The 72,089-nt window shown below is 45.6% G+C and overlaps 2 protein-coding genes across 2 annotated transcripts in view; both read right to left on the bottom strand.

Moving 5' to 3' along the window:
* Positions 1-21,002: 21,002 nt before the first annotated feature.
* On the bottom strand, positions 21,003-43,616 carry LOC141201527 (uncharacterized). The gene is made up of 4 exons (XM_073663529.1): positions 43,500-43,616; positions 26,547-26,644; positions 26,309-26,426; positions 21,003-22,485 (listed from the first exon to the last, which is right to left on the bottom strand). The coding sequence occupies exons 1-4, from the start codon at positions 43,579-43,581 to the stop codon at positions 21,026-21,028; spliced, it is 1,758 nt and encodes a 585-aa protein (XP_073519630.1). The 5' UTR covers positions 43,582-43,616; the 3' UTR covers positions 21,003-21,025.
* A 28,072-nt stretch (positions 43,617-71,688) lies between these two features.
* The window catches only part of LOC141201498 (uncharacterized), a 6,354-nt gene continuing 5,953 nt past the window's right edge, over positions 71,689-72,089 (bottom strand). The window contains exon 2 of the mRNA XM_073663506.1: positions 71,689-72,089. This exon is cut by the window's right edge and continues 1,578 nt beyond it. Coding sequence (XP_073519607.1) covers positions 71,704-72,089 — 386 coding nt within the window. The 3' untranslated portion in view covers positions 71,689-71,703.

Raw genomic sequence — 72,089 nt, forward strand, 5'->3', positions numbered from 1 at the left:
ACTGAAGAACTGGCTGCTCTCTCCATACAAAACCTTACCTCCTCCATTATGTCTGGAGTCCTCGGCAGATTTACAGGAATTCTACTCATTTTCTGTCCTCAACCATTTAATGTTTTATTAATATCTTGAAGATCTGACGTAGAATATACTGGACCCCCCTCCCCCACTCCCTCCTTCCTTTTTCCTTCTCCTATACCAAAGTCTGTCTCACCCCTCCCTCCCTCCATTTCTTATTCTCTGGTCCTGTATATACCTGAGACGATCTACTTTATTCCTTATACATTATGACACTAGTTTATGAATCTAAGAAAAAATTCTTCTTTTTGGAATCATATATTTTATTCTTAAAGTTTATATCTGACACTTCCCCTCTTCTTGTGATGTCACAAGAATAATTCACTTGAATGTATAAATATCTATATCTTATGTTTCCTTGTTATACACCTGCAAAGATTCTTCATGAAATCATCTGTTTGTCCCTACTTTATATTAGATTCTCAAGAAATAAAACATTGAAAATAAAATAAATATTGTTTCTTCTCTTTCCTCCTTTTCTGTCTGATGTTTCCTCACAGACTGTAATGATTCTATAAACTATAAAGTTATTATAATGGTGAAGGAGCTGTGATGAGGCTGCGGTCATGTGACAGTGATGACGTCACCGCAGCTCCTCCCCCTCAGGGGTCATTGCCCCGCCCAGATCTGCAGATGATCCCGGCGCAGTCGCTCCTCCGGCTCCTCCTCCCTCTGACGTCACATAGTGGCCGCTTTCTCCAGTGATGAGGATTTCTCTGCTCCCGGAGGTTCTGTAAGTCCAGTAGTCTCATCAGGTCCACATCTATAGTAAGTTCATCTGTTTCCCCAGTCAGGGCTCGCTCTCACTTCAATCTGATAAAACACCAGACTGCGTCCGGACCCAGTAATCCTCGGATTCTCTGCTCAGCGGCGTTTTGTTTTCCAGCTCCGATCGGATCGCACGCACCCATATAATCTACAGCTGCGTGTGAAACATCGCGCTGCACTCAGATACCACCCGAGTGCAGTGCGATTCCCGCCAATGCCAGCAACTGAGGAGATGGAGATAGTGATTTCCCCGTCCCCTCCGCAGCCGTGCGAGAGGATCAGAGCATGGAGCACTGACATTCGGCTCCCGCTCGCAGCAGAGCAGCAGCGAGTGTCATTAGCATATCGCATCGGGGGGTCTCGCATCGCATACCGTACGCTAGTGGGACCCCGGCCTAAGAGATACGTCTGTGTCTTGTATAGCAGAGTGGAGTTGTACAGATACCTGTCTTTACGTAGGCTCAGGTTCTTCCGGGTGCGACTCAGCCTCAGCATCCTCCCGCGCCATCTCCTCCTCTCCATGTTGTTGTGCAGAGTTCTCGGCGCCATCTTGTGATCAGGGTCTGGAGAATTTTTCATTTTTTTTTTTTTCTCCTATTTTTTTAATTTTAAAAAATGTTATTAAAATGTTCTAATGCTGATAATTTAGTCATCCGTTCAGATATTAAAATATTCACCCAATGAGAAATGAAAGCAATTCTAAACCCATAACCCTTCTATGACCTGATCACTGTCTACATACTGAAAACCAATGAGTATACCGACATTATCACAACATAAGAGCCGAAGCCACAAATAGTAATGTGAAAGCTTCTTCCCCGGAATCCAATGTTGCTCTATCCATAAAAAACCTTCATCAAATCTCAACTTCATTCATGACCCCGATCATTTCTATAACCATAGATGTGTTAGTGCACAATGCGGTATCTGCGCTCCAGCGAAACCACCGTGTCTGTACTGTCTGCAAGAAGAAAGAAGAGAAAGGGAACATTTGCCCCCCAGCTCTACTGACGGACTCACATTATACTCTAGATTCAGGCCTTTAGGAGACAGACGATTTACAGTCAATATCCAGAAGGCTTCCCTCCTTAATAACCTTCTCTTAATACCGCCTCCTCTCCTAGGAGCACTCACTTGTTCTATCACCTGGTATTCTGTCTCAGACAACGATATCTACGGACTTTCTCAAAATATCCACAAGTGAATTCAGGAGACGTGACTGGGAAAAGAAACCAAAAGGTGAGTCTCCTATGAACTTCATGCTGCAACTGTAATGGAATACTGTGGAGAAAAACGCCTATCGCGAGGACTGCGAGTCCATCTGCGCCCCACTCTGTTTTTAGAGGATGGGACTTTCTGCGATCAATTGAGCAGATTAATAAGTGTTCCCTGGATTTAGCAGATTAATAAGTGTTCCCTGGATTTAGTCTTGGTGACTGCTGATAGACTGCAGGCGGCAGATACAGATTTAAAAGTGGAGATAGCGAAAAATGTAAACTAACAAATAATATATAAATTAGGTCAATAATTTTTCCTTCCCATTTATGATATACAGAGGAGAATTAGAATGTGTTGTGGGTGAATTATGATATATGTTTTTTAGACTTTGGTGCGTATAGTTAAATGGTACGATGATTATTATCTTACTTGTTTTAACTTCTGCTTTCTCACATCTCGCCCACCCTTTAACACATTCTGTGCACTCTCTCCATATCCACCCCTCCCTTCTCCCCTCTCTCATGTATACCTCTGAGGCTCTACTGACATTTCTCACCCACTCCAAACCATCCACTACCTCCATACAGCACTCAAAACGCTCATACAAATCATTGCACCACCTGCTCTTTCTCTTTTTTCTCCTTCTCCTAGTCGCTGGCAACATCTCTCCCAACCCTGGGCCTCCCACCACTAGCATACACCACTCTCCTCCAGCTGCATATAGAAACCCTGCTAATCTTATTAACATTCACTGCATGCCCTCTCCTATTGCTTTCATTGTGCTCTCTGGAACGCACAGTCTGTGTGTAACAAACTAACTTACATTCACGATTTTTTCCTCACTAATTCCCTTCACCTTCTGGCTATTACAAAAACCTGGATCCAGCATTCAGACACCACCGCAGCTGCTGCTCTCTCATTTGGTGGCCTGAAATTTTCACATACCACCAGACCTGAGAATAGACAGGGTGGAGGTGTTGGTTTGCTCCTTTCACCACAATGTGCTTTCCAGGTCACCCCCCCCCACCCCGCTTCCCTCACTTATGTTTCCTTCCTTTGAAGTCCACACCGTCAGACTCTACAAACCCTTCTCCCGGTGAGTGGCGGTTGTGTATCGCCCTCCAGGCTCCTCCCACCAGTTCTTGGATCACTTTGCCACCTGGCTTCCTCACTTTCTATCCTGTGACATCCCCACCCTCATCATGGGAGACTTTAACATCCCCATCAATGATCCCCTCTGTCAATCTGCCTCTCATCTACTTTCTCTAACCTCCTCATTCGGCCTCTCACAGGTTACTAACTCTCCCACGCATGAAGACGGGAATACTCTGGACCTGGTTTTCTCCCGTCTCTGCTCGCTGCATGAGTTTACTAACTCCCCTCTCCCGCTGTCGGACCACAACCTTGTTTCCTTCTCTGTCAAGATCTGTCTCCTCACCTGGGACACCCCCACTTACCACACTTATAGGAATACACGTACCATTAATACCCAGCAGCTTATGGACAATCTCCACACATCTTCAGCCCCCATCTCCTCCCTCTCCTGCCCGGACTTGGCATTGTCACACTACAATAATAGAGTGAAGAGCGCCCTAGATGAAGCAGCACCTTCTATATGCAGAAAGACCCGACACAGACAACGGCAGCCCTGGCACACAATGCAAACACGTTTTCTTCAGCGTTGCTCAAGTTGTGCTGAGCGTCAGTGGAGAAAATCTCTTTTAGCAGAGGACTTTATCCACTATGAATTCATGCTCTAAACCTATAACTCTGCCCTTCATCTGGCCAAACAATCCTACTTCACCACCCTCATCACTTCAGTGTCCAACAATCCAAAATGACTTTTTGAAACCTTAAACTCTCTCCTGAAACCTAATGCACAGGCCCCCACCACCAACCTCAGCGGAGAGGATCTGGCCACTTATTTCCTAGAAAAAATCAACCACATCCATCAGGACATCTCAGCCCAATCTCCTCAGTGCCTGGATCCCCTTCCCTGCCGCACGTCAAGCACACGAGCCATCTTTGAGCCTGTTACAGAAGAAGAAGTTACCCAGCTTCTCACTTCTTCTTGACATACAACCTTCACATCTCCTGCAGTCTCTCTCACCGGTGGTCACCACTCACCTGACTAAAATATTTAACCTCTCTCTTTCTTCAGGTATCTTTCCTTCCTCATTTAAACATGCCATCATAACCCCTTTACTTAAAAAGCCATCCCTGGACCAGAACTGCACTGCTAACTACAGACCTGTCTCTAATCTTCCTTACATCTCTAAACTCATGGAAAGCTTGGTCCACTCCCGTCTAATCCGCTATCTCTCAGATAACTCTCTCCTCGACCCTCTACAATCTGGTTTCTGCTCCTTACACTCCACTGAAACTGCCCTCACTAAAGTCTCTAATGATCTACTAACATCTAAATCCAAAGGTCACTGCTCCCTGCTGATTCTCCTGGATCTCTCTGCTGCATATGACACTGTGGATCACCAGCTCCTTCTCACTATGCTCCGATCTATCGGGTTCAAGGACACTGTTCTCTCCTGGTTCTCCTCCTACCTCTCTGACCGCTCCTTCACTGTATCTTTTTCCGGCTCCTCTTCCTCTCCTCGTCCCCTTACTATCGGGGTCTCGCAGGGCTCAGTCCTAGGCCCCCTCCTCTTCTCTCTATACACTGCCCCTATTGGACAAACAATCAGCAGATTTGGTTTCCAGTATCATCTCTATGCTGACGACACCCAATTATACACCTCTTCCCATGACATCACCCCTACCCTAATACAAAATACCAAGGATTGTCTGTCCGCTGTCTCTAACATCATGTCCTCCCTCTATCTTAAACTGAATCTCTCTAAAACTGAACTTCTTTTGTTTCTTCCATCTACTAACCCAACTCTACCTAACATCGAAATTACCTTGGAGGGTTCAACCATAACTCCCAGCAGCACGGCCGCTGCCTTGGGGTCATATTCGACACTAACTTTTCCTTTACTCCCTATATCCGATCACTCACCCGCTCTTGTCACCTGCATCTTAAAAACATCTCCAGAATCCGACCTTTTCTCACCTTTGAAACTGATAAAACTCTGACTGTCGCTCTTCTTCACTCTCGTCTGGACTACTGCAACTCTCTTCTGATTGGTCTCCCTCTTACCAAACTGTCTCCTCTCCAATCCGTCCTGAATGCGGCAGCCAATGTCGTATTTCTGTCCAGCCGCTTCACCGATGCCTCCATCTTGTGCCAGTCATTACACAGGTTGCCCATTCGCTACAGGGTCCAATATAAACTCATCACTCTCACCCACAAAGCTCTCCACAGTTCTGCACCGCCTTATATCTCCTCTCTCATCTCTGTAAATCGCCCTACACGTGCCCTCCGTTCTACAAATGACCTAAGACTAACATCCCCCATAATCCGAACCTTGCACCTCTGTCTCCAAGACGTCTCTCGTGCTGCGCCAGTTCTCTGGAATGCTCTACCCCAGACGATCTGACTGATAATAATAATAATAATAATAGTTTATTTTTATAGCGCCAACATATTCCGCAGCACTTTACAAATTTTAGGGGGGACTTATACAGACAATACAGAATAAGCATATCTCATATCGAACGGAGTGAGGGCCCTGCTCGCGAGCTTACAGTCTATGAGGAAGTGGGGGAGACACAAAAGGTAAAAAGTACATATATTGTATAATGCAGCCTTGATATACTGAATAGGATAAATAATAATACATGGACTGGTCGCCAGCCAGTATGTGTGCAGTCCTGACAGAGGCTTTTATGTGCATGGTTGGTTTGAACCCGAAGTTGAAGAAGATTTTAATATGGGGGAAAGCTGGGATGGACAGAGTGTGTTTAGGTGATACGCCAGTCTAAAGAAATGTGTTTTTAGGGTTCGCTTGAAACTGTGGGTATTGGGAATTAATCGAACTGTCCTGGGTAGTGCATTCCAGAGAATTGGCGCAGCACGCGAGAAATCTTGGAGACGGGAGTGGGAAGTTCGGATTATGGAGGATTTTAGTTTCAAGTCATTTGCAGAACGGAGGGCACGTGTAGGGTGGTAGACTGAGACAAGGGAGGAGATGTAGGGGGGTACTGAAGCATGGAGCGCTTTGTGGGTAAGCGTGATAAGTTTAAAACGAACTCTATATTGGATGGGCAACCAATGCAATGACTGGCACAGGGAAGAGGCATCTGAGTAGCGGTTGGCGAGGAATATGATCCTGGCTGCTGCGTTCAGGACGGATTGGAGAGGGGAGAGTTTAGTAAGAGGGAGACCGATTAGTAGAGCGTTGCAATAGTCAAGACGAGAATGAATAAGAGCGACAGTAAGAGTTTTTGCCGAGTCAAAGGTGAGAAAAGTCCTGATTCTTGAGATGTTTTTGAGGTGTAGATGACATGAACGAGCGAGTGATTTGATGTGAGGAGTGAAAGAAAGATCTGAATCAAAAATGACCCCAAGACAGCGGGCTTGTAGCTGGGGAGTAATGGTTGAGCCACAAACGGAGATGGCAATATCGGGCACAGGTAGATTAATGGAGGGAGGAAAGACGAGTAGTTCAGTTTTTGACAGATTCAGTTTTAGGTAGAGGGAGGACATAATGTTAGACACAGCAGAAAGACAATCACTGGTCTTTTGTAGTAATGCAGGGGTGATGTCCGGAGCAGAGGTGTATAATTGGGTGTCATCAGCATAGAGATGGTACTGAAAACCGAATCTGCTGATTGTTTGTCCAATAGGAGCGGTGTATAAGGAGAAAAGAAGGGGGCCTAGGACTGATCCTTGAGGAACCCCGACAGTAAGAGGAAGTAGGGAGGAGGAGGAGCCGGCAAAAGACACAGAGAAGGAGCGGTCAGAGAGATAAGAGGAGAACCAGGAGAGAACCGTGTCCTTGAGGCCAATAGTGCGGAGCATAGTGAGGAGGAGCTGGTGATCCACAGTGTCAAATGCTGCAGAGAGATCCAGGAGAATCAGCAGGGAGTAGTGACCATTAGATTTAGCTGTTAGTAGATCATTAGAGACTTTAGTGAGGGCAGTTTCAGTAGAATGTAAAGAGCGGAAACCAGATTGTAAAGGGTCAAGAAGAGAGTTGTCTGAGAGATAGCGGATTAGACGGGAGTGGACCAGGCGTTCCAGGAGTTTAGAGATAAAGGGAAGATTGGAAACAGGTCTGTAGTTGGCCGTGCAGTTCTGGTCGAGGGATGTTTTTTTAAGTAATGGTTGTATGCTGGCGTGTTTAAAAGAAGAGGGAAAGATACCAGATGAGAGGGAAAGGTTGAAAATTTTAGTTAGGTGAGAGGTGACAGCTGGAGCAAGGGACTGAAGGAGATGTGAGGGAATAGGGTCGCTGGTGCAGGTGGTAGGGCGAGAAGATGCAAGGAGCCTGATCACTTCATCTTCTGTGACTGGTTCGAAGTCAGAAAATGAGCAAGATACAATGTGGCGGGGGGGGAGCATGCATAACATTTGGGGATTGGGAGAAAATTTCCTGTCGGATATTGTCAATTTTTTCTTTGAAATAGTTAGCCAGATCGTCAGCGCTGAGGTCGGTGGTCGGGGCCTGTGCTGTTTGATTGAGGAGAGAATGAAACGTGTCAAAGAGTCGTTTAGGATTATTGGAAAGTGAGATGATGAGGTTGTTAAAGTAGGTTTGTTTGGAGAGGTGAAGGGCAGAGTTATATGTTTTCAGCATAAATTTATAGTGGAGGAAATCTTCGGGCAGATTTGATTTTCTCCACAGCCGTTCAGCGCACCTGGAGTACCTCTGGAGAAGACGTGTTTGAGGCGTGTGCCAGGGTTGTCGCCGTCTATGCCGAATTGTTCTTTGTGTAGGAGGTGCGGCTTCATCCAGGGCGCATAGCATTATTTTGTTATAATGCTTCAATGCAGATTCGGGACATGAGAGGGAGGAGATTGGGGCCAATGATGATTGCAACCTTTTTATAAATTTCTGGGTGTTAATGGCGCGTAAATTTCTATAAGTGTGGACGGTGGGAGTGTCTTGAGTAAAGTCACAGTTCTTGACAGAGAATGAAAGAAGATTATGGTCAGAGAGTGGAAGGGGAGAGTTAGTAAAGTCATGTACTGAGCAAAGCCGGGAGAAGATCAGGTCCAATGTGTTCCCGTCCTCATGTGTAGGAGAATTAGCAAGCTGTGAAAGGCCGAAGGAGGAGGTTAATGATAAAAGATGCGTGGCAGATGGGGAAAGAGGATCGCCAATTGGGATGTTAAAGTCTCCCATGATTATCGTGGGGATGTCGCAGGATAGAAAATTTGTAAGCCAGGCAGCAAAGTGATCCAGGAATTGACGGGGGGGACCTGGGGGGCGATAGACAACCGCCACTCGCAGGGAGAAGGGCCGGTAGAGTCTGACTGTGTGGGCCTCAAAGGACGGGAAGATAAGGGAGGGTACAGGGGGGATAACCTGAAAAGTACATTTTGTTGAAAGAAGCAGACCAACACCTCCACCTGATCTGTTGTCAGGTCGCGGGGTATGAGAGAAATGTAGGCCACCATAGGAGAGAGCTGCAGCGGCGGTGGTGTCCGACTGCTGGATCCAGGTTTCAGTGAGAGCCAGAAGGTTGAGGGAATTAGAGAGGAAAAAGTCATGGATGTAAGAGAGTTTATTACAAGCTGAGCGTGCATTCCAAAGGGCACAGTTGAATGAGACAGAAGATATGCAGGGAATATTAATGAGATTAGCAGGGTTTCTGAATGTAACAGGGAAAGAGTTAGTGTTATTATTACTGGAGGGTCCTGGGTTGGGAGAAATATCACCTGCGACTAATAGAAGGAAGATACAGAGAGTGAGCAGATGATTGAGTGATTTGTGAGAGCGTTTCCTGCGTTGTATGGTGGGAATGAATGGATCTGCGTGGTATAACATTGTGAAGAGAGCATGACAACTGTACATAGGAGAAGAGAGGAGTGAGGGATTAATATGGATGAAGTGTGCCGCATTTGTGGGTGAACGGTGAATGTGGATGATTGTAGCAACCAGAGTATAAATGGCACAGATACAAATGGTGAATACTGTTTGCCAAAAAGATGACCTGGAAGCAAGTTTGTTTAATTGTCTTGCATGTCTTACCTGTCTCCTGCCCTGTCCAACTGCCATTTTCTAACTGCCAGGGCACTTTGCTAAATTATGGCACTTCGATAAAGTATGCATAAATGCTATATGCATAAATGCCCCCGCATAAATGCCTCCCCTTAACTAAGTCTCAATATATAGGGACGTATCTGCTTAGATCTGCACAGATTTAACTCATTAACAATCAATCACTAGCTTAAAAGACAACAGGAGACCATAAAGTGCAGGGAAAAAAAAAAAAAAAAAACAGACTAGTAAACTCGGCATGGATCATAAACTCTTAAAGTAAGTGTGATGACCTTTAAGTATCATGGAATAAAAAAGCTAGAGGAGTGAAAAAATATATACCAGAAATTGATAGGCTGCAGAGCATTGCATGGAGATATAATGCAGTTTTCAGGACAGATCACACAAGCAGTGAAAAATATATACCAGAAATTGATAGGCTGATGCCTAGCCCCCATGTCTTCAAGCGCGCTTTAAAGACCCATCTCTTTAAACAAGCCGACCACCTTAACTACTCAGTAAATTAACTTTCCCCTGTTCCCTCCTTCTAAATATTATTCAGAATCTGTTCCCTACTCTTCATCTGTCTCCACACCCTCCATGCACAAGATAACTGAACTCGATACTTGATTATTGCACTTATACATACGGGCTGATGACCGGATCATGCAGCTTTATATGAAAATCCCTATTTATTATAATTGTCAGACCTGAAATAACAAGCACTTTGCACCTACTGTGTCCCCCCATTCCCTTGTAGATTGTAAGCGGCCGGACCCTCGCTCCTAATGTAACTGTTTACACTGTCTCACCTTGTATTGAATTAATTGTCTGTACATGTCCCCGCTTAATTGTAAAGTGCTGCGGAATATGTTGGCGCTATATAAATGAAACGTATTATTGTGTTTTTTCTGCATTTCCTATATACGCCTATATATATATTTGTGGCAATGTGTATTGGTGTAAAATAAAATATTTAATTTGATAGTTAATATACTTTGTTATGGACGTTTTTTCATCTTTGTGTATATACACTGCTCAAAAAAATAAAGGGAACACTGAAATAACCCATCCTAGATCTGAATGAATGAAATATTCTCATTGAATACTTTGTTCTGTACAAAGTGGAAAACACACTACAGGCTGATCCAACTTTGATGTAATGTCCTGAAAACAAGTCAAAATGAGTCTCAGTATTGTGTGTGGCCTCCACGTGCCTGTATGACCTCCCTACAACGCCTGGGCATGCTCCTGATGAGGCTGAGTATTGTGTGTGGCCTCCACGTGCCTGTATGACCTCCCTACAATGCCTGGGCATGCTCCTGATGAGGCTGAGTATTGTGTGTGGCCTCCACGTGCCTGTATGACCTCCCTACAACGCCTGGGCGTGCTCCTGATGAGGCTGAGTATTGTGTGTGGCCTCCACGTGCCTGTATGACCTCCCTACAACGCCTGGGCATGCTCCTGATGAGGCTGAGTATTGTGTGTGGCCTCCACGTGCCTGTATGACCTCCCTACAACGCCTGGGCATGCTCCTGATGAGGCTGAGTATTGTGTGTGGCCTCCACGTGCCTGTATGACCTCCCTACAACGCCTGGGCGTGCTCCTGATGAGGCTGAGTATTGTGTGTGGCCTCCACGTGCCTGTATGACCTCCCTACAACGCCTGGGCATGCTCCTGATGAGGCTGAGTATTGTGTGTGGCCTCCACGTGCCTGTATGACCTCCCTACAACGCCTGGGCATGCTCCTGATGAGGCTGAGTATTGTGTGTGGCCTCCACGTGCCTGTATGACCTCCCTACAACGCCTGGGCATGCTCCTGATGAGGCTGAGTATTGTGTGTGGCCTCCACGTGCCTGTATGACCTCCCTACAACACCTGGGCATGCTCCTGATGAGGCTGAGTATTGTGTGTGGCCTTCACGTGCCTGTATGACCTCCCTACAATGCCTGGGCATGCTCCTGATGAGGCTGAGTATTGTGTGTGGCCTCCACGTGCCTGTATGACCTCCCTACAACGCCTGGGCGTGCTCCTGATGAGGCTGAGTATTGTGTGTGGCCTCCACGTGCCTGTATGACCTCCCTACAACGCCTGGGCATGCTCCTGATGAGGCTGAGTATTGTGTGTGGCCTCCACGTGCCTGTATGACCTCCCTACAACGCCTGGGCATGCTCCTGATGAGGCTGAGTATTGTGCGTGGCCTCCAATGCCTGTATGACCTCCCTACAATGCCTGGGCATGCTCCTGATGAGGCTGAGTATTGTGTGTGGCCTCCACGTGCCTGTATGACCTACCTACAATGCCTGGGCATGCTCCTGATGAGGCTGAGTATAGTGTGTGGCCTCCACGTGCCTGTATGACCTCCCTACAATGCCTGGGCATGCTCCTGATGAGGCTGAGTATTGTGTGTGGCCTCCACGTGCCTGTATGACCTCCCTACAATGCCTGGGCATGCTCCTGATGAGGCTGAGTATAGTGTGTGGCCTCCACGTGCCTGTATGACCTCCCTACAACGCCTGGGCATGCTCCTGATGAGGCTGAGTATTGTGTGTGGCCTCCACGTGCCTGTATGACCTCCCTACAACGCCTGGGCATGCTCCTGATGAGGCTGAGTATTGTGTGTGGCCTCCACGTGCCTGTATGACCTCCTTACAACGCCTGGGCATGCTCCTGATGAGGCTGAGTATTGTGTGTGGCCTCCACGTGCCTGTATGACCTTCCTACAACGCCTGGGCATGCTCCTGATGAGGCTGAGTATTGTGTGTGGCCTCCACGTGCCTGTATGACCTCCCTACAATGCCTGGGCATGCTCCTGATGAGGCTCAGTATTGTGTGTGGCCTCCACGTGACTGTATGACCTCCCTACAATGCCTGGGCATGCTCCTGATTCGGTTGCGGATGGTCTCCTGTGGGATCTCCTCCCAGACCTGGACTAAAGCATCCGCCAACTCCTGGACAGTCTGTGGTGCAACGTGACGTTGGTGGATGGAGCAAGACATGATGTCCCAGATGTGCTCAATCGGATTCAGGTCTGGGGAACGGGCGGGCCAGTCCATAGCTTCAATGCCTTCATCTTGCAGGAACTGCTGACACACTCCAGCCACATGAGGTCTGGCATTGTCCTGCATTAGGAGGAACCCAGGGCAAACCGCACCTGCATATGGTCTCACAAGGGGTCTGAGGATCTCATCTTGGTACCTAATGGCAGTCAGGATACCTCTGGCGAGCACATGGAGGGCTGTGCGGCCCTCCAAAGAAATGCCACCCCACACCATTACTGACCCACTGCCAAACCGGTCATGCTGAAGGATGTTGCAGGCAGCAGGTCGCTCTCCACGGCATCTCCAGACTCTGTCACGTCTGTCACATGTGCTCAGTGTGAACCTGCTTTCATCTGTGAAGAGCACAGGGCGCCAGTGGCGACTTTGCCAATCCTGGTGTTCTGTGGCAAATGCCAAGCGCCCTGCACGGTGTTGGGCTGTGAGCACAGCCCCCATCTGTGGACATTAGGCCCTCATATCACCCTCATGGAGTCGGTTTATAACCGTTTGTGCAGACACATGCATATTTGTGGCCTGCTGGAGGTCATTTTGCAGGGCTCTGGCAGTACTCCTACTGTTCCTCCTTGCACAAAGGCGGAGGTAGCGGTCCTGCTGCTGGGTTGTTGCCCTCCTATGGTCCCCCACATCTCCTGGTGTACTGACCTGTCTCCTGGTAGCGCCCCCAGCCTCTGGACACTACGCTGACAGACACAGCAAACCTTCTTGCCACAGCTCGCATTGATGTGCCATCCTGGATGAGCTGCACTACCTGAGCAACTTCTGTGGGTTGTAGAGTCAGTCTCATGCTACCATGAGTGTAAAAGCCCAACCAACATTCAAAAGTGACCAAAACATCAGCCAGAAAGCATTGGTACTGAGATGTGGTCTGTGGTCCCCACCTGCAGAACCACTCCTTTATTGAGTGTATCTTGATAATTGCCAATAATTTCCATCTATTGTCTATTTTATTTGCACAACACCATGTGAAATTGATTGTCAATCAGTGTTGCTTCCTAAGTGGACAGTTTGATGCCACAGAAGTTTGATTCACTTGGAGTTATATTCTGTTGTGTAAGTCTTCCCTTTATTTTTTTGAGCAGTGTAGATTTTATATAATGAGACTAATATGATTATATGAATGTTTGTGGTTTTCTTCATTTTTTATTTAATTGTGATGTCATTTCCTTGTTTTTTTTTCTATATAAATGTTGTATTTCTATGTGATTGTGTTAGCAGAGGATTAATCCGCGTGACATCCAGAGTTTAGAACACAGAATGTAGGTTTATTCATATCCAGCATAGGCACAGCATGGAGTCTGGTGTTACAGCAGCATGAGGAGATCAAAACATATAACAACAATACAGGAAGAGAAGGAGGGGGCATCCTGTCTGTGTGAGTTTTTTTTTTTTTTTTTTAAAACACAACTTTGTTAACAACCTCACAATATGCACAACATATGAAACAGCACAGTAGTTGTTGCAATACACATACAGATTAATATGTATTATTCCAACACCCCCACTCAACAACTACTTATCCTCTTAGTCCCATTATGGTTCTCAATTCTTGGAACCTAGCTCGTGGCAATGGCTTTATCATAATGTCAGCTACCATCTTATCAGTTTCACAATAGACAAACTGAATTATGCCACGATCTATCAAATCACGTAGATGATGATGTCTGACGTCAATGTGCTTGGCTCTAGCACTGATCTTTTCACTGCATGCAAGTTTAATGCATCCTTGGTTGTCCTCATAAATCACCGTCGGCTGAGTTGTCGGTTTGCCAAGATCGTCCATCAATTGTCTTAGCCAAACAACCTCCTGGCTTGCATAGGCTGCGGACACATATTCCGCTTCTGTAGATGACAAGGCAACAGACACTTGTTTCCTACTAGACCAGGAGATTGAACTTTCTCCAACTTTAAACAAGTATCCACTTGTGGATTTACGATCACGCGAATCACCTGCCCAATCCGCATCTACATAGCCGGTAAGTTCTAGATCTCCTGCTGCAGATAGTTTTAAATTTACATCTTGCGTTTCTTTCAAATATCGGAGAAGTCTCTTAACAGCATTCCAGTCTCTTTGGCGCGGTTTTCCCAAATATCTGCAAAGGATTCCAACTGTTGTTGTGATATCCGGTCGAGTCATAGTTGATATGTATAGAAGTGCCCCCACTGCCTGATGATATTTCTCATTGTTAGGCAACAGGTCATCTTCTCCTTCCAGCTTCAGGTAGGATGGTTCCATTGGGGTTGATATACCTTTGGCCTCTGACATTTTAAACTGATTCAGAATCAAATTAATTTTTGCACTTTGGTTTAGAAGAAAACTTCCATCTTCCTCTCTCTGGATTTGGATTCCTAGATAATATGTCACATTTCCAAGGTCTTTTGTTTCAAAGTGCTGATTCAGAATTTCAGTCATTTTTCCAATTTCTGCGTCGTCTTGATGAACAACAATCACGTCGTCCACATATAAGAGAATATACATCCACTTTCCATCTGTATATTTTGTGTATAAGCACGGATCTGCTTGACCTCTTTTAAATCCTTCTTCCAACAAGACTTTATTCATCTTGGTGTTCCATGCTCTTGCTGATTGCTTAAGACCATAGAGAGATTTTTGTAGTTTGCAAACAAGATTCTCTTCACCTCCTTTTACATAACCTTCAGATTGAGTCTTGTATAAGTCCTCCTCAATGTCACCATTTAAAAAGGCAGTTTTTATATCCAAATGTCTGACATACATCTTTTGTACAGCAGCTACAGCTAACAAAGCTCTGAACGTGGTCTGTTTAGCGACTGAAGCAAATGTAGCATCGTAATCTTCGCCATACTTTTGAGAATATCCTTTTGCGACCAACCTTGCTTTGAATCTGTGGACTTTACCTTCAGAGTCATATTTGGTTTTGAAGACCCACTTGCACTTGATTGCCTTTTTGCCCTGTGGTAGCTTGGTGAGTTTCCAAGTTTGGAGTTGATGAAGCGATTTGATTTCCTCATTAGCGGCATCGATCCACTTTGTTCTTTCATGGACAGGTAGTGCTTGCATTTCATCCCATAACTGCGGCTCTGACTCAGGTAGTGTCTTGACAATGTAGGATAGACGTTTAGCTGGTATACCTTTGTTTGATCTTGACGATCTCCTGATTTCAGATTCACCTGATTGTTCTGTTGTTCCTTCATTAGTTGAAGAATCCAGCCAGACCTCTACATCCTCCTTGTTGCTGTCTTGTAATTGTGACTTCAGCTGGACTACTGGCGTGATGTCACAAAACTTGGGTGATACAAAGTTCTCATCAATCACTACATCTCTACTTATTGTGACCTTGTTTGTTTCTGGGTGTAGAATCCTATAACCTTTCTGGGTTTCGCTGTAGCCTACCAGGATACCTTCCTTAGCGTGAGATTCCCACTTAGTTCGCTTTTCTTTGGGAACATGTACAAATGCTTTACTTCCGAATATTCTTATGTGATGTAGTTTTGGCTTTCTGCTATTCCATTGCTCAAATGGAGTTTTCTCTGTAGCTTTACCTGGTAGTCTGTTCTGAAGATAGCAAGCTGTCATGATTGCTTCACCCCAATATGCTGTGGGCAGATTTGCATCAAATAACATGCTTCTTCCACTTTCACATAGTGTTCGGTTCCTTCTTTCCGCGACACCATTTTGCTCTGGGTTGTACGGTACAGTGGTCTGAAATAGGATTCCATTTTTCTTTAAAATGCTCTGTGTCTCATTACTTGTATATTCAGTCCCATTATCTGCACGTAGAATCTTTGGCATTCTTCCAAATTTATTATATACTTCAGCTAGGTATATTTCAAGTTTCTCTGGAACTTCCTTCTTGCTGTGAAGCAGGTGGACAACTGTATATCTTGAATGATCATCAATAAATGTGAGAAAATATCTCTTCTTCCCTGGGGTCAGAGTGCTCATTGGACCACAGACATCTGTGTGTATTAAATCTAGTGGCTGTGCTGTTGTTGTACTAATTCTCTTAGGAAAAGCTTTCCAAGACATTTTCCCTTTGATGCAGCTAGTACACTTCATTGTCTGGTTACATAGATCAATTGTAATATCCTCAGCTAGTTGCTTTTGGACTAACTTTCTTATTGCTTCTGGGTCTCTGTGTGCCAGACGCCTATGCCACACATGAATACAGTTTTTATGCTCTTCTTGTTGCGCTGTATACACACACTCTTTGCATTTCAGCTGATAAAGTTCATCTGTGATGTTTCCCTCTGCTAGTGTGTGACCTTCCTTTGAGATGATGCAGCTATCATGCTTAAATGTAACTTAATTTCCTTGTTTTGCGAGTTTCTTCACAGATAGTAGATTACTTTCAAGACTAGGCACATACAGCACATCCTTTACTGGGATCTTCCTGCTTTGTTTTGGTGAGATTTGTGAATCAATATAAACATCTCCTATGCCTTCTGAAGTCATGTACTGACCATTAGCCATAATCACTTTCTCTGATTTACTTTGGTCAAGCTTAGAAAAGAAGTCTCTGTTATTAGTCATGTGACTAGTTGCTCCAGAGTCTATACACCATGCATGCTTTGATGTATTTGCACTGACAGTAAATGCAGTTTCAGTATTCACAGAATCATTTTCTCCAGATACAGCACTTTTAACCCTTTGATGACTGCTTTGCTTTTTCAGCTGATTCATTCTAGCTTTCCAGACTCTGCAGTCAGCTTTCAAATGTCCTGATTTCTTGCAAACAAAACATTCACGTGTTTCTTTTATGTGCTTCCTGTTATCAGTTAGGTTTTGTGTCTGTAAAGCAGATTCTGTGTTGCATGTCCTACTGTCTACACCTTCTGCCTTTCGCTTATATTCATCTATGAGCTTCCCCCTGACATACTCCAGTGTAAGCTCATCATCTGGACGCGCATCTAGTGCGGTTACAAGCGTATCATAGCTCTCTGGAAGGCCACTAAGCAGTAATGCGGCCACATGAAAGTCCTTTAGATCTTCCCCAATGCCTCTCAGGCGTTCTACAACTTCCAGAACACTTTTTATGTAATCCTGCATATCCTGGCCTTTCTGTAGCTTAGACTGGTACAGCTTTCTCGTGAGATAGAGCTTATTGCTTAAATTTATCCTCTCATGTACCTTTTGCAACTGCTCCCACATTTCCTTTGCAGTATTACATTTACACACATGCACAATCTGGTCCTCATCTATACTGAGTGATATGGTACTTTGTGCTTTCTGATCCATGTCTGTCCACTGCTGTGGCACTGGGTCAGGTTTAGGCTCCTGTGTGTATTTCCACGTACCTTCTCTTATCAGCAGCATTTTCACTTTGAATTTCCAGGATTGATAATTCTGGTTAGTGAGACTTGGCACTGTAAATTTCATGGAGCTGCTGCTGCTGGTGGCCATCTTTGCTTCTTCTCAGTTTGCTGTCTTTCTTTCTTTTCTTTCCTCTGTGTTCTGGGGATCTGTGACTCTGGGACATCTGGGCCCATAACCTGTTAGCAGAGGATTAATCCGCGTGACATCCAGAGTTTAGAACACAGAATGTAGGTTTATTCATATCCAGCATAGGCACAGCATGGAGTCTGGTGTTACAGCAGCATGAGGAGATCAAAACATATAACAACAATACAGGAAGAGAAGGAGGGGGCATCCTGTCTGTGTGAGTTTTTTTTTTTTTTTTTTAAAACACAACTTTGTTAACAACCTCACAATATGCACAACATATGAAACAGCAAAGTAGTTGTTGCAATACACATACAGATTAATATGCATTATTCCAACAGATTGGCCACAATTGACAAAAGCTCTGGAGGAGCTGAAGCGTTTTGCAGATTTGCTGATGTGAAATAAATGATTGATTGACTACAGGTGAGTGCCGGGATCTCTTTCCTTTCCCTCTCCATTACTAACCTGAGGCCTTGAAGACAGCTGGGTTTTTTGACAAATCACAGCGGTCATCAACCCTAACCACCATTAACCCGATTGCCACCGCACCAGGGCAATCGTGAAGAGCCGTGCAAAGTACCGGAATTGGTGCGCCATTTCTGAGGCGGCTGCGGGCTGGTAGTTTTAGGCTGGGAAGGGCCCAATAACCGAGGACCTTCCCACCCTGATAATATCCGCTCACAGCTGTCTGCTTTACCTTTGCTGGTTATCAAAAATAGGGAGGACTCCACATCTTTTTTAATTTATTAGCTAAACACAAGTACAGTAAACTCCACACACAGGGCACTAATTATATATCTCACGGATATCTATCATCTATCTCGATCTTTGCACATCTAACACCTAAATATCTGTCATTTCTATTCTGCACTCTCTTCCGGCACGTGTCACACAGACGTGTGTGCGGATGTCACACTTTATGTCATCCGTGTGCAGGACGTACTGACGTCCGAGCTGCCGGCAAAAAACGAACATGTCCGGTCCGTGTGACCATGTGCGCAGCCTATAGATTATAATGGGTGTACGTGTGTGTCTCCGGTACGTGTGAAGGGGGCCTAAAGGGTATGAGCACTTCTAGTATGAATTACCAGTAGGGGGCGTGACCACTTAAAGTGCCTAGGGCAGCATGAATGCCAGATACGGCCCTGAGCACAGCCCTAATAAAGCCATTAGAGCTGCAGATAAAGGGGGCTCGATCACAGCTCTGGATAGTGGGTTGTATGAGCCGGAGGTTATGAACATGGGTGACAATACTAATATATGCCGCACTCTAGATGGAGATCCTACTAATTCATACAATACCCCCTTACATTGTCTTTTGGAGGAGGGTTTGGTATCGGCTGTACTTAATCCCAAACAAATAGAACGATTAAAGGAAAATCACCCACAATGTCCAATATTTCATACATTACCGAAAACTCACAAAGAAGGAAACATCCATCAGTCTAGAGATACATTCAATACTGGCTGCAGAGAAGATTCCTATAATATAGTGAATATTACCAGAAAACATTTACCTATGTTATACACTGACAAGGATCCAGCAACAAGAAAGACAACTGACACGTGGAGGACAAACACCAAAGGTTTCATTGAATGTGGGAGAAATAAATGTGGTTTGTGCAAGTCTGTGCACAAAGCAAAAATGTCTGCATCTACTAACCATAATAAACCCTATAATATCCGATATCTCATTAGTTGTAGCTCCACACGTCATTGACACCATACAATGTGAAGCTTGTCTGCTGCAATATGTGGGGGGCACGGTCAGACCCTTACGTCACCGCATTGGGGGACACGTTAGGGACGTTCTTGGCCCCACAACACGTAATACATCTGCAGCATCACAACATCTCATACAACACAATAGGAATTAATCACTTTACAGTTGTGGGTATTGAATATGTCACCAGACCAGCTAAGGGGGAGATTGGTATAAAAAGTACACCCCAGAGAAGCCTTTTGGATTCTGGAATTGGACTCCAGATTCTCCAGTGATATGAAGCTTCGTTCAGACCTTGTATCCATTTACTGAATTGTGTTTTTCCCTCTTTTATAGTAATTATACATAATATACACATTATAGATGCAGACACTTCATTCTTCTATTGCACGGATGCTTTTTGCTGTGGATATATGATCGTCCATAGGGGTAATGTAGACATACTTGCACATGTCCATTTGGGTCTGGGGGTCTCCGCTGTGCATTAGACCCTATGATGTGTATAAGAAGCCGGTTACTGGTTATTTATTGTCATGAAGAAGAACTGAACACAAATACCAGGTAGAAACGCAGAGATGTTTTGCTCCTATCTGTTTTTTAATGTTTCTATGATTTTAATTTGATTTGTTCAATAAGTTTTTGGTTTTATTCACACTGGAAAACAAGTGCTGGATTATCAGTAACTTTCTTTGTCCCGTCCATTCCTTCCCAACTGTGATTTTTCATCCAAGCATTGAGAGATGAGCTGAAAGCAGACATATTTTTCTATAGAGGAATGGCAGACATGGGTGTTGTCCACATAGAAAGCCTCTCCTAAATCCCATAAACAAAAAAGCCGCCCTACAATCTGCCAGGACACATGCGGAAACATATGAAGACTCCTGGGACTTTATACTCTGGAGTGATGAGACCAAGATAAATGTTTTTTTTTGGAACTGATGGCTTCAAAACTGTATGACATTGAAGAGGTGAGGAATACAATGAGAACGCATGGTGTCTACAGTGAGACCTGGTGGTGGCCGTGTCCTTATGTGCGGCTGCATGAGGGGCTACATTTCATTGATCATATCTTGAATTCACAGATGTTCTGCTCTATAGTGACAGAAAAGATGCTGCCATCACTCTGTTCCCTTGGTAGGCCACTGTTACATTTCTGAAGAACAGGGTGACAGTGATTCAGTGGCCAAGTGTCTCCTGATCTGAACCCAACCAAACACCTATGGGGGATTCTGTAGAGACAAGTTGTCATCGCTCCATCCAGCCTCTAAGAGCTCGTTATCAAAAAAGAGAATAAAGATAGATGTAGTATTGTCACTAACTTGTTCATTCCAGACCTAGAAAACTTGGTGCCGTCCTTTAAAATTATGGAGGCCATACAAAATAATAGATGTAGTAGCTTTTGATGTGGGGTGTACTCATTTTTGCATCAACTAATTTGAGTAAAACTGAAGGTTTTGTAATGAGAGTTATATTATTACCCTTACTTTCATGTTTTGATTACAAAAAAATGTTCTATGAAACTTAGTGTTGGCAAAATTTTAGAAATAAATCTTGTGTTCAGTGAGCTATTAAATAAAATCTTACTCATCAAAGGGGGTGTACTCATTTATGCTGAACAATGTTTATTAAACTTTATAAAACACAGTGAACATAATTACACTTTCTTTCCCATTTGACTTCTCTCATGTTTTACAAGGTGTGATTTATGTATAAAAGATTTCCCACATTCTGAACATGAATACGGCTTCTCTCCTGTGTGACTTCTCTCATGCTGCACAAGATAAGTTTTTTTTGTAAAGCATTTCTCACAGAATGAGCATGAATACGGCTTCTCTCCTGTGTGAATTTTCCGATGTGTAATAAGATTCCCTTTACCTGTAAAGCATTTCCCACATTCTGAACAAGAAAATGGCTTTTCTCCTGTGTGAATTCTTTGATGTATAACAAGTTCTGATTTACTTTTAAAACATTTCCCACATTCTGAACAAGAAAATGGCTTTTCTCCTGTGTGAATTCTGTTATGTGCAGCAAGAATTGATTTACGCATAAAAGATTTCCCACATTCTGAACATGAATACGGCTTCTCTCCTGTGTGAATTCTGTGATGTTTAACAAGATGTGATTTATAACTAAAACACTTCCCACATTCTGAGCATGAATATGGCGACTTTCCAGTATGAATGCTCTGATGTCTACTAAGATTCCCTTTATTTGTGAAGGACTTCTCACATAGTGAACATGAAAATGTTTTTTCTCCTGTGTGATTTCTCTGATGTCTAATAAGATTCCCTTTATTTTTAAAGCATTTCCCACATTCTGAACACGAATATGGCTTCTCTCCTGTGTGAATTCTCTGATGTGTAATAAGATTGCCTTTATCTGTAAAGGACTTCCCACATTCTGTACATGAATATGGCTTCTCTCCTGTGTGAATTCTCTGATGTGTAATAAGACTCCAGTTATTTGTGAACGACTTTCCACATTCTGAACATGAATACGGCTTCTCTCCTGTGTGACTTCTCTGATGTTTAACAAGATCTGATTTACCTGTAAAGCATTTTTCACATTGTAAACATGAAAACGGTTTCTCCCCGGTGTGATTTCTTTGATGTAAAACCAGCTCTGATTTACTTTTAAAACATTTCGCACATTCTGAACAAGAAAATGGCTTCGCTCCTGTGTGAATTCTCTGATGTATAATAAGACTTCCTTTACCTGTGAAGGACTTTCCACATTTTGAACATGAATACGGCTTTTCTCCTGTGTGATTTCTCTCATGTCTAACAAATTGTGATTTATATGTAAAGCATTTCCCACATTCTGAACAGGAGTATGGCTTTTTACCTTTGTGTTTTCTGTGTGTTAAAAAATCTGAGCTTTTTGTAAATTGCTTGTCACACTGAAATCTTGAATCCACTTTGCCCCCTGGACTTTTGGTAACAATGTGAGATTGCTCAGGAGATGATTCCTCATGATTAGGAGGATTATAAGAAAGTGAACTGCTGTGAAGTCCAGGAGGTGCAGGAAGGGTGATGAGGTTTCCTCCATTAGAGGGCTTCATGATATCTTCTTTTTTACAATTTAGTGATAACCCGTTATTCTCACAAGGATTTCCTGTAAGGAGGAAAGATAGATTACATGTGATTTTTTCAACAACACAAAAAGGATTTTTAAATGTTTTTTATGGCGCTCACAATGAAGACCCTCGTCAGTGAAAGTATCGGTAATAAGGAGGACAACTACATGCCATAACATTAACACAATGACAGGTAAAGTGAATGACACTTATAAACTGGTGACATTGGCACAAGTGAGGGGTGGCAGAGATTAGATGGCAAATAGTTCTTTAAGTGGTAATTACTGATGACCGGTTCCCTTAATGTACCTCCAGTGCCATTTCACTCGCTCAAGCTTCATATCGTGGCCTTAATATAGAAAAGTGTCCACGTAATTAAAGAAGATGTCCACTACTATTAAAAATGCCCCCAATGTAATTAACCCATTGAGAGAAGATTTTATTTAATTACCTAGCTTTGTCTTTATTGCCTGTGAGCGGCGCTATCGCTGGCCACTCACCGGCATCACGCGACCCCCGGCCTCAGCCGGCTCTTGCTTCCCCTGATGTCACGTCAAATGAGGCGTGACTTGGTGATGCGATCCCCGCGGTGGATGCCGGGCTGTGGGTGGGTTTTCACCGTGCGTCACATCCAGCATCCACCGCGCACTTTCCCAATGAATGCAAGGTAATTGTGATTCACAAAATGTTATACAATTGAACGGTGAAGAAAAAAAAAATTACATTTTTACCACTATAATATTATTTTAGCCCCAGATTTTACATTTTCACAAGGGAAAATGGGTAAAAATGACCACATAATTTTATACAATTTCAGCTGAACGGGGCAATACCCCATATGTGGCTGTACAGTACTGCTTAGCCACATGGTGAGACTCGGGAGGGACGGAGCACTATTTGACTCTTGGAGAACAAACTTTAGTAGAACAGTTTGCAGACTCCATATACAGAGACCCTAAGTGGCAGAAGAGCAGAATCCCCCCTCAAGTGACACCAGTTTGGAAATTACACCCCTATGGAAATGTATCTACAGGTGTAGTGATGAATTTGACTCCATGGGTGCTTTCCAGAAACGAGCAGTAATGGATGTTGTGAAGTGAAAATGCAAATATTTCATTATAGTGGCCAGTACATTGTAGTGCCCTTACGTTGTAGCGCCCAGTACATGATTCCCAGCTAGTGCTTTCTGGAGAAATAAATTGTCTCTCCCCGCTACAGTAATGCCAAACATGTGGATGCTAACTGCACACGGTGGGGCCCAGGAGGAGGGGGCATTTGGATTTGGGAGCGCAGATGTCACTGGATTTCTTTAAGTGGGAGCCACGTCACTTTTCCAGAGCCTTTGTGCTACCAGTAATATGGACACCCCCTATATTACTGTTTACAGATGATGAACCCGAGTGGGGACTTGTTTTTTGTGGGTTGAGTAGAAGCTCTTAATGGTGGCATTTTGGGGTACAGAACATTTTGGATCATATTTATCCTGTGCTGTACGCTGAACACTTACAGTGGGTACGGGAAGTATTCAGACCCCTTTACATTTTTCACTCTTTGTTTCATTGCAGCCATTTGGTAAATTCTAAAAAGTTCATTTATTTTTCTCATTGAAGTACACTCTGCACCCCATCTTGACTGAAAAAAAAGCAGAAATGCAGACAATTTTGCAAATTTATTAAAAAAGAAAAACTGAAATATCACATGGTCATAAGTATTCAGACCCTTTGCTCAGACACTCATATTTAAGTCACATGCTGTCCATTTCCTTGTGATCCTCCTTGAGATGGTTCTACTCCTTCATTGGAGTCCAGCTGTGTTTAATTAAACTTATAGGACTTGATTTGGAAAGACACACACCTGTCTATATAAGACGTCACCGCTCACAGTGCATGTGAGACCAAATGAGAATCATGAGCTCAAAGGAACTGCCCAAGGAGCTCAGAGACAGAATTGTGGAAAGGCACAGATCTAGCCAAGGTTACAAAAGAATTTCTGCATTACTCAAGGTTCCTAAGAGCACAGTGGCCTTCATAATCCTTAAATGGAAGAAGTTTGGGACCACCAGAAGTCTTTCTAGACCTGGCCGTCCAGCCAAACTGAGCAATCGTGGGAGAAGAGCCTTGGTAGGAGAGGTAAAGAAAAACCCCAAGATCACTGTGGCTGAGCTCCAGCGATGCAGTAGGGAGATGGGAGAAAGCTCACAAAAGTCAACGATCACTGCAGCCCTCCACCAGTCGGGCCTTTATGGAACAGTGGCCAGATGGAAGGATCTACTCAGTGCAAGACATATGAAAGCCCGCATAGAGTTTGCTCAAAAACACATGAAGGACTCACAGATTATGAGAAGTAAGATTCTCTGGTCTGATGAGACGAAGATAGAACTTTTTGGTGATAATTCTAACCGGTATGTGTGGAGAAAACCTGGCACTGCTCATGACCTGCCCAATACAATCCCTACAGTGAAACATGGTGGTGGCAGCATCATGCTATGGGGGTATTTTTCAGCTGCACGGACAGGATGACTGGTTGCAAATGAAGGAAACATGAATGCAGCCAAGTACAGAGATATCCTGGATGAAAACCTCTTCCAGAGTGCTCTGGACCTCGGACTTGGCCGAAGGTTCACCTTCCAACAAGATAGTGACCCTAAGCACACAGCTAAAATGACAAAAGGAGTGGCTTCAGAATAACTCTGTGACCATTCTTGACTGGCCCAGCCAGAGCCCTGACCTAAACCCAATTGAGCATCTCTGGAGAGACCTGAAAATGGCTGTCCACCAACGTTCACCATCCAACCTGATGGAACTGGAGAGGATCTGTAAGGAAGAATGGCAGAGGATCCCCAAATCCAGTTGTGAAAAACTTGTTGCATCATTCCGAAGAAGACTCATGGCTGTACTAGCTCAAAAAGGTGCTTCTACTCAATACTGAGCAAGGGGTCTGAATACTTATGACCATGTGATATTTCAGTTTTTCTTTTTTAATAAATTTGCAAAAATTTCTACATTTCTTGTTTTTTTCAGTCAAGATGGGGTGCAGAGTGTACTATAATGAGAAAAATAAATGAACTTTTTAGAACTTACTGAATAGCTGCAATAAAACAGAGAGTGAAAAATTTAAAGGGGTCTGAATACTTTCCGTACCCACTGTACATCGGGGTTTCCATCTAAATCTACAAAATATATGATTCAGATGACACCCCCGAGGGATCCATTCAGAATAATGAGGCAGCAAAGTTACACTGGACTCCGTCTAGCCTCTGGTCGACTGCGCTTTTATGCACGCTGAAAAAGATGGACATCACTGGATCATAGGCCAGACGGCGTCCACAGCGCCTCATTATACGGAATCTTCCCCCGGGGTTCTGTCCGAATCGCAAGCTCAGTCATTTATATGGCAGCATGAGACTTGTGCAAGAATAATATGAAAATAAAAGATGGAAGTAATATTAAAAAACACAATTAGGAAAAATAAAAATGTGCTTATTAAATCATTAAGAAGAGGTGTGAATGCGGCCCAGTTATTCATCGGTGCGCAACCGGACTCTGTACAGGAGCAGCTGCGCCATCACCGGACGCTTCTGCTGTGATGTGGACGGCGGATAAAGCTTCACTGCACCGGAGACTTCATACAATATCACACACCGGTCATCATCACACGCCGCTAATCATAGTCACATGCCAATCATCATCGTCATAAGCCAGTCATCATAATCACACGCCGCTAATCATAATCACATGCCAATCATCATCATCATACGCCAGTCATCATCATCACACGCCGCTAATCATAGTCACATGCCAATCGTCATCGTCATACGCCGGTCATCATCGTCATCATCACACGACGGTCATTATTACACACCTGTGGAAACATCTACAGGAATCTCCTCCTTCCCGTCGCTCACACACGGCTGATCCCCCCTCGTCATCGCTTCTTCTTCTGTCTCGTCCTCCTCTTTATTCTTAGTCGGATCTTCCTCCTGATATCAGATGTAACAATCAGCACAATACAAGAAACCACCAAAATCTGTGACATCTATGACCTCGATCAGAAATGTCCCCCCATATACAGATCCGGTACAGGGCTCAGCACCGTCTACCTGATGATCCTGCGGGATGTTGTGATTCTTCTCTGGACAGTCCTGGGGATACAGAGGACGGGGACATCTCTCTGGTGGATTTCTTTCCATGAGTCCATCTGTAGGAGACACATAGTGACAGAATACAGTGACATGTAAAAGTTTGGGCACCAATGGTCAAAATTACTGTTATTGTGAACAGTTAAGTTGAAGATGAAATAATCTCTAAACGGCCTAAAGTTAAAGATGACATTTCCTTTGTATTTTAGGCAAAACAATAAATAATAAATTATATATATTTTCATCTTTTACATTTAAAAAAAAAATCAATAAGGGAAAATGGGCAAATGCAAAAGTGTTGGCACCCGGCAAGGTTAGTAGCTAGTAGCGCCCCCTTTTGAAAGTATCACAGCTTGTAAATGCTTTTTGTAGCCAGACAATAGTCTTTCAATTCTTGTTTGAGGGATTTTCATGCATTCATTCTTCTTTGGAGAATTCTTCCAGTTCTGTGAGATTCTTGGGTCATCTTGCATCGTCTGTTATTTTGAGGTCTAGCCACAGCTTTTCAATGATGTTCAAATCAGGGGACTATGAGGGCCATTGTAAAACCTTCAGCTTGCACCTTTTGACGTGTGTTTAGTAGTATCATTATCATTTGCCATCCTCTTTTCACCTCCAGCTTTTTTGCAGATGCTGTTATGCTTGCATCAAGAATTTGCTGAAATTTCATGGAATCCATTCTTCCCCCTACCTGTTCCCTGTGCCATTGGCTGCAACACAACCCCAAAGCAGGATTTATCCACCACCATGCTTAATGGTTGGCGAGATGTTCTTTTCCTAAAATTCTGTGCCCTTTTTTCTCCACACAACTTTGATCATTGCTCTATTTTAACCTCATCGGTCCACAAGACTTGTTTCCAAAATGCATCAGACCTTCTTAGATGTACTTTTGCATACTTCTGACGCTGAATTTCATGGTGAGGTCGCAGGAGAGGTTTTCTTCTGATGACTCTTCCATGAAGGCCATATTTGTGCAGGTGTCTCTGAACAGTACAACAATGTACCACAACTCCAGAGTCTGCTAAATCTTTCTGAAGGTCTTTTGCAGTCAGGCGGGGGTTCTGATTTGCCTCTCTAGCAATCCTACTGAAAATTTGCTTGGTCTTCCAGACCTTATCTTGCCCTCCACTGTTTCTGTTAACTGCCATTTCTTTATTACATTTTGAACAGAGGAAAGGGCAACTTGAAAACGCTTTGCTCATAGCCTCCTCCTGCTTTGTGGGCCTCCACCATTTTCAGAGTGCTAGACAGCGGATACCTTGGTTGATGAAATCCGTCTTGTGGTTCTTGTGTAATCTTTACTTTCAGTTTGGAAATAATGATATGCTCGTTTTCCGGGGCAGCCTATGGGGGGCCCTCTATCTGGGTTTCTGCTTACATATTCATCTGTATGCTCTTATGACAGCTCACTTATCATTCACTGACCTGCCTCCTATTTTACATAATGCATCTAGTAGTGTGTGGCTAGGTAAAATAGGAGGCAGGTCAGTGAAGGCACAGTGAGCTGCCATAAAAGCATACAGGTGAATATGTAATCAGAGCACCAGATAGAGCGCCCCCCACAGGTCGCCCTGGAGCACGGGCATATCATTATCTCCAAACTGAAAGTAAAGATTACACAAGAACCACAGGACGGATTTCATCAAAAAAGGTATCATTTTAATCAGTGTAATGTCGCCTACCTGACAGTCTATGAAGTTTACTAAGCACAATCCTGCTGACAGGTGCGCTTTAAGTACATAATGTGGAATATCTCCTGAAAAAAATGAATAAAGTGAAACAGGTTTTTTTTGTATAGAGACTCATGTTAAATACAAAAGAGCAAATGATAATTTAAAACAAAAACCAATGGGAGGGAAAATAGAAAAATCTAAAGCTTTCTGTGTCACTGGTATTTCCACCTTTACCTTAATTTAGTATGGAAACACATTTTGACTCGCCTGTGGTAAATCACAAAAGAGATTCTCCTGTGATTGTCAGTGCCCATGTGACAAGAATTAGCCAATGAATGATGACTTCAGTGTTTTAAAAAGCCACATGGTAGGCCCCGTTCCTTTGTCACAATGGATTAGACAAAGGAGCTGCCTGAGGACATCAGAACTGCTATTAGGAAACACAAGACTTCCAAAGGGTAGAAGGCCATCTCCAAAAACCTTGGTATCCCAGTTTCAACAGGGCGCAATGTCATTAATAAGTTTGCCAAGCATGGAACAGTCAAGAACCTCCCTGGAAAGAGGAAAATTGGCAAAAGAGGTCTTCGAAGATTGGTGGAAATAGTGGAAAAAAAACATCATGTCAAACATCCAAAGACCTGAAGGCCAACCTGGAATAGTCTGGGGTCATGGTTTCAACAAGTACCATTCGCCGCACACTAAACCAAGGAGAACTTTATGTCCGAAGGCCAAGGAAGAAACCATTGCTGAATAAAAGACATAAAAAGGAATGACTGATCTTTGCCAAAGAGTACCTTGACAAGCCTCAATCCTTCTGGGAAAATGTTCTGTGGACAAATGAAACAAAAATAGAGCTTTTTGGCAATGCAAAGCAACAGTTTGTTTACAGACGGCGCAATGAAGGTTATATAAGGAAAGAAAACCTTACCAACACTTAAGCATGGTGGAGGATCCACAATGCTGTGGGGTTGCATTGCAGCATCTGGTACTGGAGGCCTTGACCATATCACAGGAATCATGAAATCAGAGCATTATCAAGAGGTTTTAGAGCGAAATGTCCTACCCAGTGAAAGAAAATTTAGTTTCAGTCAAAGATCATGGGTCCTCCAGCAAGACAATGACCCAAAGCACACATCCGAAAGTACACAGGAAAGGGTTGAAAAAGAAAAAACATGGACTGTTTTATAATGGCCAGCAATGAGTCCAGACCTCAATCCCACTGAAAATCTTTGGGGCGAGCTGAAATCTGCCGCTGGGAAAAAGAACCCTGGAAACATTCAAAAGCTCGAACAAACTGCAAAGGAAGAGTGGGAGAAAATCCCAGCTGAGAAGTGCAAGAAGCTTATAGATGGCTATAAGAAACGTGTGGAGGCTGTCAGCAATGCCAAAGGGTGGGCAACCATGTATTAATTACTTGAAGAACAGAGTGGAATGGGGTAAAGGAATAGTCAGCTCACCCAACGTTGATTAGCAGTCTTCATCTGTAAGGCAGTGCGCGGAGCCGTCCCAGTCTCGGACGTGGAGACAAACAGCAGAAAATACAATAGAATATCTATGGATCTCTTTTGGTGACTTGCTACTACAGTTTCTAATGTGATCAATAAACTTCGCTTTTTATATTTTTGGCTACCGCTGGAGGAGGTTCTTGTTTTTCTGCCAAGTATTAATCAGGGGTTTAGGGGGGCCTTTATTGCTGCACATGCTGCTTATTCGGTTTCATCTTTGAAATTGCCACAAGGAGGTTAAACAATGTTCTATTGCTGTATTACTTTGGACCACCAATTAAAAAAATCCTAAGGATATACTGTAACTTTCATTATTTCTGAAGATATTGTACAGGCCATGAAAAAAATGAAGGGATGCCAATAATGGTGATCAGCAGAGCACAGAAACCCAGTCACTGAGCAGCGGGAGAAGCAGGTCCTCCGAGCCGTCACCACATGGATTATAGGAGGATTCCCAACACAGATTTATGTCATAGTCACAGGATAATGAATAAGGGACAGATGCCGATTCCCCATGGGGGGTCGACTGAGGAGATTTTTTCCTTCTGAGAACTAGAAATAAGTAAACCTCCGGCTATTTAACCTCTTTATTGTTGAAAATAATAGCACCCGAGGAGTCTATGTGAGGGGGTCCCAGTATGAGCCCATCGGGGTCTTCACTTTATAGTTATTTTCAGATGGGATGACCGAAAAACATCTGTTCTAATAAAATATACATTTTCCTATAAAGTGAAAGCAAAAAATAGTATTCCAGCACACGATGTAGAAAAATTAAAAAAAGCCTTTATTTAATCCATCGTTAAAAAATACAATTCCAACAGAAATAAAAGCGTGTGTAAGCTTACGCGTTTCGGATCATATTTGACCCTTAGTCATAGCATAAAGTACTGAATAAATGTTGCACTTTTCAAGGAAAAACAGTCAAGGGAAGCTGCCAAGGGTAAGACCCCCCAAAATCAGCTGTGATATCAGCATCACTAATTCAAGGCTAGCAGTGATCTAAACACTAGTTTAACCCTATAGTACATTCATCTTCTACAAACATATAACAATGTGAACGGTCACTTAGTAATGCACTAATTATTTGATCACTTATTACCCAAGTTTTTTATATATGTGAATTCATTGAATAAACAATTGATGCACTATTTAAATATATATGTAACAATAAGAGCTTCTAAAGATATCTAACATTTGATTTCAAGAGCATACTTTTCCCAAAAGAAAAACAAAACAAAAAAAAAACTTCTCCACTTTAAAACCATATGAAAATGGCTGGAAATTATTACAAAACGTAATTAGCATGTTTTATTTTGTATACTATTAGTTATAGAGTCCCCTAGATTAATCACAAAAATAAAAAATACAATTTTTTCTCCTATGTTTTTTTTATTTATTTATTTTTTGTTTGTTTTTTTGTCCCTTTTTTTTCTCTGTCTTGAAAAAAAAAAAAGAAAAAAATGTATTTCCATTTGTTAAATGCCTCAATTTGTCCCAAAATTTTTAATATAGATACATCAATTCATGTTTTAGATTTAGTCCTGCTGGGTGTCTGGTATTTAGTTTTAGAATCCATCGAGCTTCAGTCATCTGGAGTAATTTAACCCTATCTCCACCTCGCCAGGGAGCAGAAACAAATTCCAAAGCACTTACTCGCAGGCTACTTAAATCCCCCTTGTGTTCATACAAAAAATGTTTGGAAGCCCCCGAGAGACTGCGGGTAGTGACATTATTAATGTCATAAATGTGCTCCGACAGTCTTTTTCTTACACTACGGCTTGTAGATCCCACATATTGTTTTCTGCATATTGTGCAAAAAATTATATAGACACAGTGGTCAGTGGCACAATTCATGAAAGTCTTAAGATTAAATACTTGACCCTCATTACTTATGACAGACTTGTTATTATTTATCATGAATTTGCATAAACCGCATGACTTCTGCCCGCATCTGAATGAGCCCTTAGTGGACAACCATGTGCGACCTACGTTACCTGTGTTTTCTCGGAGGTCACTCGGGGAGATTACATTTCCTATTGTCAGGGATTTTTTTGGAACAAATTTACAACCATTTTTTAGAATTTCTCTAAGGGTACTGTCAGTAGTTAATAATGGTAGATGTTTTCTTAAAACATTAATTACTTTATAATAATTGCTATGATATGTGGTGGAGAAGATCATTTCTTTAGAGAAATCTTTCCGGTCTGATTTTTTTGTCTGGAGTAGATAGTGATCTCTGCTTTTTTCATTAGCTTTTATTTCAGCTTTTTCAATGGTTTTATGATTATAGCCCCTGTGCTGGAGTCTCTTTTTAATGTTGTCACATTCTTCCTTATATATACTATGGCCAGTACAACACCTCCGAGCTCTGATAAACTCCCCGGTGGGGATATTCCTGATTACATGTTGTGGGTGTTGACTGGAAGCAAAATAGAATTTCCTGAGATTTTTTTGCGGAAGAGCTGACAGTCTACTTTCCTATTCAACCTATCTCCACTCAGCTTTATATCCAGAAAGGAAATGGTATCTTTATTGGTATCTACTGTAAAAGACAGATTTAAATCATTATCATTAATGTAATCATTAAAACCAGGGACTAAATCATCTGATCCTTTCCACACTATCAAAATGTCATCTATAAAACACAGGTATTGTTCTATGCAGTCTGAATAAGGGTTAGATTCAGAGTAGATAAATTTGGACTCCCACTAGTTCATGTACAGATTTGCCAGGGACGGGGAGAATTTGGCTCCCATGGAACATCCCTGACACTGTACATAGAACTGGTGGGAGAATTTAAAGTAATTATTCTGAAGCAAAAATAGAGTGACATCCAGAATAAATTCTTTCATTACATCAGAATAATTGGAGTATGTGTTTAGTTGATCTGTCAATGCTTGCATAGCTAAACCATGTGGAATGCAAGAATATAATGTTTTTACATCACAGGTAATCCACATGAGATTTTCATCCCAGTTCTGATGTAGCATTACTGATAGTACATGTTTGCTGTCTTTCAAATAGCTGGGTGACATAACTACTAATGGTTGCAGTCTCCCATCTAGCCAGGAACCTAGTCTTTCCAATAGTGAATCCACACCCGACACTATAGGCCTAAATGGAGGAGGAAAAAGCCCTTTATGAGTTTTTGGTAGGGCATGAAAAATAGGAATTTTGGGATTTTCTGGTAATAGGAATTCTTTTTGTTTTAAATTAAGAATACCTAAATCTACCCCCTCTTGTAGGATTTTCCCCAATTTTTCCTCTATAGTTCGGGTTGGATCCCCATCAATTTTTCTGTATGAGTGGCTGTCATTTAAAATATTATTAACCTCTCTTACATATAGGGTCTTATCCAATATTACCACTGATCCCCCCTTATCAGCATTCTTCACTACAATGTTTGGGTTGTTTTGTATACTTTTTAGTGCTTGTCTTTCTCCCTTAGATAGATTATCCCCCTTATTACAATTAGAAAATATAGATTTTAATTCCCGTTCCACAGAAAGCTGAAACTCATCCATAATGGGGGCTCTTGATTGTAAGGGATAAAAATCTATGTTTGGCACTTTAGAAACAACACTTATCACCAACAAGATTGTCCCTTTGTGAAAAATCAGATAAGGAATTAAGTTCTGTCAGGGTAACTTGTTCTTTAAACGAAAGTCCTGCATACTCATTAACTGGCAAAAAAGAAGGATTAGTTTCAGCAGCTGATTGATCCTGGTCAAAAAAATGTTTCCTGATAGTCAGTCTTCTCACAAATTTGTTGACATCCAAGATTGTAGAAAAAAAGTCACCATTGTCCTTTGGCACAAAGTTAAGCCCTTTGCGCAATATTTTCAATTCATTGTTCGTAAGGATACATGCAGATTGATTTAGGACCGTAAACTGATTTATTTGCGGTATCTCGTCCTGTAGTTGTGTTTCTTGTGTTTTAGATCTGTGCTTACGCCCCGCTCTCCTGCAGGATTTTGATTTGGATCTGGGTTTGGAGCTACACCGTTTTTTGCCCCACTAGATCCTTCTCCTAAACCATAACAATCATTTTCATCTTCTTCCGTTTCCCCATCTGTCGTTTCTGGTTCAGAGGAGCTAAAAGTGACTCGTGGTGTCCCTCCACTGCCTGGGATCTTATTGCCACTTTGACCTTTTAAAATTGATTTTGGTTTCTTTGGAGATCTAGGATTTCTATAGGGTCTTTGCGGGGGTCACCAGTCATACACATGTCCGGTCTCATAATCTTTAACATCTCTTTCATATTTTTTTTTGTTTATTCTCAACAATAGTATCCTCTAATTTTTCCAATCTGTCCATAATGTCAGACCTCAGCTTCATATATGTGGCATTGTCTAAAAATTCTGTCAAAGAATTTTCTATTTCTTTGATTTTTAGATCCAGCTCTTTCACTTTTTTTTGTTCATAATCTATAAGAAGCTCCATAAGATTAAGGGAACATCCCGTCAAAATGTCATTCCATTATTTTTGGAAAACTTCATCAAATTGAACAGTAGACTGTTTTTGTATTCTTAGTCCTCTGGGAATCATCAAATTTTCTACATATTTTTCAAACATGGTATGATCCCACCAGGTTCTCAGGTGTGTAGACAGGAGTTTCTCCAATTGTTGCATGTTGTGTCTTAAATCTGCCTGACCTTTCTTTTGGGAAAAGTATGCCCTTGAAATCAAATGTTAGATATCTTTAGAAGCTCTTATTGTTACATATATATTTAAATAGTGTATCAATTGTTTATTCAATGAATTCACATATATAAAAAACTTGGGTAATAAGTGATCAAATAATTAGTGCATTACTAAGTGACAGTTCACATTGTTATATGTTTGTAGAGGATGAATGTACTATAGAGTTAAACTAGTGTTTAGATCACTGCTAGCCTTGAATTAGTGATGCTGATATCACAGCTGATTTTGGGGGGTCTTAAGTCCCCGTCTCACATAGCGATATCGCTAGCGAGATCGCTGCTGTGTCACGGTTTTGGTGACTCACCAGCGATGTCGCTGTGTGTAACACTTTGCAGCGATCAGGCCCCTGCTGTGAGGTCGCTGATCGCTGCAAAGTGTCCTGGACCATTTTTTGGTCGTTGGCCTCCCGCTGGCCAGCACACATCGCTGTGTGTGACCAGCGGGACCAACGATCTGGCTGGTATCCATGGTAAACATCGGGTAACTAGGGGCACGCGCGCACTTAGTAACCCGCTGTTTACCTTGGATACCACTCTGCTATGGTGCACGGGAGGTTACCGTTCACCTTAGCAGAGTAATATCCATGATAAACATTGGGTTACTAAGTGCGCGTGTGCCCCTAGTAACCCGATGTTTATCATGGATACGACTCTGCTAAGGTGAACGGTAACCTCCCGCGCACCATAGCAGAGTAGTATCCAAGGTAAACAGCGGGTTACTAGGGGCACACGCGCACTTAGTAACCCGATGTTTACCATAGTTACCAGCCTGCTCCTGCTTCAGCAGCAGGCTGGTAACGGGAGCAGGACATCGTGGAACGATTCTTTCCACGATATCGCTGCTCCCCTGATCGCTAGTGAGCCTGCCTGTTTGACAGCTCACCAGCGATGTATTAGCGATGCAGCAACCATCCCTGACAGGTCGTATCGTTGTCGGGATCGCTGCTGCATCGCTTAGTGTGACGGGGCCTTTACCCTTGGCAGCTTCCCTTGACAGTTTTTCCTTGAAAAGTGCAACATTTATTCAGTACTTTATGCTATGACTAAGGGTCAAATATGATCCGAAACGCGTAAGCCTACACACGCTTTTATTTCTGTTGGAATTGTATTTTTTAACGATGGATTAAATAAAGGCTTTTTTTAATTTTTCTACATCGTGTGCTGGAATACTATTTTTTGCTTTCACTGAAGATTTTTCTCCCAGATGGGGATGGACTAATTCCGAGCACCGAGATCATGGAAAGGAGGACTGGGCAAGCTGGGCCAGGTGAGCTGAAGATCTTTTTTTTTATTTTCCTATAAAGTATTTAATCCCTTCCCAATATCCAGCATCTACCTGTACCTGCAGCGATCGGCGCTTAAACTCTGACCTTGAATACATAGTTATATAGGTTTAAATAAGACTCAGGTCCATCAAGTCCAACCGGTCTCCACAAGTTCTACATTCTTTATCAATTATTTTAACCTACAATGACATTCACTGTGAGAAAATCATCCGGCCCTTCTATAAATGCCATTCCTCTTGATTGAACAAATCTAATCGTCTGGAATAACTGAGAAGAAAAGCTGTATTGTCACAGGTAATACATTGGGATCACAGGTTTTTGTAGCATCGGCGTCTCTGCCTCCTGCCAGGCAGAGACGCCGTCCCTCTCACCTCCCCGTGCGGCGTCCTCCAGCGCTCCTCTTCCTGCAGCGGCCGGCGCGCGCTCCTTCCCGGGCACTGTGCTTAGGGCGCGCGCTCCCTCTCTCTTACAGGGGCCGCGTGCGCCGTCCTAAGGAGTCCCCGGCCAATTGCCGGAGGACCTCCCATATATAAGGCACCTCCTCCAAAATGGAGGTGTCCGAGCAAAAGTTGTTGCACAAGTATACTTACCTCTGCTTCAGCCCTCAGGTCCCGTTGCCAGCCTGACTACCAGTCCTGTCTGCCAGCTTGTCTACTCTCCAGCCCGACAGTCTGTCTCCGGTCATCCGCCAGTCTGTCTATGGGCAAGTCCACCTGCTTACCAGGAAGCACCTGCCTGTCACCTGCCTGCTACCTGCCGTGCTTGCTAACCCGCTCACCTGGGAGTGCTCGCCTGTTACCCATCTGTTACCTGCTAGCCTACCTGGAGGCTCTGCCATCACTTGCCGTGATGACCACCTGCCTGCTAGCCTAGAGACTTTACCCTGCTTGGCCGTCACTTGCCGTGACCACCTGATAGCCTACCTGGAGGCTCCTGCCGTCACTTGCCGTGACCACCCGCCTGGTAAACTTAGAGACTACTACCTGCTCTGCTGTCACGTACCGTGACCACCTGTCAGCTATACCAGAGACTTCAGCCTGATTGCTGTATCCATCCATCATACCGGTCAGTCCTAGCCATCTGACCCGTGGGAGCCACCTGATCTCTTACAAGGTCGTCCCCAGAGTAGCACCTGGTCCCTCTGCCCGGATCCTCCCTGGTCACGGAGTTGTTAGCCGCCATCCGACCAGGGTCGGTTCGGGTTGATACTTAGTTACGCCCCTCTGGGTCCCTCCTTGCACTGCGGCACAGAGGTTCCACCACCCGCACCCGTAACAGTTTTTATCTATTTACTACAGTCGTGAGGCAGTGAGGGGAATTATATGCGAGGGACGGTATGTATACCCTAGGATGCGCATAGAGGCACATTGAACCCGCTGGAGTGCACTGGAATCACAGAAACACCTGTGGTTGCAGAGCAAAATAAAAGTAAAGTTTGGACTTAAGAAAACCCAGCGTGGGCTTTTATTTTGGGAGTGATCTGCAGGTGGCAGTGGGGCGGTCCACTCCCTCCAGCCGAGTCTTACAAGTGGCTCATGGCCACAGAATCCATTAATAAATCTTCAGCAAAGGTTTGGGTGCGTCAGTGGTTTGTTTGCTAAGCGGCAGAGCAGGAGGCTCTGTACAATGCAAGCCTGGGTGAAGGCGCAACAAAGGCTTTTGAAGGCAACGTAACTGGCGCACCTGAGTGAAACGGTGGCAGGTTTACATGTTCAAAAGTGACCAAAACATCAGCCAGAAAGCATTGGTACTGAGATGTGGTCTGTGGTCCCCACCTGCAGAACCACTCCTTTATTGAGGGTGTCTTGATAATTGCCAATAATTTCCATCTATTGTCTATTCAATTTGCACAACAGCATGTGAAATTGATTGTCAATCAGTGTTGCTTCCTAAGTGGACAGTTTGATTTCACAGAAGTTTCATTCACTTGGAGTTATATTCTGTTAAGTGCTCCCTTTATTTTTTTGAGCAGTGTATATACCAGTGATTAGCTGCAGAGCATTGCAAGTAACATGGAAATACAATGCAGATTTCAGAAGAGATAACACGTAGCAGAGGAGTGAGATATTAATATCACGGGGGAGGAAATGTGTAAGAGGGTGACCAGGACGGTCATGCGCCTCTTCCCTCTTTCTGCACATATTGCTGTACCCTGTGTTTATATATGAGTATGTATGTGACCTAATGTCTGATGTGTTAGTTATAGGGTGAGTATATATAGATAGAGTATTAGATTAGGTGCTGCATGTTAGCAGACATTTCAATTCATATATATTCAGCTCTGGCTCAGGATAGCACGCATGTTGGGTCACGCGTGCAACAGACTAAGTGCAATAGCTTAAAGTGCTTTTATTAAGCAGTTATACCAAGGCAGTTGGACAGGGCAGGAGACAGGTAAGGTGCATAAGATATTCATACAAACATGCTGCTTCTTAGTCAGTTGTATTGCATTATGCATTAGTCATAGCAATCTGCCTCTTACTTGTTTTAACTTCTGCTTTCTCACATCTCGTCCGCCTTTTAACACATTCTATGCACTCTCTCCATATCCACCCCTCCCTTCTCCCCTCTCTCATGTATAACTCTGAGGCTCTACTGACATTTCTCACCCACTCCAAACCATCCACTACCTCCATACAGCACTCAAAACGTTCATACAAATCATTGCACCACCTGCTCTCTCTCTTTTTCTCTCCTTCTCCTAGTTGCTGGCGACATCTCCCCCAACCCTGGGCCTCCCTGCACTAGCATATACTCTCCTCCAGCTGCATATAGAAACCCTGCTAATCTTAGTAACATTCAGTGCTTTCCCTCTCCTATTGCTTTCATTGTGCTCTCTGGAACGCACGGTCTGTGTGTAACAAACTAACTTACATTCACGATTTTTTCCTCAGCAATTCCCTTCACCTTCTGGCTATTACAAAAATCTGGATCCAGCATTCAGACACCACCGCAGCTGCTGCTCTCTCATTTGGTGGATTGAAATTTTCACATATGGCCAGACCTGAGAATAGACAGGGTGGAGGTGTTGGTTTGCTCCTTTCACCACAATATGCTTTCCAGGTCACCCCCACCCCGGTTCACTCACTTATGTTTCCTTCCTTTGAAGTCCACACCGTCAGACTCTTCAAACCCTTCTCCCTGTGAGTGGTGGTTGTGTATCGCCCTCCAGGCCCCTCCCGCCAGTTCCTGGATCACTTTGCCACCTGGCTTCCTCACTTTCTATCCTGTGACATCCCCACCCTCATCATGGGAGACTTTAACATCCCCATCAATGATCTCCTCTCCCAATCTGCCTCTCATAGGTTACTAACTCTCCTACACATGAAGATGGGAATACTCTGGACTTGGTTTTCTTCCGTCTATGCTCGCTGCATGACTTTACTAACTCCCCTCTCCTGCTCTCAGACCACAACCTTCTTTCCTTCTCTGTCAAGAACTGTCTCCTCACCCGGGACACCCCCCACTTACCACACTTATAGGAAAACACGTGCCATTAATACCCAGCAGCTTATGGACAATCTCCACACATCTTCAGCCCCCATCTCCTGTCTAGACTTGCCATTGTCACACTACAATAATACAGTGAAGAGTACCCTAGATGAAGCAGCACCTTCTACACGCAGAAAGACCCGACACAGACAACGGCAGCCCTGGCACACAATGCAAATACGTTTTCTTCAGCGTTGCTCTAGGTGTGCTGAGCGGCAGTGAAGAAAATCTCTTTTAGCAGAGGACTTCATCCACTATAAATTCATGCTCAAAACCTATAACTCTGCCCTTCATATGGCCAAACAATCCTACTTCACCCCCCTCATCACTTCACTATCCAACAATCCAAAATGACTTTTTGAAACCTTAAACTGCCTCCTAAAACCTAATGCACAGGCTGCTACCACCAGCCTCAGCGGTGAGGATCTGGCCACTTATTTCCTAGAAAAAATCAACAACATCCATCAGGACATCTCAGCCCAATCTCCTCAGTGCCTGGATCCCCTTCCCTGCTGCACTTCAAGCTCACTAGCCATCTTTGAGCCTGTCACAGAAGAAGAAGTTACCCAGCTTCTCATTTCTTCTCGACCTACAACCAGCAACAGTGACCCCATTCCTTCACATCTGCTGCAGTCTCTCTCACCGGTGATCACCACTCACCTGACTAAAATATTTAACCTCTCTCTTTCTTCAGGTATCTTTCCCTCATTTAAACATGCCATCATAACCCCTTTACTTAAATAGCCATCCCTGGACCAGAACTGCACTGCTAACTACAGACCTGTCTCTAATCTTCCTTACATCTCTAAACTCCTGGAATGCTTGGTCCACTCCCGTCTAATCCGCTATCTCTCAGATAACTCCTCGACCCACTACAATCTGATTTCCGCTCCTTACACTCCACTGAAACTGCCCTCACTAAAGTCTCTAATGATCTACTAACAGCTAAATCCAAAGGTCACTGCTCCCTGCTGATTCTCCTGGATCTCTCTGCCACATTTGACACTGTGGATCACCAGCTCCTCCTCACTATGCTCCACTCTATAGGCCTCAAGGAAACCATTCTCTCCTGGTTCTGCTACCTCTCTGACCCTCCTTCACTGTATCTTTTGCCGGCTCCTCTTCCTCTCCTCATCCCCTTATAGTAGGAGTTCCGCAGGGCTCAGTCCTAGGCCCCCTCCTCTTCTCTCTATACACTGCCCCTTTTGGACAAACAATCAGCAGACTTGGGTTTCAGTGTCATCTCTATGCTGAAGACACCCAATTATACAGTTCTTCCCCTGACATCACCCCTACCCTAATACAAAATACCAAGGACTGTCTGTCTGCTGTCTCTAACATCATGTCCTCCCTCTATCTTAAACTGAATCTCTCCAAAACTGAACTCCTCGTGTTTCTGCCCTTTACTAACCCAACTCTGCCTAACATCAAAATTACCTTGGAGGGTTCAACCATAACTCCCAAGCAGCACGGCCGCTGCCTTGGGGTCATATTCGACACTAACCTTTTCTTTACTCCCTATATCCGATCACTCGCTCGCTCTTGTCACCTGCATCTTAAAAACATCTCCAGAATCCGACCTATTCTCACCTTTGAAACTGCTAAAATTCTTACTGTCGCTCTTATTTACTCTCGTTTGGACTACTGCAACTCTCTTCTGATTGGTCTTCCGCTTACCAAACTTTCTCCTCTCCAATCCGTCCTGACTGTGGCAGCCAGGGTCGTATTTCTGTCCAGCCGCTTCACCGATGCTTCCATCTTGTGCCAGTCATTACACTGGTTGCCCATTCGCTACAGGGTCCAATATAAACTCATCGCTCTCACCCACAAAGTTCTCCACAGTTCTGTACCGCCTTACATCTCTTCTCTCATCTCTGCCTATCGCCCTACACGTGCCCTCCGTTCTACAAATAACCTAAGACTAACATCCCTCATAATCTGAACCTCGCACCTCCGTCTCCAAGACTTCTCTTGTGCTGCGCCAGTTCTCTGGAATGCTCTACCCCTGACGATCTGACTGATGCCTAGCCCCCATGTCTTCAAGTACGCTTTAAAAACCCATCTCTTTAAACAAGCCGACCACCTCAACAACTCAGTAAACCAACTTTCCCTTGTCCCCTCCTTCTAAATATTATTCAGAATCTGCTCCCTACTATTCATCTGTCTCCACACCCTCCATGCACAAGATAACTGCACTCGATACTTGATTATTGCACTTATACATACGGGCTGATGACCGGATCATGCAGCTTTATATGAAAATCCCTATTTATTATAATTGTCAGACCTGAAATAACAAGCACTTTGCACCTACTGTGTCCCCCCATTCCCTTGTAGAATGTAAGCGTGCGAGCGGCCGGACCCTCACTCCTAATGTAACTGTTTAAACTGTCTTACCTTGTATTGAATTTATTGTCTGTACATGTCCCCGCTTAATTGTAAAGTGCTGCGGAATATGTTGGCACTATATAAATGAAACGTATTATTATTATTAGGAATTGGGTACAGTGTAGTGGTGAACGCAATAGTTTAGGATAGAAACAGTTACTGTGTTTAGCAATAGCTGCAGAGCAGGAGGAGCCGGGGTAGTTACCAGGAGGTTTAGTGACTGCAGCAGGGGAGTAACGGGGAAGTCTGCCCAGCAACCGAAGGAGGATTGGTGATTGGCCCAGTCAAAAGGGGAGGAGATTAGGCGAGGGCGGAGTAACGGTTTTTCCTGTCAGTTAGTTGTGAGGGAGGGATGTGACAGAGCAGTAGCTGGAGGTCCAGGGGGCACAGAAACCCGGTCCGACCAGCAGCAGAGGAACGTTAGGAACTCTAAAACGACTTTCCCTTAATGTTCGGGGCCTACGGTCCACAGGAGTCAGCAGAGTAACTTGTCTCAAAATCTTCCCAGAAGGGGAAGTCAGACGGGGAATAGTACAGAGGAAATGGAACGGGACTCTAAAAACTGCGAGGGTCTCAGAGGCCAAAGAGGTGCACTATGGAAGGGACATCTCAGGAGAAACAGACGGTGAATATTAACATATGCTGTGCAATGAACTGTGCACCTGGAAAAGGATGCGCCCAATACTGCGTGTTCCCTCATGGTGAAGTTGGACTGTTAAGTAAAGTTCTTTTTTATAAAACGGAGTGGAAGTCCCCTATCGTGTGTGCGGCGGTTACTGAAGAGGAAAACCGAAGACGGCAGAGATCTGCGACCAACACGTGAGTGTTCTGCACCACACGCACAGCACAGGAGAATTGGGTCATTTGTCTTTGTCAGGGAGCCAGGGTGTAGGAACACAACAGTCCCTCGCCACTACTACCACCCTCACAAAAAATGCATAGGCCAGACTGTAATCCCAAGGAATCAAGAAGGTGTAGCTACAGTCACCACTGTGAGCGACAGCTGTAACTGTGCCCCGACACTGAGTGACGGTCGCTCTGTACTGATGCACTGCTGAGCCGGCTGCCAGTCTCAGTCCCGGGCGCAGTTACAGACGCCGCTCAGTGCTGCGTACGGTGACAGTAGGTGCGTTGGCGCCTGCATGACTGAAAGCCGGCGGCTTCCGGGTGCCGCACACTGAGTACAGCGGCCGGGCACCTCCCTAATGCTATTAACCAGCAGATTAACCCCATATGTGCATGTTATTGGCGATATCCAACCAGACAGGTTCCCTGTAAGGAACAATGCACAATAAATGTAAATCACTACAAATCTGAGACCTCAGAGACGTGTAACATCTTATTCTGGTCGTGTCCGATAAAAAAACTCCTTCTATTCCCCCCTAACATGTAGACTGTGAGCAGGGCCCTCCCTTATATTGTACCATACTGATACCGGGGGAGGGACGTCACCAGAGTAACCGCCCAGTGTGGGACGTCGGATCAGGGGACAAAGGACCCCATCAGTCACCAGAACAGGAGTCCTGAGACCCCAACAAGCTCAGGAGGAACGACCCTTCATAGTCCTCATTACTAATCGGCCACTATGTCATGAAGAGATGAATCTTCCTAATATTTCTTCTGCTGTCGCCTTATGAGGCTTCATTGTCCTCCAAACACAATCGGAAATCTGCTGATATATCCACAGAATCTAAAATCAAACGCTGCTGACAATCACTCTCCTGTGTGAGCAATGGGGGAGGGGAGAGGAGAAGACGAGACAGGGAGGGAGCGAGAACATCAGCGCAAGAGTCACATGTGCAAGGCAAAAAAAGAGGAGAAAAGCCGAAAATGGTAGATTCATCATTACACGTCATCTACAGCGAACCTGGTTTAAGAGGCCGGAGCTCCTCCATCATCACCTCCTGGTACCGATCCTGGTGTCCTTCTAGATACTCCCACTCCTCCATGGAGAGATAGACAGCGACGTCCTGACACCTTATAGGAACCTGACAACAACGACACCGTCATCACCCAGAATCCTCCAGTGCTGTCCTGTATAATGTCCCAGCAGTCACTTCTCTGCTCATCACCCAGAATCCTCCAGTGCCGCCCTGTATAATGTCCCAGCAGTCACCTCTCCGGACATCACCCAGAATCCTCCAGTGCCGTCCTGTATAATGTCCCAGCAGTCACCTCTCCGGACATCACCCAGAATCCTCCAGTGCCGTCCTGTATAATGTCCCAGCAGTCACCTCTCCGGACATCACCCAGAATCCTCCAGTGCTGTCCTGTATAATGTCCCAGCAGTCACCTCTCTGCTCATCACCCAGAATCCTCCAGTGCTCTCCTGTATAATGTCCCAGCAGTCACCTCTCTGCTCATCACCCAGAATCCTCCAGTGCTGTCCTGTATAATGTCCCAGCAGTCACCTCTCTGCTCATCACCCAGAATCCTCCAGTGCTGTCCTGTATAATGTCCCAGCAGTCACCTCTCCGGTCATCACCCAGAATCCTCCAGTGCTCTCCTGTATAATGTCCCAGCAGTCACCTCTCTGCTCATCACCCAGAATCCTCCAGTGCTGTCCTGTATAATGTCCCAGCAGTCACCTCTCCGGTCATCGCCCAGAATCCTCCAGTGCTGCCCTGTATAATGTCCCAGCAATCACCTCTCCGGTCATCACCCAGAATCCTCCAGTGCTGTCCTGTATAATGTCCCAGCAGTCACCTCTCCGGTCATCACCCAGAATCCTCCAGTGCTGTTCTGTATAATGTCCCAGCAATCACCTCTCCGGTCATCACCCAGAATCCTCCAGTGCTGTCCTGTATAATGTCCCAGCAGTCACCTCTCCGGTCATCACCCAGAATCCTCCAGTGCTGTTCTGTATAATGTCCCAGCAGTCACCTCTCCGTTCATCACCCAGAATCCTCCAGTGCGGTCCTGTATAATGTCCCAGCAGTCACCTCTCCGGTCATCACTCAGAATCCTCCAGTGCTGTCCTGTATAATGTCCCAGCAGTCACCTCTCCGCTCAGCAGCTCAATCATCTTGTTGCTGAGCTCTAGGATCTTCTTCTTCTTCCTCTCATGTATCGGGGGGTGCGGGGGAGGCTCTGTGATGGGGCCCGGGCTCCGCCCTCCTGACTCCTGGAGATGGATGATGGGAGTCACACCCTCCCCCGGTGTCTTCCTCACTATTGTGTAATCCTGTGTATGGAGAGAGACACTTAGGGAGAAGAATTCCTTCCCGACTCCAGATCTGACAATCAGTAGAAATCCTGGGATCAATAACCGTCTCCAGTAATCTGGGGCCATAACCTGGAATATTATTACACTCAGGACAGACATCCAGGCCCCTCTACAGCTCTTATAGGGAATCCCCATGACAACTCCTCCTGGCAGAGAGCTGCACACAATCACTGCTCTTACAGTAAAGAATCCTTCTCTTCCTCTTCTGGATTTCCTCTTCCTGATGTCGGACTTGTTCCATAACACAATAAAGCTGATAGAAATGTAGAGGAGTTACCTCTCCGCTCAGCAGGGAGATGATCTCCAGGGTGAAGTGTAATAATCTTCTGGTGGTCTCTTCCTCGTCCATCCTCGGGGTCATTCAGGAGAAGGAGGGATGAACACTGGATCAGCTGGAGGGATCTCGTCCTGCCGGCGTCTTCATGATAAAGGAGAAGATGGAGATCACAGGGGACGATATAACGACAATCACTGAATTCTGCCCCAAATATCCGACATTTATCAGGAAGAATCTGGAGGAAAAGCCACAAACTCCACCGCGGCCTCCTCCACCGATCTGACCGCTCATTATCAGCCTCGTAGGAGGACGGTCACCGTGGTAACCACACCGCCAGCGGGGGGATGGTCACCATGGTAACTACACCGCCAGCGGGGGGATGGTCACCATGGTAACTACACCGCCAGCAAGGGGGGGGGGGGATGGTCACCATGGTAACTACACCGCCAGCAGGGGGACGGTCACGGTGGTAACTACACCTCCAGCAGGGGGTCAGGGAGATTCCATGCAAGTAACAGGACCCCCTCCTCACCCACGCAGTCTCACACCTTCAGAATCCCCCCCGCTCCCTGTGCAGCCCCCATACAGGAACATCCACTTATCTGCGCCCCCAAATCACCTCAGCTCCTCAGAGTAATCACCACAGCCTCAGCAGCAGAGAGCAATGGAGAGCAGAGCCCCGCCCCTTCCGGTGACATCATCAAGTCACATGGGTATGACGTCATTTAGCCCAGGTGTATGTAGTCTCTACCTTTCCTGAGCTCCGCCCCTGATCACATGACGGTGACGTCACCACAGGTCCTCCGCTCTCAGTGCAGCAGCCTCTTCCTGTGGTGTCTCTCTGTCTCATAGTCAGGATCACACGCTGTCTCTGTGTTGCTGCCCTCTGCTGGTTGTTGGAGGCAGCGCGCAGAAGCTATCTGTCCCGGCCTGTTGTCTCTGCTCTGATTGGCTCCGCAGTGTTTCCTCACAGACTGTAATGATTCTATAAACTATAAAGTTATTATAATGGTGAAGGAGCTGTGATGAGGCTGCGGTCATGTGACAGTGATGACGTCACCGCAGCTCCTCCCCCTCAGGGGCCATTGCCCCGCCCAGATCTGCAGATGATCCCGGCGCAGTCACTCCTCCGGCTCCTCCTCCCTCTGACGTCACATAGTGGCCGCTTTCTCCAGTGATGAGGATTTCTCTGCTCCCGGAGGTTCTGTAAGTCCAGTAGTCTCATCAGGTCCACATCTATAGTAAGTTCACCTGTTTCCCCAGTCAGGGCTCGCTCTCACTTCAATCCGATAAAACCCCAGACTGCGTCCGGACCCAGTAATCCTCGGATTCTCTGCTCAGCGGCGTTTTGTTTTCCAGCTCCGATCGGATCGCACGCACCCATATAATCTACAGGTGCGTGTGAAACATCGCACTGCACTCAGATACCACCCGAGTGCAGTGCGATTCCCGCCAATGCCAGCAGCAGAGGAGATGGAGATAGTGATTTCCCCGTCCCCTCCGCAGCCGTGCGAGAGGATCAGAGCATGGAGCACTGACATTCGGCTCCCGCTCGCAGCAGAGCAGCAGCGAGTGTCATTAGCATATCGCATCGGGTGCTCGCGCATCGCACACCGTACGCTAGTGGGACCCCGGCCTAAGAGATACGTCTGTGTCTTGTATAGCAGAGCGGAGTTGTACAGATACCTGTCTTTACGTAGGCTCAGGTTCCTCCGGGTGCGACTCTGCCTCAGCATCCTCCCGCGCCATCTCCTCCTCTCCATGTTGTTGTGCAGAGTTCTCGGCGCCATCTTGTGATCAGGGTCTGGAGAATTTTTAATATTTTAATTATTCTTTTTTTCTCCTATTTTTTTTATTAAAATGTTCTAATGCTGATAATTTAGTCGTCCGTTCAGATATTAAAATATTCACCCAATGACAAATGAAAGCCATTCTAAATCCATAACCCTTCTATGACCTGATCACTGTCTACATACTGAAAAACCAATGAGTATACCGACATTATCACAACATAAGAGCCGAAGCCACAAATAGTAATGTGAAAGCTTCTTCCCCGGAATCCAATGTTGCTCTATCCATAAAAAACCTTCATCAAATCTCAACTTCATTCCTGACCCCGATCATTTCTATAACCATAGATGTGTTAGTGCACAATGCGGTATCTGCGCTCCAGCGAGACCACCGTGTCTGTACTGTCTGCAAGAAGAAAGAAGAGAAAGGGAACATTTGTCCCCCAGCTCTACTGACGGACTCACATTATACTCTAGATTCAGGCCTTTAGGAGACAGACGATTTACAGTCAATATCCAGAAGGCTTCCCTCCTTAATAACCTTCTCTTAATACCGCCTCCTCTCCTAGGAGCACTCACTTGTTCTATCACCTGGTATTCTGTCTCAGACAACGATATCTACGGACTTTCTCAAAATATCCACAAGTGAATTCAGGAGACGTGACTGGGAAAAGAAACCAAAAGGTGAGTCTCCTATGAACTTCATGCTGCAACTGTAATGGAATACTGTGGAGAAAAACGCCTATCGCGAGGACTGCGAGTCCATCTGCGCCCCACTCTGTTTTCAGAGGATGGGACTTTCTGCGATCAATTCGAGCAGATTAATAAGTGTTCCCTGGATTTAATCTTGTTGACTGCTGATAGACTGCAGGCGGCAGATACAGATTTAAAAGTGGAGATTGCAAAAAATTTAAAATAAATAATATATAAAGTAGGTCAATAATTTTTCCTTCCCATTTATGATATACAGAGGAGAATTAGAATGTGTTGTGGGTGAATTATGATATATGTTTTTTAGACTTTGGTGCGTATAGTTAAATGGTACGATGATTATTATCTTACTTGTTTTAACTTCTGCTTTCTCACATCTCGTCCGCCCTTAAACACATTCCCCCAACACTGGGCCTCCCTGCACTAGCATACACCACTCTTCTCCAGCTGCATATAGAAACCCTGCTAATCTTAGTAACATTCAGTGCATGCCCTCTCTTATTGCTTTCTATTGTGCCCTCTGGAACGCACGGTCTGTGTGTAACAAACTAACTTACACTCACGATTTTTTCCTCTCTAATTCCCTTAACCTTCTGGCTATTACAAAAATCTGGATCCAGCATTCAGACACCACCGCAGCTGCTGCTCTCTCATTTGGTGGGCTGAAATTTTCACATACAACCAGACCTGAGAATACACAAGGTGGAGGTGTTGGTTTGCTCCTTTCACCACAATGTGCTTTCCAGGTCATCCTCCCAGTTCCCTAACTTATGTTTCCTTCCTTTGAAGTCCACATCGTCAGACTCTTCAAACCCTTCTCCCTGTGAGTGGCAGTTGTGTATCGCCCTCCAGGCTCCTGCCGCCAGTTCCTGGATCACATTGCCAACTGGCTTCCTCACTTTCTATCCTGTGACATCCCCACCCTCATCATGGGAGACTTTAACATCCCCATCAATGATCTCCTCTCCCAATCTGCCTCTCATCTACTTTCTCTAACCCCCTCATTCGGTTTCTCACAGGTTACTAATAGTGTTGAGCGAGTATGTTCTGTTAACCCTTTCAGCAAGTATGCTCGGGCCGAGCTCCGAGTATTTACAGCTGCTCAGTGATATGTTTGAATCGCTCCCGTGTGCATGATTTGCAACTGTTTGACAGCTTTATTATATGTAAGGAATGTCTATTTCTAACACATTCCTCACATGTAATAAAGCTGTCAAACAGTTGCAAATCATGCATACTCGGAAGAGAACATATTCGCTCAACACTAGATAATGTATGTAAAGCGCTGCGGAATATGTTAGCGCTATATAAAAATAAAGATTATTATTATATTATAGTTACTAACTCTCCTACACATGAAGACGGGAATACTCTCGACCTGGTTTTCTCCCGTCTATGCTCGCTGCATGACTTTACTAACTCCCCTCTCCTGCTCTCGGACCACAACCTTCTTTCCTTCTCTGTCAAGAATTGTCTCCTCACCCGGGACACCCCCACTTACCACACTTCTAGGAATACAGGTACCATTAATACCCAGCAGCTTATGGACAATCTCCACACATCTTCAGCCCCCATCTCCTCCCTCCTTCTCCTGTCCAGACTTAGCATTGTCACACTACAATAATAGAGTGAAGAGCGCCCTAGATGAAGCGGCTACTTCTACTCGCAGAAAGATCCGACACAGACAACGGCAGCCCTGGCACACGATGCAAACACGTTTTCTTCAGCGTTGCTCTAGGTGTGCTGAGCGTCAGTGGAGAAAATCTCTTTTAGCAGAGGATTTCATCCACTATAAATTCATGCTCAAAACCTATAACTCTGCCCTTCATCTGGCCAAACAATCCTACTTCACCCCCCTCATCACTTCACTGTCCAACAATCCAAAACGACTTTTTGAAACCTTAAACTCCCTCCTGAAACCTAATGCACAGGCCCCCATCACCAACCTCAGCGGTGAGGATCTGGCCACTTATTTCCTAGAAAAAATCAACCACATCCATCAGGACATCTCAGCCCAATCTCCTCAGTGCCTGGATCCCCTTCCCTGCCGCACTTCAAGCTCACTAGCCATCTTTGAGCCTGTTACAGAAGAAGAAGTTACCCAGCTTCTCATTTCTTCTCGACCTACAACCTTCACATCTCCAGCAGTCTCTCTCACCGGTGGTCACCACTCACCTGACTAAAATATTTAACCTCTCTCTTTCTTCAGGTATCTTTCCCTCCTCATTTAAACATGCCATCATAACCCCTTTACTTAAAAAGCCATCCCTGGACCAGAACTGCACTGCTAACTACAGACCTGTCTCTAATCTTCCTTTCATCTCTAAACTCCTGGAACGCTTGGTCCACTCCCGTCTAATCCGCTATCTCCCAGATAACTCTCTCCTCGACCCTCTACAATCAGGTTTCCGCTCCTTACACTCCACTGAAACTGCCCTCACTAAAGTCTCTAATGATCTACTAACAGCTAAATCCAAAGGTCACTGCTCCCTGCTGATCTGCTGGATCTCTCTGCTGCATTTGACACTGTGGATCACCAGCTCCTCCTCACTATGCTCCTCTCTATCGGCTTCAATTACACCGTTCTCTCCTGGTTCTCCTCCTACCTCTCTGACCGCTCCTTCACTGTATCTTTTTCTGGCTCCTCTTCCTCTCCTCGTCCCCTACTATCGGGGTTCCGCAGGGATCAGTCCTAGGCCCCCTCCTCTTCTCTCTATACACTGCCCCTATTGGACAAACAATCAGCAGATTTGGGTTCCAGCATCATCTCTATGCTGACGACACCCAATTATACACCTCTTCCCATGACATCACCCCTACCCTAATACAAAATACCAAGGATTGTCTGTCCGCTGTCTCTAACATCATGTCCTCCCTCTATCTTAAACTGAATCTCTCCAAAACTGAACTTCTCGTGTTTCTCCCCTCTACTAACCCAACTCTACCTGACATTGAAATTACCTTGGAGGATTCAACCATAACTCCCAGCAGCACGGCCGCTGCCTTGGGGTCATATTCGACACTAACCTTTCCTTTACTCCCTATATCCGATCACTCACCCGCTCTTGTCACCTGCATCTTAAAAACATCTCCAGAATCCGACCTTTTCTCACCTTTGAAACTGCTAAAACTCTTACTGTCGCTCTTATTCACTCTCGTCCGGACTACTGCAACTCTCTTCTGATCGGTCTCCCTCTTACCAAACTTTCTCCTCTCCAATCCGTCCTGAATGCGGCAGCCAGGGTCGTATTTCTGTCCAGCCGCTTCACGGATGCCTCCATCTTGTGCCAGTCATTGCACTGGTTGCCCATTTGCTACAGGGTCCAATATAAACTCATCGCACTCACCCACAAAGCTCTCCACAGTTCTGCACCGCCTTATATCTCCTCTCTCATCTCTATCGCCCTACACGTGCCCTCCGTTCTACAAATGACCTAAGACTAACATCCCTCATAATCTGAACCTTGCACCTCCGTCTCCAAGACTTCTCTCGTGCTGCGCCAGTTCTCTCGAATGCTCTACCCCAGACGATCCGACTGATGCCTAGCCCCCATGTCTTCAAACGCGCTTTAAAAACCCATCTCTTTAAACAAGCCGACCACCTCAACTACTCAGTAAATTAACTTTCCCCTGTTCCCTCCTTCTAAATATTATTCAGAATCTGCTCCCTACTCTTCATTTGTCTCCACACCCTCCATGCACAAGATAACTGAACTCGATACTAGATTATTGCACTTATACATACGGGCTGATGACTGGATCATGCAGCTTTATATGAAAATCCCTATTTATTATAATTGTCAGACCTGAAATAACAAGCACTTTTCACCTACTGTGTCCCCCCATTCCCTTGTAGATTGTAAGCGGCCGGACCCTCGCTCCTAATGTAACTGTTTAAACTGTCTTACCTTGTATTGAATTTATTGTCTGTACATGTCCCCGCTTAATTGTAAAGTGCTGCGGAATATGTTTATATAGCGCAAATAAAAATTAGTATGTTTTTTTTGCATTTCCTATATACGCCTATATATATATTTGTGGCAATGTGTATTGGTGTAAAATTAAATATTTTATTTGATAGTTATTATACTTTGTTATGGACGTTTTTTCATCTTTGTGTATATACACTGCTCAAAAAATAAAGGGAACACTGAAATAACCCATCCTAGATCTGAATGAATGAAATCTTCTCATTGAATACTTTTGTTCTGTAGAAAGTTGAATGTGCTGACAACAAAATCACACAAAAATCATCAATGGAAATCACATTTATTAACCAATGGAGGCCTGGATTTGGAGTCACCTACAAAATTAAAGTGGAAAAACACACTACAGGCTGATACAACTTTGATGTAATGTCCTTAAAACATGTCAAAATGAGGTACAGTATTGTGTGTGGCCTCCACGTGCCTGTATGACCTCCCTACAACGCCTGGGCATGCTCCTGATGAGGCTGAGTATTGTGTGTGGCCTCCACGTGCCTGTATGACCTCCCTACAACGCCTGAGCATGCTCCTGATGAGGCTGAGTATTGTGTGTGGCCTTCACGTGCCTGTATGACCTCCCTACAACGCCTGGGCATGCTCCTGATGAGGCTGAGTATTGTATGTGGCCTCCACGTGCCTGTATGACCTCCCTACAACGCCTGGGCATGCTCCTGATGAGGCTGAGTATTGTGTGTGGCCTCCACGTGCCTGTATGACCTCCCTACAACGCCTGAGCATGCTCCTGATGAGGCTGAGTATTGTGTGTGGCCTTCACGTGCCTGTATGACCTCCCTACAACGCCTGGGCATGCTCCTGATGAGGCTGAGTATTGTGTGTGGCCTCCACGTGCCTGTATGACCTCCCTACAACGCCTGGGCATGCTCCTGATGAGGTTGCGGATGGTCTCCTGTGGGATCTCCTCCCAGACCTGGACTAAAGCATCCGCCAATTCCTGGACAGTCTGTTGTGTAACGTGACGTTGGTGGATGGCGCGAGATATGATGTCCCAGATGTGCTCAATCGGATTCAGGTCTGGGGAACGGGCGGCCAGTCCATAGCTTCAATGCCTTCATCTTGCAGGAACTGCTGACACACTCCAGCCACATGAGGTCTGGCATTGTCCTGCATTAGGAGGAACCCAGGGCCAAACACACCAGCATATGGTCTCACACGGGGTCTGAGGATCTCATCTCTGTACCTAATGGCAGTCAGGCTACCTCTGGCGAGCACATGGAGGATTGTGCGGCCCTCCAAAGAAATGCCACCCCACCCCATTACTGACCCACTGCCAAACCGGTCATGCGGAAGGATGTTGCAGGCAGCAGATCGCTCTCCACGGCGTCTCCAGACTCTGTCACATGTGCTCAGTGTTAACCTGCTTTCATCTGTGAAGAGCACAGGGCGCCAGTGGCGACTTTGCCAATCCTGGTGTTCTGTGGCAAATGCCAAGCGTCCTGCACGGTGTTGGGCTGTGAGCACAACCCCCATCTGTGGACGTCGGGCCCTCATGGAGTCGGTTTCTAACCTTTTGTGCAGACACATGCACATTTGTGGCCTGCTGGAGGTCATTTTGCAGGGCTCTGGCAGTGCTCCTCCTGTTCCTACTTGCACAAACGAGGAGGTAGCGGTCCTGCGGCTGGGTTGTTGCCCTCCTATGGCCCCCTCCACGTCTCCTGGTGTACTGGCCTGTCTCCTGGTAGCGCCTCCAGCCTCTGGACACTAAGCTGACAGACACAGCAAACCTTCTTGCCACAGCTCGCATTGATGTGCCATCCTGGATGAGCTGCATTACCTGAGCAACTTCTGTGGGTTGTAGAGTCGGTCTCATGCTACCACGAGTGTGAAAGCACAACCAACATTCAAAAGTGACCAAAACATCAGCCAGAAAGCATTGGTACTGAGATATGGTTTGTGGTCCCCAACTGCAGAACCACTCCTTTATTGAGGGTGTCTTGATAATTGCCAATAATTTCCATCTATTGTCTATTCCATTTGCACAACAGCATGTGAAATTGATTGTCAATCAGTGTTGCTTCCTAAGTGGACAGTTTGATTTCACAGAAGTTTGATTGACTTGGAGTTATATTCTGTTGTTTAAGTGCTCTCTTTATTTTTTTGAGCAGTGTATACCATATTTTTCAGACCATAAGACGCACCTAGGTTTTAGAGGAGGAAAATAAAAAAATAAAAATTTAAGCAAAAAATGTGGTCATGATGCACTTTAAAGGGAGAGGGGGTCTTCTGCTGACACTGGTATAGGGGTAATGCCCCCCAATTCTGCCAATATCCCCCATCCTGGTATATATGCCATCCCCCTTCCTTTTATATGTGGTCTCCATCCCCATCCTGGTATGCATGGCACCCTTCATACCTATCCTGATATGCATGGCTCCCTCATCCTTATCCTGGTATGCATGGCACCACTCATCCCCAATCATAGTATGCATGGCACCCCTAATCCCTATCCTGGTATGCATGGCACCCCTAGTCCCTGTCCTGGTATGCATGGCACCCCTCATCCCTGTCCTGGTATGCATGGCACCCCTAATCCCTGTCCTGGTATGCATGGCACCTCTCATCCCTGTACTGGTATACATGGCACCCCTCATCCCTGTCCTGGTATGCATGGCACCCCTCATCCCTGTCCTGGTATGCATGGCACCCCTCATCCCTGTCCTGGTATGCATGGCACCCCTCATCCCTGTCCTGGTATGCATGGCACCCCTAATCCCTATCCTGGTATGCATGGCACCCCTCATCCCTGTCCTGGTATGCATGGCACCCCTCATCCCTGTCCTGGTATGCAAGGCACCCCTCATCCCTGTCCTGGTATGCAAGGCACCCCTCATCCCTGTCCTGGTATGCAGGCACCCCTAATCCCTATCCTGGTACGCATGGCACCCCTCATCCCTGTCCTGGTATGCATGGCACCCCTCATCCCTGTCCTGGTATGCATGGCACCCCTAATCTCTGTCCTAGTATGCATGGTCCCCCTAATCCCCATCAGGCTGCACATAAAAAATAAACACTCCTACTCACCTCTCTTCTCTCTCCTCCAGCGCTGCGTCCTGTCTGCCTGCACTGATCTCTCCATGTGAGCCGAGCATGACGTCACTGCCATGCGCGGCTCACAAGGAGAGATCAGCTGCCGGAAGTCACTGCTCCCCATGCCGGGTTTGTGTGTGCGAGGAGCAGTGACTTCACTCTCCTTCATAGCCGACACACAGCGGAGCCGTGATGCTCATTAAAGGGCATGAATATTCACCCCCTCCCCACGCCCATGGGCATGGGGAGAGGTTGAATATTCATGCCCTTTAACAGCGGGCACAGGAGATAGCCAGCAGCAGCCGCAGCGCGGCTACACTGTATACCGCTATTAAGGAGCATGAATATTCAGTGCTCCCCACGCCTCATGGTCGTGGGGAGCAGTGAATATTCATTTTCTTTAGCAGCGGGGACAGTGTAGGCTGCAGCGGGCGGCCGCTGCCTCCTGTGCCCACTCCTCCACCGATACCGCTCCCCCCACACCCCACATAAATATACACACCCCCCAACATTCGGACTATAAGACGCACGCCCCATTTTCCTCCAAAATTTTGGAGGAAAAAAGTGCGTCTTATGGTCCGAAAAATACGGTATTTTATATAATGAGACTAATATGATTATATGAATGTTTGTGGTTTTCTTCATTTTTTATTTCATTGTGATGTCATTTCCTTGTTTTTTTTTCTATATAAATGTTGTATTTCTATGTGATTGGCCACAATTGACAAAAGCTCTGGAGGAGCTGAAACGTTTTGCAGATTTGTGGATGTGGAATAAATGATTGATAGACTACAGGTGAGTGCTGGGATCTCTTTCCTTTCCCTCTCCATTACTAACCTGAGGGCTTGAAGACAGCGGTGTTTTATGACAAATCACAGCTGTCATCAACCCTAACCACCATTACCCCGATCGCCACCGCACCAGGGCAATCGTGAAGAGCCGTGCAAAGCACCTGAATTGGTGCGCCATTTCTGAGGCGGCTGAGGGCTGGTATTTTTAGGCTGGGAAGGGCCCAGTAACCGAGGACCTTCCCACCCTGATAATATCCGCTCACAGCTGTCTGCTTTACCTTTGCTGGTTATCAAAAATAGGGAGGACTCCACATCGCTTTTTTCATTTATTAGCTAAACACAAGTACAGTAAACTCCACACACAGGGCAGTAATTATATATCTCACGGATATCTAACACCTAAATATCTGTCATTTCTATTCTGCGCTCTCTTCCGGCACGTGTCACACAGACGTGTAATCCCAAGGAATCAAGAAGGTGTAGCTACAGTCACCACTGTGAGCGACAGCTGTAACTGTGCCCCGACACTGAGTGACGGTCGCTCTGTACTGATGCACTGCTGAGCCGGCTGCCAGTCTCAGTCCCGGGCGCAGTTACAGACGCCGCTCAGTGCTGCGTACGGTGACAGTAGGTGCGTTGGCGCCTGCATGACTGAAAGCCGGCGGCTTCCGGGTGCCGCACACTGAGTACAGCGGCCGGGCACCTCCCTAATGCTATTAACCAGCAGATTAACCCCATATGTGCATGTTATTGGCGATATCCAACCAGACAGGTTCCCTGTAAGGAACAATGCACAATAAATGTAAATCACTACAAATCTGAGACCTCAGAGACGTGTAACATCTTATTCTGGTCGTGTCCGATAAAAAAACTCCTTCTATTCCCCCCTAACATGTAGACTGTGAGCAGGGCCCTCCCTTATATTGTACCATACTGATACCGGGGGAGGGACGTCACCAGAGTAACCGCCCAGTGTGGGACGTCGGATCAGGGGACAAAGGACCCCATCAGTCACCAGAACAGGAGTCCTGAGACCCCAACAAGCTCAGGAGGAACGACCCTTCATAGTCCTCATTACTAATCGGCCACTATGTCATGAAGAGATGAATCTTCCTAATATTTCTTCTGCTGTCGCCTTATGAGGCTTCATTGTCCTCCAAACACAATCGGAAATCTGCTGATATATCCACAGAATCTAAAATCAAACGCTGCTGACAATCACTCTCCTGTGTGAGCAATGGGGGAGGGGAGAGGAGAAGACGAGACAGGGAGGGAGCGAGAACATCAGCGCAAGAGTCACATGTGCAAGGCAAAAAAAGAGGAGAAAAGCCGAAAATGGTAGATTCATCATTACACGTCATCTACAGCGAACCTGGTTTAAGAGGCCGGAGCTCCTCCATCATCACCTCCTGGTACCGATCCTGGTGTCCTTCTAGATACTCCCACTCCTCCATGGAGAGATAGACAGCGACGTCCTGACACCTTATAGGAACCTGACAACAACGACACCGTCATCACCCAGAATCCTCCAGTGCTGTCCTGTATAATGTCCCAGCAGTCACTTCTCTGCTCATCACCCAGAATCCTCCAGTGCCGCCCTGTATAATGTCCCAGCAGTCACCTCTCCGGACATCACCCAGAATCCTCCAGTGCCGTCCTGTATAATGTCCCAGCAGTCACCTCTCCGGACATCACCCAGAATCCTCCAGTGCCGTCCTGTATAATGTCCCAGCAGTCACCTCTCCGGACATCACCCAGAATCCTCCAGTGCTGTCCTGTATAATGTCCCAGCAGTCACCTCTCTGCTCATCACCCAGAATCCTCCAGTGCTCTCCTGTATAATGTCCCAGCAGTCACCTCTCTGCTCATCACCCAGAATCCTCCAGTGCTGTCCTGTATAATGTCCCAGCAGTCACCTCTCTGCTCATCACCCAGAATCCTCCAGTGCTGTCCTGTATAATGTCCCAGCAGTCACCTCTCCGGTCATCACCCAGAATCCTCCAGTGCTCTCCTGTATAATGTCCCAGCAGTCACCTCTCTGCTCATCACCCAGAATCCTCCAGTGCTGTCCTGTATAATGTCCCAGCAGTCACCTCTCCGGTCATCGCCCAGAATCCTCCAGTGCTGCCCTGTATAATGTCCCAGCAATCACCTCTCCGGTCATCACCCAGAATCCTCCAGTGCTGTCCTGTATAATGTCCCAGCAGTCACCTCTCCGGTCATCACCCAGAATCCTCCAGTGCTGTTCTGTATAATGTCCCAGCAATCACCTCTCCGGTCATCACCCAGAATCCTCCAGTGCTGTCCTGTATAATGTCCCAGCAGTCACCTCTCCGGTCATCACCCAGAATCCTCCAGTGCTGTTCTGTATAATGTCCCAGCAGTCACCTCTCCGTTCATCACCCAGAATCCTCCAGTGCGGTCCTGTATAATGTCCCAGCAGTCACCTCTCCGGTCATCACTCAGAATCCTCCAGTGCTGTCCTGTATAATGTCCCAGCAGTCACCTCTCCGCTCAGCAGCTCAATCATCTTGTTGCTGAGCTCTAGGATCTTCTTCTTCTTCCTCTCATGTATCGGGGGGTGCGGGGGAGGCTCTGTGATGGGGCCCGGGCTCCGCCCTCCTGACTCCTGGAGATGGATGATGGGAGTCACACCCTCCCCCGGTGTCTTCCTCACTATTGTGTAATCCTGTGTATGGAGAGAGACACTTAGGGAGAAGAATTCCTTCCCGACTCCAGATCTGACAATCAGTAGAAATCCTGGGATCAATAACCGTCTCCAGTAATCTGGGGCCATAACCTGGAATATTATTACACTCAGGACAGACATCCAGGCCCCTCTACAGCTCTTATAGGGAATCCCCATGACAACTCCTCCTGGCAGAGAGCTGCACACAATCACTGCTCTTACAGTAAAGAATCCTTCTCTTCCTCTTCTGGATTTCCTCTTCCTGATGTCGGACTTGTTCCATAACACAATAAAGCTGATAGAAATGTAGAGGAGTTACCTCTCCGCTCAGCAGGGAGATGATCTCCAGGGTGAAGTGTAATAATCTTCTGGTGGTCTCTTCCTCGTCCATCCTCGGGGTCATTCAGGAGAAGGAGGGATGAACACTGGATCAGCTGGAGGGATCTCGTCCTGCCGGCGTCTTCATGATAAAGGAGAAGATGGAGATCACAGGGGACGATATAACGACAATCACTGAATTCTGCCCCAAATATCCGACATTTATCAGGAAGAATCTGGAGGAAAAGCCACAAACTCCACCGCGGCCTCCTCCACCGATCTGACCGCTCATTATCAGCCTCGTAGGAGGACGGTCACCGTGGTAACCACACCGCCAGCGGGGGGATGGTCACCATGGTAACTACACCGCCAGCGGGGGGATGGTCACCATGGTAACTACACCGCCAGCAAGGGGGGGGGGGATGGTCACCATGGTAACTACACCGCCAGCAGGGGGACGGTCACGGTGGTAACTACACCTCCAGCAGGGGGTCAGGGAGATTCCATGCAAGTAACAGGACCCCCTCCTCACCCACGCAGTCTCACACCTTCAGAATCCCCCCCGCTCCCTGTGCAGCCCCCATACAGGAACATCCACTTATCTGCGCCCCCAAATCACCTCAGCTCCTCAGAGTAATCACCACAGCCTCAGCAGCAGAGAGCAATGGAGAGCAGAGCCCCGCCCCTTCCGGTGACATCATCAAGTCACATGGGTATGACGTCATTTAGCCCAGGTGTATGTAGTCTCTACCTTTCCTGAGCTCCGCCCCTGATCACATGACGGTGACGTCACCACAGGTCCTCCGCTCTCAGTGCAGCAGCCTCTTCCTGTGGTGTCTCTCTGTCTCATAGTCAGGATCACACGCTGTCTCTGTGTTGCTGCCCTCTGCTGGTTGTTGGAGGCAGCGCGCAGAAGCTATCTGTCCCGGCCTGTTGTCTCTGCTCTGATTGGCTCCGCAGTGTTTCCTCACAGACTGTAATGATTCTATAAACTATAAAGTTATTATAATGGTGAAGGAGCTGTGATGAGGCTGCGGTCATGTGACAGTGATGACGTCACCGCAGCTCCTCCCCCTCAGGGGCCATTGCCCCGCCCAGATCTGCAGATGATCCCGGCGCAGTCACTCCTCCGGCTCCTCCTCCCTCTGACGTCACATAGTGGCCGCTTTCTCCAGTGATGAGGATTTCTCTGCTCCCGGAGGTTCTGTAAGTCCAGTAGTCTCATCAGGTCCACATCTATAGTAAGTTCACCTGTTTCCCCAGTCAGGGCTCGCTCTCACTTCAATCCGATAAAACCCCAGACTGCGTCCGGACCCAGTAATCCTCGGATTCTCTGCTCAGCGGCGTTTTGTTTTCCAGCTCCGATCGGATCGCACGCACCCATATAATCTACAGGTGCGTGTGAAACATCGCACTGCACTCAGATACCACCCGAGTGCAGTGCGATTCCCGCCAATGCCAGCAGCAGAGGAGATGGAGATAGTGATTTCCCCGTCCCCTCCGCAGCCGTGCGAGAGGATCAGAGCATGGAGCACTGACATTCGGCTCCCGCTCGCAGCAGAGCAGCAGCGAGTGTCATTAGCATATCGCATCGGGTGCTCGCGCATCGCACACCGTACGCTAGTGGGACCCCGGCCTAAGAGATACGTCTGTGTCTTGTATAGCAGAGCGGAGTTGTACAGATACCTGTCTTTACGTAGGCTCAGGTTCTCCCGGGGGCGACTCAGCCTCAGCATCCTCCCGCGCCATCTCCTCCTCTCCATGTTGTTGTGCAGAGTTCTCGGCGCCATCTTGTGATCAGGGTCTGGAGAATTTTTAATATTTTAATTATTCTTTTTTTCTCCTATTTTTTTTATTAAAATGTTCTAATGCTGATAATTTAGTCGTCCGTTCAGATATTAAAATATTCACCCAATGACAAATGAAAGCCATTCTAAATCCATAACCCTTCTATGACCTGATCACTGTCTACATACTGAAAAACCAATGAGTATACCGACATTATCACAACATAAGAGCCGAAGCCACAAATAGTAATGTGAAAGCTTCTTCCCCGGAATCCAATGTTGCTCTATCCATAAAAAACCTTCATCAAATCTCAACTTCATTCCTGACCCCGATCATTTCTATAACCATAGATGTGTTAGTGCACAATGCGGTATCTGCGCTCCAGCGAGACCACCGTGTCTGTACTGTCTGCAAGAAGAAAGAAGAGAAAGGGCACATTTGTCCCCCAGCTCTACTGACGGACTCACATTATACTCTAGATTCAGGCCTTTAGGAGACAGACGATTTACAGTCAATATCCAGAAGGCTTCCCTCCTTAATAACCTTCTCTTAATACCGCCTCCTCTCCTAGGAGCACTCACTTGTTCTATCACCTGGTATTCTGTCTCAGACAACGATATCTACGGACTTTCTCAAAATATCCACAAGTGAATTCAGGAGACGTGACTGGGAAAAGAAACCAAAAGGTGAGTCTCCTATGAACTTCATGCTGCAACTGTAATGGAATACTGTGGAGAAAAACGCCTATCGCGAGGACTGCGAGTCCATCTGCGCCCCACTCTGTTTTCAGAGGATGGGACTTTCTGCGATCAATTCGAGCAGATTAATAAGTGTTCCCTGGATTTAATCTTGTTGACTGCTGATAGACTGCAGGCGGCAGATACAGATTTAAAAGTGGAGATTGCAAAAAATTTAAAATAAATAATATATAAAGTAGGTCAATAATTTTTCCTTCCCATTTATGATATACAGAGGAGAATTAGAATGTGTTGTGGGTGAATTATGATATATGTTTTTTAGACTTTGGTGCGTATAGTTAAATGGTACGATGATTATTATCTTACTTGTTTTAACTTCTGCTTTCTCACATCTCGTCCGCCCTTAAACACATTCCCCCAACACTGGGCCTCCCTGCACTAGCATACACCACTCTTCTCCAGCTGCATATAGAAACCCTGCTAATCTTAGTAACATTCAGTGCATGCCCTCTCTTATTGCTTTCTATTGTGCCCTCTGGAACGCACGGTCTGTGTGTAACAAACTAACTTACACTCACGATTTTTTCCTCTCTAATTCCCTTAACCTTCTGGCTATTACAAAAATCTGGATCCAGCATTCAGACACCACCGCAGCTGCTGCTCTCTCATTTGGTGGGCTGAAATTTTCACATACAACCAGACCTGAGAATACACAAGGTGGAGGTGTTGGTTTGCTCCTTTCACCACAATGTGCTTTCCAGGTCATCCTCCCAGTTCCCTAACTTATGTTTCCTTCCTTTGAAGTCCACATCGTCAGACTCTTCAAACCCTTCTCCCTGTGAGTGGCAGTTGTGTATCGCCCTCCAGGCTCCTGCCGCCAGTTCCTGGATCACATTGCCAACTGGCTTCCTCACTTTCTATCCTGTGACATCCCCACCCTCATCATGGGAGACTTTAACATCCCCATCAATGATCTCCTCTCCCAATCTGCCTCTCATCTACTTTCTCTAACCCCCTCATTCGGTTTCTCACAGGTTACTAATAGTGTTGAGCGAGTATGTTCTGTTAACCCTTTCAGCAAGTATGCTCGGGCCGAGCTCCGAGTATTTACAGCTGCTCAGTGATATGTTTGAATCGCTCCCGTGTGCATGATTTGCAACTGTTTGACAGCTTTATTATATGTAAGGAATGTCTATTTCTAACACATTCCTCACATGTAATAAAGCTGTCAAACAGTTGCAAATCATGCATACTCGGAAGAGAACATATTCGCTCAACACTAGATAATGTATGTAAAGCGCTGCGGAATATGTTAGCGCTATATAAAAATAAAGATTATTATTATATTATAGTTACTAACTCTCCTACACATGAAGACGGGAATACTCTCGACCTGGTTTTCTCCCGTCTATGCTCGCTGCATGACTTTACTAACTCCCCTCTCCTGCTCTCGGACCACAACCTTCTTTCCTTCTCTGTCAAGAATTGTCTCCTCACCCGGGACACCCCCACTTACCACACTTCTAGGAATACAGGTACCATTAATACCCAGCAGCTTATGGACAATCTCCACACATCTTCAGCCCCCATCTCCTCCCTCCTTCTCCTGTCCAGACTTAGCATTGTCACACTACAATAATAGAGTGAAGAGCGCCCTAGATGAAGCGGCTACTTCTACTCGCAGAAAGATCCGACACAGACAACGGCAGCCCTGGCACACGATGCAAACACGTTTTCTTCAGCGTTGCTCTAGGTGTGCTGAGCGTCAGTGGAGAAAATCTCTTTTAGCAGAGGATTTCATCCACTATAAATTCATGCTCAAAACCTATAACTCTGCCCTTCATCTGGCCAAACAATCCTACTTCACCCCCCTCATCACTTCACTGTCCAACAATCCAAAACGACTTTTTGAAACCTTAAACTCCCTCCTGAAACCTAATGCACAGGCCCCCATCACCAACCTCAGCGGTGAGGATCTGGCCACTTATTTCCTAGAAAAAATCAACCACATCCATCAGGACATCTCAGCCCAATCTCCTCAGTGCCTGGATCCCCTTCCCTGCCGCACTTCAAGCTCACTAGCCATCTTTGAGCCTGTTACAGAAGAAGAAGTTACCCAGCTTCTCATTTCTTCTCGACCTACAACCTTCACATCTCCAGCAGTCTCTCTCACCGGTGGTCACCACTCACCTGACTAAAATATTTAACCTCTCTCTTTCTTCAGGTATCTTTCCCTCCTCATTTAAACATGCCATCATAACCCCTTTACTTAAAAAGCCATCCCTGGACCAGAACTGCACTGCTAACTACAGACCTGTCTCTAATCTTCCTTTCATCTCTAAACTCCTGGAACGCTTGGTCCACTCCCGTCTAATCCGCTATCTCCCAGATAACTCTCTCCTCGACCCTCTACAATCAGGTTTCCGCTCCTTACACTCCACTGAAACTGCCCTCACTAAAGTCTCTAATGATCTACTAACAGCTAAATCCAAAGGTCACTGCTCCCTGCTGATCTGCTGGATCTCTCTGCTGCATTTGACACTGTGGATCACCAGCTCCTCCTCACTATGCTCCTCTCTATCGGCTTCAATTACACCGTTCTCTCCTGGTTCTCCTCCTACCTCTCTGACCGCTCCTTCACTGTATCTTTTTCTGGCTCCTCTTCCTCTCCTCGTCCCCTACTATCGGGGTTCCGCAGGGATCAGTCCTAGGCCCCCTCCTCTTCTCTCTATACACTGCCCCTATTGGACAAACAATCAGCAGATTTGGGTTCCAGCATCATCTCTATGCTGACGACACCCAATTATACACCTCTTCCCATGACATCACCCCTACCCTAATACAAAATACCAAGGATTGTCTGTCCGCTGTCTCTAACATCATGTCCTCCCTCTATCTTAAACTGAATCTCTCCAAAACTGAACTTCTCGTGTTTCTCCCCTCTACTAACCCAACTCTACCTGACATTGAAATTACCTTGGAGGATTCAACCATAACTCCCAGCAGCACGGCCGCTGCCTTGGGGTCATATTCGACACTAACCTTTCCTTTACTCCCTATATCCGATCACTCACCCGCTCTTGTCACCTGCATCTTAAAAACATCTCCAGAATCCGACCTTTTCTCACCTTTGAAACTGCTAAAACTCTTACTGTCGCTCTTATTCACTCTCGTCCGGACTACTGCAACTCTCTTCTGATCGGTCTCCCTCTTACCAAACTTTCTCCTCTCCAATCCGTCCTGAATGCGGCAGCCAGGGTCGTATTTCTGTCCAGCCGCTTCACGGATGCCTCCATCTTGTGCCAGTCATTGCACTGGTTGCCCATTTGCTACAGGGTCCAATATAAACTCATCGCACTCACCCACAAAGCTCTCCACAGTTCTGCACCGCCTTATATCTCCTCTCTCATCTCTATCGCCCTACACGTGCCCTCCGTTCTACAAATGACCTAAGACTAACATCCCTCATAATCTGAACCTTGCACCTCCGTCTCCAAGACTTCTCTCGTGCTGCGCCAGTTCTCTCGAATGCTCTACCCCAGACGATCCGACTGATGCCTAGCCCCCATGTCTTCAAACGCGCTTTAAAAACCCATCTCTTTAAACAAGCCGACCACCTCAACTACTCAGTAAATTAACTTTCCCCTGTTCCCTCCTTCTAAATATTATTCAGAATCTGCTCCCTACTCTTCATTTGTCTCCACACCCTCCATGCACAAGATAACTGAACTCGATACTAGATTATTGCACTTATACATACGGGCTGATGACTGGATCATGCAGCTTTATATGAAAATCCCTATTTATTATAATTGTCAGACCTGAAATAACAAGCACTTTTCACCTACTGTGTCCCCCCATTCCCTTGTAGATTGTAAGCGGCCGGACCCTCGCTCCTAATGTAACTGTTTAAACTGTCTTACCTTGTATTGAATTTATTGTCTGTACATGTCCCCGCTTAATTGTAAAGTGCTGCGGAATATGTTTATATAGCGCAAATAAAAATTAGTATGTTTTTTTTGCATTTCCTATATACGCCTATATATATATTTGTGGCAATGTGTATTGGTGTAAAATTAAATATTTTATTTGATAGTTATTATACTTTGTTATGGACGTTTTTTCATCTTTGTGTATATACACTGCTCAAAAAATAAAGGGAACACTGAAATAACCCATCCTAGATCTGAATGAATGAAATCTTCTCATTGAATACTTTTGTTCTGTAGAAAGTTGAATGTGCTGACAACAAAATCACACAAAAATCATCAATGGAAATCACATTTATTAACCAATGGAGGCCTGGATTTGGAGTCACCTACAAAATTAAAGTGGAAAAACACACTACAGGCTGATACAACTTTGATGTAATGTCCTTAAAACATGTCAAAATGAGGTACAGTATTGTGTGTGGCCTCCACGTGCCTGTATGACCTCCCTACAACGCCTGGGCATGCTCCTGATGAGGCTGAGTATTGTGTGTGGCCTCCACGTGCCTGTATGACCTCCCTACAACGCCTGAGCATGCTCCTGATGAGGCTGAGTATTGTGTGTGGCCTTCACGTGCCTGTATGACCTCCCTACAACGCCTGGGCATGCTCCTGATGAGGCTGAGTATTGTATGTGGCCTCCACGTGCCTGTATGACCTCCCTACAACGCCTGGGCATGCTCCTGATGAGGCTGAGTATTGTGTGTGGCCTCCACGTGCCTGTATGACCTCCCTACAACGCCTGAGCATGCTCCTGATGAGGCTGAGTATTGTGTGTGGCCTTCACGTGCCTGTATGACCTCCCTACAACGCCTGGGCATGCTCCTGATGAGGCTGAGTATTGTGTGTGGCCTCCACGTGCCTGTATGACCTCCCTACAACGCCTGGGCATGCTCCTGATGAGGTTGCGGATGGTCTCCTGTGGGATCTCCTCCCAGACCTGGACTAAAGCATCCGCCAATTCCTGGACAGTCTGTTGTGTAACGTGACGTTGGTGGATGGCGCGAGATATGATGTCCCAGATGTGCTCAATCGGATTCAGGTCTGGGGAACGGGCGGCCAGTCCATAGCTTCAATGCCTTCATCTTGCAGGAACTGCTGACACACTCCAGCCACATGAGGTCTGGCATTGTCCTGCATTAGGAGGAACCCAGGGCCAAACACACCAGCATATGGTCTCACACGGGGTCTGAGGATCTCATCTCTGTACCTAATGGCAGTCAGGCTACCTCTGGCGAGCACATGGAGGATTGTGCGGCCCTCCAAAGAAATGCCACCCCACCCCATTACTGACCCACTGCCAAACCGGTCATGCGGAAGGATGTTGCAGGCAGCAGATCGCTCTCCACGGCGTCTCCAGACTCTGTCACATGTGCTCAGTGTTAACCTGCTTTCATCTGTGAAGAGCACAGGGCGCCAGTGGCGACTTTGCCAATCCTGGTGTTCTGTGGCAAATGCCAAGCGTCCTGCACGGTGTTGGGCTGTGAGCACAACCCCCATCTGTGGACGTCGGGCCCTCATGGAGTCGGTTTCTAACCTTTTGTGCAGACACATGCACATTTGTGGCCTGCTGGAGGTCATTTTGCAGGGCTCTGGCAGTGCTCCTCCTGTTCCTACTTGCACAAACGAGGAGGTAGCGGTCCTGCGGCTGGGTTGTTGCCCTCCTATGGCCCCCTCCACGTCTCCTGGTGTACTGGCCTGTCTCCTGGTAGCGCCTCCAGCCTCTGGACACTAAGCTGACAGACACAGCAAACCTTCTTGCCACAGCTCGCATTGATGTGCCATCCTGGATGAGCTGCATTACCTGAGCAACTTCTGTGGGTTGTAGAGTCGGTCTCATGCTACCACGAGTGTGAAAGCACAACCAACATTCAAAAGTGACCAAAACATCAGCCAGAAAGCATTGGTACTGAGATATGGTTTGTGGTCCCCAACTGCAGAACCACTCCTTTATTGAGGGTGTCTTGATAATTGCCAATAATTTCCATCTATTGTCTATTCCATTTGCACAACAGCATGTGAAATTGATTGTCAATCAGTGTTGCTTCCTAAGTGGACAGTTTGATTTCACAGAAGTTTGATTGACTTGGAGTTATATTCTGTTGTTTAAGTGCTCTCTTTATTTTTTTGAGCAGTGTATACCATATTTTTCAGACCATAAGACGCACCTAGGTTTTAGAGGAGGAAAATAAAAAAATAAAAATTTAAGCAAAAAATGTGGTCATGATGCACTTTAAAGGGAGAGGGGGTCTTCTGCTGACACTGGTATAGGGGTAATGCCCCCCAATTCTGCCAATATCCCCCATCCTGGTATATATGCCATCCCCCTTCCTTTTATATGTGGTCTCCATCCCCATCCTGGTATGCATGGCACCCTTCATACCTATCCTGATATGCATGGCTCCCTCATCCTTATCCTGGTATGCATGGCACCACTCATCCCCAATCATAGTATGCATGGCACCCCTAATCCCTATCCTGGTATGCATGGCACCCCTAGTCCCTGTCCTGGTATGCATGGCACCCCTCATCCCTGTCCTGGTATGCATGGCACCCCTAATCCCTGTCCTGGTATGCATGGCACCTCTCATCCCTGTACTGGTATACATGGCACCCCTCATCCCTGTCCTGGTATGCATGGCACCCCTCATCCCTGTCCTGGTATGCATGGCACCCCTCATCCCTGTCCTGGTATGCATGGCACCCCTCATCCCTGTCCTGGTATGCATGGCACCCCTAATCCCTATCCTGGTATGCATGGCACCCCTCATCCCTGTCCTGGTATGCATGGCACCCCTCATCCCTGTCCTGGTATGCAAGGCACCCCTCATCCCTGTCCTGGTATGCAGGCACCCCTAATCCCTATCCTGGTACGCATGGCACCCCTCATCCCTGTCCTGGTATGCATGGCACCCCTCATCCCTGTCCTGGTATGCATGGCACCCCTAATCTCTGTCCTAGTATGCATGGTCCCCCTAATCCCCATCAGGCTGCACATAAAAAATAAACACTCCTACTCACCTCTCTTCTCTCTCCTCCAGCGCTGCGTCCTGTCTGCCTGCACTGATCTCTCCATGTGAGCCGAGCATGACGTCACTGCCATGCGCGGCTCACAAGGAGAGATCAGCTGCCGGAAGTCACTGCTCCCCATGCCGGGTTTGTGTGTGCGAGGAGCAGTGACTTCACTCTCCTTCATAGCCGACACACAGCGGAGCCGTGATGCTCATTAAAGGGCATGAATATTCACCCCCTCCCCACGCCCATGGGCATGGGGAGAGGTTGAATATTCATGCCCTTTAACAGCGGGCACAGGAGATAGCCAGCAGCAGCCGCAACGCGGCTACACTGTATACCGCTATTAAGGAGCATGAATATTCAGTGCTCCCCACGCCTCATGGTCGTGGGGAGCAGTGAATATTCATTTTCTTTAGCAGCGGGGACAGTGTAGGCTGCAGCGGGCGGCCGCTGCCTCCTGTGCCCACTCCTCCACCGATACCGCTCCCCCCACACCCCACATAAATATACACACCCCCCAACATTCGGACTATAAGACGCACGCCCCATTTTCCTCCAAAATTTTGGAGGAAAAAAGTGCGTCTTATGGTCCGAAAAATACGGTATTTTATATAATGAGACTAATATGATTATATGAATGTTTGTGGTTTTCTTCATTTTTTATTTCATTGTGATGTCATTTCCTTGTTTTTTTTTCTATATAAATGTTGTATTTCTATGTGATTGGCCACAATTGACAAAAGCTCTGGAGGAGCTGAAACGTTTTGCAGATTTGTGGATGTGGAATAAATGATTGATAGACTACAGGTGAGTGCTGGGATCTCTTTCCTTTCCCTCTCCATTACTAACCTGAGGGCTTGAAGACAGCGGTGTTTTATGACAAATCACAGCTGTCATCAACCCTAACCACCATTACCCCGATCGCCACCGCACCAGGGCAATCGTGAAGAGCCGTGCAAAGCACCTGAATTGGTGCGCCATTTCTGAGGCGGCTGAGGGCTGGTATTTTTAGGCTGGGAAGGGCCCAGTAACCGAGGACCTTCCCACCCTGATAATATCCGCTCACAGCTGTCTGCTTTACCTTTGCTGGTTATCAAAAATAGGGAGGACTCCACATCGCTTTTTTCATTTATTAGCTAAACACAAGTACAGTAAACTCCACACACAGGGCAGTAATTATATATCTCACGGATATCTAACACCTAAATATCTGTCATTTCTATTCTGCGCTCTCTTCCGGCACGTGTCACACAGACGTGTGTGCGGATGTCACACTTTATGTCATCTGTGTGCAGGACGTACTGACGTCCGAGCTGCCGGCAAAAAACGGACATGTCCGGTCCGTGTGAACATGTGCGCAGCCTATAGATTATAATGGGTGTACGTGTGTGTCTCCGGTACGTGTGAAGGGGGCCTAAAGGGTGTGAGCACTTTTAGTATGAATTACCAGTAGGGGGCGTGACCACTTAAAGTGCCTAGGGCAGCATGAATGCCAGATACGGCCCTGAGCACAGCCCTAATAAAGTCATTAGAGCTGCAGATAAAGGGGGCTCGATCACAGCTCTGGATAGTGGGTTGTATGAGCCGGAGGTTATGAACATGGATGACGATACTAATATATGCCGCACTCTAGATGGAGATCCTACTAATTCATACAATACCCCCTTACATTGTCTTTTGGAGGAGGGTTTGGTATCGGCTGTACTTAATGCCAAACAAATAGAACGATTAAAGGAAAATCACCCACAATGTCCAATATTTCATACATTACCGAAAACCCACAAAGAAGGAAACATCCATCAGTCTAGAGATACATTCAATACTGGCTGCAGAGAAGATTCCTATAATATAGTGAATATTACCAGAAAACATTTACCTATGTTATACACCGACAAGGATCCAGCAACAAGAAAGACAACTGACACGTGGAGGACAAACACCAAAGGTTTCATTGAATGTGGGAGAAATAAATGTGGTTTGTGCAAGTCTGTGCACAAAGCAAAAATGTCTGCATCTACTAACCATAATAAACCCTATAATATCCGACATCTCATTAGTTGTAGCTCCACACGTCATTGACACCATACACTGTGAAGCTTGTCTGCTGCAATAGGGGGGGGGCACGGTCAGACCCTTACGTCACCGCATTGGGGGTCACGTTAGGGACGTTCTTGGCCCCACAACACGTAATACATCTCCAGCATCACAACATCTCATACAACACAATAGGGATTAATCACTTTACAGTTGTGGGTATTGAATATGTCACCAGACCAGCTAAGGGGGGAGATTGATATAAAAAGTACACCCCCGAGAAGCCTTGTGGATTCTGGAATTGGACTCCAGATTCCCCAGTAATATGAATCTTCCTTCAGACCTTGTATCCATTTACTGAATTGTGTTTTTTCCTCTTTTATAGTAATTATATATAATATACACATTATAGATGCAGACACTTCATTCTTCTATTGCACGGATGCTTTTTGTTGTGGACATATGATCGTCCATAGGGGTAATGTAGACATACTTGCACATGTCCATTTGGGGCTGGGGGTCTCCGCTGTGCATTAGACCCTATGATGTGTATAAGAAGCCGGTTACTGGTGATTTATTATGTCATGAAGAAGAACTGAACACAAATACCAGGTAGAAACGCAGAGATGTTTCGCTCCTATCTGTTTTTTAATGTTTCTATGATTTTAATTTGGATTTTTCAATAAAAGTTTTTGGTTTTATTCACACTGGAAAACAAGTGCTGGATTATCAGTAACTTTCTTTGTCCCGTCCATTCCTTCCCAACTGTGATTTTTCATCCAAGCATTGAGAGATGAGCTGAAAGCAGACATATTTTTCTATAGAGGAATGGCAGACATGGGTGTTGTCCACATAGAAAGCCTCTCCTAAATCCCATACACAAAAAAGCCGCCCTACAATCTGCCAGGACACATGCGGAAACATATGAAGACTCCTGGGACTTTATACTCTGGAGTGATGAGACCAAGATAAATGTTTTTTTTTGGAACTGATGGCTTCAAAACTGTATGACATTGAAGAGGTGAGGAATACAATGAGAATGCATGGTGTCTACAGTGAGACCTGGTGGTGGCCGTGTCCTTATGTGCGGCTGCATGAGGAGCTACATTTCATTGATGGTATCTTGAATTCACAGATGTTCTGCTCTATAGTGACAGAAAAGATGCTGCCATCACTCTGTTCCCTTGGTAGGCCACTGTTACATTTCTGAAGAACAGGGTGACAGTGATTCAGTGGCCAAGTGTCTCCGGATCAGAACCCAACCAAACACCTATGGGGAATTCTGAAGAGACAAGTTGTCATCGCTACATCCAGCATCCAGGCTCTAAGAGCTCGTTATCGAAAGAGAGATAAAAGATAGATATAGTATTGTCACTAATTAGTTCATTCCAGGCCTAGAAAATTTAGTGCCGTCCTTTAAAATTATGGAGGCCATACAAAATAATAGATGTAGTAGCTTTTGATGTGGGGTGTACTCATTTTTGCATCAACTATTTTGAGTAAAACTGAAGATTTTGTAATGAGAGTTATATTATTACCCTTACTTTCATGTTTTGATTACAAAAAAATGTTCTATGAAACTTAGTGTTGGCAAAATTGTAGAAATTGATCTTGTGTTCAGTGAGCTATTAAATAAAATCTTACTCATCAAAGGGGGTGTACTCATTTATGCTGAACAATGTTTATTAAACTTTATAAAACACAGTGAACATAATTACACTTTCTTTCCCATATGACTTCTCTCATGTTTTACAAGGTGTGATTTTTGTATAAAAGATTTCCCACATTCTGAACATGAATACGGCTTCTCTCCTGTATGAATTCTTTGATGTATAACAAGCTGTGATTTATTTGCAAAGCATCTTCCACATGCTAAACATGAAAAAAGTTTTTCTCCTGTGTGAATTCTTTGATGTTTAACAAGATCTGATTTATATATAAAACATTTCCCACATTCTGAACAAGAAAATGGCTTTTCTCCTGTATGAATTCTATTATGAGCAGAAAGAATTGATTTACACATAAAAGATTTCCCACATTCTGAACATGAATACGGCTTCTCTCCTGTGTGAGTTCTCTGATGTCTAACAAGCTGTGATT

The sequence above is a fragment of the Phyllobates terribilis genome, unplaced genomic scaffold, assembly GCF_046119375.1.
Source record: "Phyllobates terribilis strain yellow unplaced genomic scaffold, ASM4611937v1 Scaffold_117__1_contigs__length_5270597, whole genome shotgun sequence".
In the NCBI taxonomy this organism is placed as follows: Eukaryota; Metazoa; Chordata; class Amphibia; order Anura; family Dendrobatidae; genus Phyllobates; species Phyllobates terribilis.

Excerpts from the sequence above, each read along its gene's own strand:
- LOC141201527 (XM_073663529.1), bottom strand. The coding sequence starts at position 43,581 with ATGGAGGAGTGGGAGTATCTAGAAGGACACCAGGATCGGTACCAGGAG. Across the intron at positions 26,645-43,499 it reads GCTCCGGCCTCTTAAACCAG|ATGGACTCATGGAAAGAAAT; the intron begins GTTCGCTGTAGA and ends TGTCTCCTACAG. Across the intron at positions 22,486-26,308 it reads TCCTGTAGATGTTTCCACAG|GAAATCCTTGTGAGAATAAC; the intron begins GTGTGTAATAAT and ends TCCTCCTTACAG.